We start from the raw sequence: 72,089 nt of genomic DNA, 5'->3' as shown, positions 1-72,089 counted from the left end.
ACGTTGCGCATGCTTAAAGGGTTAAATTCTCTTGCACAGATGGACAAACACGAAATATGCTTGATGCTAGCTCTGCGATGCGAAGTTCGCCAAACATCACCATGATTTTGAGGCGGAGGAGGACGAAAGAGCCATCATTGCAGCCTGTGCTCATGCTTCAGTTCTTGAGTGCGAGAGAGATCTCAGGACTCGTGGGAGCATATTGTGTTTAAAATATTGGCTTTAACGAGGAGCGGTCAGTCCGAAATTTTAGGATGAGCATGCCAACCTTTAATATGTTGTGTCAACATTTGTCCACATTCCTCTCCTACGACGACACAACGTTTCGACCCTTCGCAGATGCGAGTCGGGGTTGCTCTCATCATTAAACCGCGGAGATGTAGATAATGCCTTAGAAAATCCGATCTGCCTGTTTACATGACAGTCGCATTGGCACATATCTGATTAATATCTGATTTATTTCCACATATGAACGAGGCCTGATACCGATCTCAAAATATTTGAATGCATGCGTTTTTTTCCTGTTTACGCGGTCATAGAACACATCCGATCTGCGTCACAGATGAGCAAAAAATCGGAATTGGGTCACATTTCACTGACAGTGTAAACGAGGTCCTTGATAGATAAATAATGTAAGTAAAATAAGTGATACCTCAAGGCCATCTTTCAAGCGAATCCCCGCATAAACGCTTCCAAAGCCTCCTTCACCGAGCTTCCGGCCGATTTCATAGCTGCATGAACCGACGTCTGTTTAAAGAAAAATAGGAGTTGACATTAGTAAAGACAGATATAATATCAAAAGTTTGTCTGTATTGTGTTATGAGGGAGTCATGACAGTCAACTTACCAATAATCACATTAACCTTCAGTTGCTTCAACTGAGGTGATACAGTGTCCCCTGTCGGTCCGACATGGGGGACGTTGACTCTACAGTCTGATATTGCACAGACTGCAAATTGAGGGACATCAACACAACAGTCAGCCACATCCAAGCCTGGAGCTGATGTGATACTGACTGGGACTTGGGGGATGTCCACACTGCAGTCTGCCACTTCACAGACTGGAACTCGAGGGATATTTGCTCTATAGTAGGCCACATCTCGGACTGGAACTCTATAGTTGGATGTAGCACAGGCTTGGAGGACGTCAACACTCAAGTCAGTTGCAACAACAGACAGGTCTAATTCGTGCATTCCGCTTTCTCAGTTGTCGGTCAGTGAGCACATGCAGGAATGTTCTGTTCTCTGTTTAAGTGTCAAATTAAAAATAGTTCAACTTTTCAAAACATACCCCAAATAAGTTTCGTTAAGTTTACATTCATTAAGTTAGTTTTACATTAAGTTTCATTCATTTGTGTGTGTGAATATCAATGGGACAATCCAGATGTTGCTTGGTAACCCTTTAGTAACCATAACAGTTACATGCTCAAATGTAGAATTCATTAATTTGCCATCTGATTAGCACAACATTTTCATTTTCAGACTTGAAGGGCCCACTGGGCAAACGTCACGCAGCATTGAGCAATTTCACCTTGTTAGGACTAAAGGCCTATTTATACTTCTGCGTCGAACTGCCGCCGTAGCTACGTCGTAGGCTGTGTGTAGCGCGCGTACCCTGACGTGCACCTCTCCAAAAATGTAACAACGCCTCAATTCTACGCGAACACAAGCGCTGTAATTGGTCTGCCAGAACCCCTCCCTCGGGGTTTCACATGCTCCCTAGGTGCGCGTCAACGCGGACAACGACACAGAAGTATAAATTAAAACCAACACGTTGCCTACGGCGTATAGGCTCCGGCGTAGGTCCGACGCAGAAGTATAATGAGGCCTTTAAGTTGTAAAGACAGCATAAAAACGTCAATAAAAATCTGAGGTAATACATTTTAATGTCTGTTTAAAGTATATTATGTTACTGAATTCTCTTCAAGTAGTTTTTCAATTCATGGTTGAGCATTATTATTATTTATTAGACTTTAAAAACAAAACTTTACATATTCTACATACTCTACATACAGTGAGGAAAATAAGTATTTGAACACCCTGCTATTTTGCAAGTTCTCCCACTTGGAAATCATGGAGGGGTCTGAAATTGTCATCGTAGGTGCATGTCCACTGTGAGAGACATAATCTAAAAAAAAAAATCCAGAAATCACAATATATGATTTTTTAACTATTTATTTGTATGATACAGCTGCAAATAAGTATTTGAACACCTGTCTATCAGCTAGAATTCTGACCCTCAAAGACCTGTTAGTCTGCCTTTAAAATGTCCACCTCCACTCCATTTATTATCCTAAATTAGATGCACCTGTTTGAGGTCGTTAGCTGCATAAAGACACCTGTCCACCCCATACAATCAGTAAGAATCCAACTACTAACATGGCCAAGACCAAAGAGATGTCCAAAGACACTAGAGACAAAATTGTACACCTCCACAAGGCTGGAAAGGGCTACGGGGAAATTGCCAAGCAGCTTGGTGAAAAAAGGTCCACTGTTGGAGCAATCATTAGAAAATGGAAGAAGCTAAACATGACTGTCAATCTCCCTCGGACTGGGGCTCCATGCAAGATCTCACCTCGTGGGGTCTCAATGATCCTAAGAAAGGTGAGAAATCAGCCCAGAACTACACGGGAGGAGCTGGTCAATGAGCTGAAAAGAGCTGGGACCACCGTTTCCAAGGTTACTGTTGGTAATACACTAAGACGTCATGGTTTGAAATCATGCATGGCACGGAAGGTTCCCCTGCTTAAACCAGCACATGTCAAGGCCTGTCTTAAGTTTGCCAATGACCATTTGGATGATCCAGAGGAGTCATGGGAGAAAGTCATGTGGTCAGATGAGACCAAAATAGAACTTTTTGGTCATAATTCCACTAAACATGTTTGGAGGAAGAAGAATGATGAGTACCATCCCAAGAACACCATCCCTACTGTGAAGCATGGGGGTGGTAGCATCATGCTTTGGGGGTGTTTTTCTGCACATGGGACAGGGCGACTGCACTGTATTAAGGAGAGGATGACCGGGGCCATGTATTGCGAGATTTTGGGGAACAACCTCCTTCCCTCAGTTAGAGCATTGAAGATGGGTCGAGGCTGGGTCTTCCAACATGACAATGACCCGAAGCACACAGCCAGGATAACCAAGGAGTGGCTCTGTAAGAAGCATATCAAGGTTCTGGCGTGGCCTAGCCAGTCTCCAGACCTAAACCCAATAGAGAATCTTTGGAGGGAGCTCAAACTCCGTGTTTCTCAGCGACAGCCCAGAAACCTGACTGATCTACAGAAGATCTGTGTGGAGGAGTGGGCCAAAATCCCTCCTGCAGTGTGTGCAAACCTTGTGAAAAACTACAGGAAACGTTTGACCTCTGTAATTGCAAACAAAGGCTACTGTACCAAATATTAACATTGATTTTCTCAGGTGTTCAAATACTTATTTGCAGCTGTATCATACAAATAAATAGTTAAAAAATCATACATTGTGATTTCTGGATTTTTTTTTTTAGATTATGTCTCTCACAATGGACCTGCACCTACGATGACAATTTCAGACCCCTCCATGATTTCTAAGTGGGAGAACTTGCAAAATAGCAGGGTGTTCAAATACTTATTTTCCTCACTGTATACCAATAACATTGACATGTCTGGTCCTCTTTCTTACCTTGACTTGAGCTGGTCTTACTGGTTTTTGCCTTCCTCTTGACTTTCTCTTTTTTGTGTAAATTGACCACACAGTCAGAAACATCTACACATTTAACACTAGAAAATTTTGAACCCATTTTCAAATGCTAAATAACAACGCTGCAAGAAATGCCAGTAGAAAACTGTTAGCAAAGCAATGAATGGAATGTGCGAAAGTGTGCTTCTATTGACCTGTAAGTGATTGTGACATCACGTTCTATGACGCATTCCAATGCAGGCTCAGCGTCACTGGTCAGCGTCACTCTGTGGGCGGGGCTTCTGCGTAGGCGATAGTAGTGGGAGGTTCGATGTTCTGTCGTTCCCTTTCAAGGCGGTAACTCAACATTACGTCGTCTATGACGTATATGGGAACTCCTCCCCTCCTCCACTTCTGCTGAAATCTTATGGGCTAACGCCAGCTGAAACAGCTGGCCAATTGATGCAAATATGCAAATACTGACAAGCCCGCTGGCAGTATAAAATGCATGTGTGCGACAATTGCGTCAGAATCACTTTCTTCACGCTAGAAGTCTTATCTAAACCATTGTAGAAAGTTGCAATAGAGGACTACTCACCCCTGTTTTCCTCTCCGCATCCGATGGCTGCTACATGCCAGATATGTGCGGGTTGAACCGAGGTTACGATAGTAACCGGAGATGATTTGTCCTACCTTGTCAGATTTTCCTACCGTAGCGCAAAATTATAGCCTTATCTTATGGCGGGCCAGAAGGTCCAAAAATAAGACTAATGACTTGTCATGGGAACTCACTTTATTATAACCACTAGCTACTGAGATTCCCCACTGATAGGCCGGCGGTGGATCTATATACTCACTCTCCAGTCTCCTGACGCAGCGAGCGACTCACTTTCTTCACACAGCGAGCGACTCACTCATGTACATTGACTTAATATTATAATAAAATCTCTACCCTTTTTTAAATACTGTGATGGTGTAATTACTAGTCAGTAACCAGGGACGTGCAGAGAGTTCCTCAGGGGCAGGGACTCAAATGTAAAAATGGGGCGCATATTGTATTGCAGTGTTTCTCAACTCCAGTCCTCGTGACCCACTGCTCTGCACATTTTGTATGTCTCCCTTATTTAACACACCTGAACCAGATCATCAGCTCATTGGGAGAGACTCCATGAACTGAACTGAGTGTGTCAGATAAGAGAGACATACAAAATGTGCAGAGCAGTGGGTCACGAGGACTGGAGTTGAGAACCACTGTTGTATTGTGTATATATATATTAGGGCTGGGAGAAAAAATCGATTCACCTAACTATCGTGATTTTTTTTTAACGATTCTAAAATCTTTAAAAGGCTGTGATCTCGATTCAAACACCCACGCGATCTTTCCATTCGTCTGTCTATTCAACCTTGACAAAATCATAGCGCAACATTCAAAGCTGTGTTGGCGCTGCCGCTGACCCGGAGTGAGTTGTCATGAAACAGCTTCACAAACAGTCTTTTCAACCTCATAGAATCATTATTTCTGTGATGCAATAGTTAAAATTATCATAGAAGTACTACTGGGATAAAAGTTTAAAGTTCAAATATGAACACTGATGTCTACGATAGCGATCAAAATCAGCTTTGGATAGAAACTTGGCGAAATTGTTTCGCCCATAGGTGGCGACAAGTGACTGTTAAAAAATGTATTTGTTATTGAATCATTTATTCAAGAGAATTTCTGAAATAAAAGTCAGAAAGATGTGATGATTTGTTTTTGTAAATATGACTCATCTTATACATCATGTAGGCCTATAGTCTGTATAAGTGTATGATTTAACTTTTCCCGATGGTCTAGTGTTAAAAATTGCAATAGGCTATATTACAATATCGAATCGCAATACTTGTAGAATCGCAATTCATAAAAAAAAAAAAATCGCAATGCATATCGTATCGGCACCCAACTATCGTGATAGTATCGAATCGGGAGATAGTTGTATCATCCCAGCCCGTATATATACAGTGCAATGCATAAGTTAATACACCCATGCTAAAGTTGACTAAAAAGAGGAATAAAAAATCACATTTTGGAAATTGACCTTAATGCCTTAATTAAAAAAATTAGGAAAAATCCAACCTTTAAGGACACCAATTTTCTTTGTGAATGAATAATGTATCGTAAATAAATAAATGTTCTTCCTTAAAATACATGGTGCATAAGTTAGTACACCCCTATGTTAAATTCCCATAGAGGCAGGCAGATTTTTATTTTTAAAGGCCAGTTACTTCATGGATCCAGGATACTATGCATCCTGATAAAGTTCCCTTGGCCTTTGGAATTAAAATAGCCCCACATCATCACATAGCATTCACCATACCTAGAGATTGGCATGGTTTTATTTCAGTTAGCCTAAAAGCTAGTTTGATTTGCATAGCTTGTGCAAATTGTAGCCTCTTTTCCTATTTGTAGTGGAGATGAGTGGTACCCGGTGGGGTCTTCTGCTGTTGTAGCCCATCCGCCTCAAGGTTGTGCGTGTTGTGGCTTTACAAATGCTTTGCTGCATACCTCGGTTGTAACGAGTGGTTATTTCAGTCAAAGTTGCTCTTCTATCAGCTTGAATCAGTCGGCCCATTCTCCTCTGACCTCTAGCATCAACAAGGCATTTTCGCCCACAGGACTGCCGCATACTGGATGTTTTTCCCTTTTCACACCATTCTTTGTAAACCCTAGAAATGGTTGTGCGTGAAAATCCCAGTAACTGAGCAGATTGTGAAATACTCAGACTGGCCCGTCTGGCACCAACAACCATGCCACACTCAAAATTGCTTAAATCACCTTTCTTTCCCATTCTGACATTCAGTTTGGAGTTCAGGAGATTGTCTTGACCAGGACCACACCCCTAAATGCATTTAAGCAACTGCCATGTGATTGATTGGTTGATTAGATAATTGCATTAATGAGAAATTGAACAGGTGTTCCTAATAATCCTTTAGGTGAGTGTATATGTATATATATATATAGTATTATAAGTATATAAATATAATAGCCTACCGGCCAAAAGTTTGGACACTACTATTTTTAATGTTTTTGAAAGAAGCCTTTTATTATACTCATCAAGGCTGCATTTTGTACCAATATAGGCTACACTACCGTTCAAAAGATTGGGGTCAGTCATTTTCTTTCTTTCTTTCTTTTTATTGTTTTTTTTTTTAAAGAAATTAATACTTTTCATCAAGGATGTGCTGACAGTATGTGTGACGTGTGACAGTAAAGACTTATAAAATAATTTCTATTTTAATTTAATGTTGTTCAATTTAACTTTTTATTCATCAATGATTCCTGAAAAAAGTATCACAGGTTCAATAAAAAAAACTGTTTCCAACATTGATAATAAATCAGCAGAATGATTTCTGAAGAATCATGTGACACTAAAGACTGGAGTTGGAGTTATGGCTGTTGAAAATCCAGCTTTGCATCACAGAAATAATTTTTTTTTTTTTTAAGTATATTAAAATAGAAAACTATTATTTTAAATTGTAATATTTTTTTCTGTATTTTTTGATCAAATAAATGCAGGCTTGATGAGCATAAGAGACTTCTTTAAAAGAAAAGAAAAAAACATTAAAATAGTAATGTCCAAATTTTTGACCAGTAGTACTGTACTATTATACTATTGCTGCATAATTATCTGTGCTAGCATAATTATGTTTACTGCATAGTAAACGGTGTAACGTTATCAACATACATAGACAAAATACAAGTGACTTAAAACTACTTACCATTAATGCTACTTTTGGTGCTGGTTTTGTGCAGTGCTTTGTAGTCAATTAACATCCATTGTTTTAACAACGCAGATTCAGATCCTTCTTAAATGTAAATTCGTCTGTCCATGTAATTTTCAAACGATTTATAAATGACCTGGCTGAAAATTACCGCTCCACTCACATTGTCCAATGAAATTTGAACTTCTTGTGCCAGGTGATGATTGGTCGGTGTATTAAGACCGCACAAGCCGCAGCAACAACCAACGCCCTGCAGGGCATATTCACCTTATTCCGCCCCGCCCACTTTTACTTCTGTCCAGTACTTCCGTTGTAAACCAACTTCCGGTTTAGCGGACCCTCATTCAATTTCGAGGAGAACTGCAGAGAAGTCTCACTGATAAAATGTCACATAAGATAAGCTAATTTGTGCCAAATGTGCTATGTACGTGTGTACCAACAGCACAGCAATGCACTGTTTCTCGGGGTAATTTTTAAACGACTTTTAGGTGTTTATATGACCCGTCTGCCTGTCTGATCGCAGCCCGGCCGATGTGTAGTGTTTAGCCTACATTAGCCACAAACATCTAATGTTGTAATGGTCTCACTACAGGACACATACACATGCTATACCTTGTTTGAAAGCTATGGTCCTCTAGAATTCAGTCGCTGGATTTATTTTACAGCCATTACTTGTGTTAGAGATCAAACCATAAGAAATTGCAGCTAGCAGTTAGCTAAGCTAACGTTACCCTCTTGTTCATCTAGTTGAGGCTCTACTTTCTTTCTACACCAGTTCGTGGCTATTTTTTTCTCATCTGTTGGCTATACACTGCAAATGTATCTGGTGATTAAGCAAACAAACTGTGGTGTAATAATGTTTCAAACTTTACATGTAGTAGTGTTTGTGCACATCTTCATAACTAAGTAATAGCTATTAGAAAGACACAGCTATTAAATAATTTGATTGTGGCATTGTTTCAAAAGCTTCAAGTGAAATGTACTTTAGTACGTTGCAGCAGTTGTTAATAACCGTAGGCCAACGCATTTGGCTATAATATTATAGTCTATCTACTTATATCAAGACAGATAACAGATTGGACCAGGGCAAACAAAGCGCTAAGTAGCTAAACCAGGAAGTGAGATTACGCGGATGGCGCCACCCAGTGCTACTTCCGGAATAAGGTGAATATATCTCCCTGACTGACCTCCTGCCAGGTAACTATCGTGTTTGCCCTAAACTTCGCACTGTCACTGCTGTGAAATGAAACCAGCCTTAAGCAACACCCCTCCATTAAGCTAGTCTGGTGTGTTGGCCTAAAATAGCGTCGTGCACGGTTGGAAACGCCACCAAAAAAAATAAAAAAATTCCCTCAAAATTCAAGACCCGACTTTACAGTGTGAGTTGTTTTTGTGTGTGTTTATAACATGATATAAAGCGAAATCATGAGCAAGAATATTACCTTTTTTTTTTTTTTTAAGTATGACATTCATTTTATACAACAGTTCAATAAACAGCATTGTCAATTTCGCCAACTTAAGTTCCCAACAAAAAAAAACCCAGAAAAGTTCCGTCTTCAACACAGAGTGGTGTTTTGTTCTTGAACGATGCAGATTTTTTGCACGAATCGTCTGAGTCAATGATTCATTAATCTCATAACAGTATTACTGTTACAGTTGATACAAGTTCGTTTAAAAATTCACCTGGACAGCGAAATGATACACAAAAAAGAAAGGCCATCCAAACTGAACACTCATCAAAGGTGTTCTGTTGCACATTCCAGGGTGAATGTTTCAGTGTTCCAATTGTACTGCAATCTATATAGAAATGAAGGCTACTGTACCTGTGCTAAAATTATACTTTGATGGTAAGCAGGACCTGAAGGTGGACTTCAAAATGAGCCGGGTCTCTATGGGCGCCTTAAAGGGTTAGTTCACCCAAAAATGAAAATTCTGTCAGTAATTACTCACCCTCATGTTGTTCCAATCCCGTAAGACCTTCGTTCATCTTCGGAACACAAATTAAGATATTTTTGATGAAATCTGAGAGCTGGCTCACTCCTCCATAGACTTCTAGGTGACTGAAACTTGCTGGCCCAGAAAATGTATTAAAGAGATCGTTAATATAGTCCAAGGGATTACAGTGGCTCAATCTTAAGTATATCAAGCGACGAGAATACTTTTTGTGCGCAAAAACAACAAAAATAACGACTTTATTCCACTATTCATTTCCTTCTCTCTGGGCCTCGAGTGAGTTTACGTAGTGTTTAAGCGTAGCGCGTCTGTGTTACACGTCACCACGTAGGCTCACTATTGGCCGACGCTGGTCATGTGTGTGACGTGTAACACAGACGCGCTGCGCAAAAACACTACGTAAACTCACTCGAGGCCCAGAGAGAAGGAAATGAATAGTGGAATAAAGTCGTTATTTTTGTTGTTTTTGCACACAAAAAGTATTCTCGTCGCACTTTCTGTCCCGGGGCCTTTCAGGTTGCAGTACGCCTCTGTGCGCAGCTGGTTCACAAGAATCATAAAGATTCCAGCAAGTTGCCGACTGTCCAAGAGCTTAACAATGTTGTCCTTGGCCAGTGTGTGGGTGCCATAGATGGAAGTCATGTCCGTATCAAGACTAACACTTCGCCCACTGGCCAGGACTATATAAATGGGAAGCTCTGCCTTTCAGAAACAGGCAGTATGTGATGGGAAGGGCAGATTCCTTAACTTTTTTTGTGGGATATCCAGGTTCTCTCCATGATACAAAAGCCCTGAAGAACAGCAGGATATACAGAGAGGCTCTGTATCCTCCACAAGGATTCATCATTGTGGGGGATGGTGTTTACTCCTGCATCATCCATTATGTGGCCATCATTTTCATCCATACCAGGAGCCAGTCCAAGGGAAGGTGCTGGTCCACTTCAACCCCCACCATGCCAAGACACGCTGACTGACATGAAGCCACTGAAGTTGTTGATGACATTGGTTGTCTTCAACATCGGCTGTGGGATAGAATGAGTGCACTCTATAACGTCCACTATGGTTTCAAATACTGCCATATTTGAGGGTATTGGGGGGGGGTTTCAGATACATACACATGTTCTCATGCATATCCGCCATAGTTGTAGGTCTTTTTATTCACGTTTGTAGTTCTGAACTGATTCCTTCTCCAAAGGGCAATGGTTTGTTGTGGGCAATATCAGCTGTTAGAGTCTGCACAGATCCACATTTTTGACAACCTACCAGAAATAGTAGACCATCACGGGGCCTTTTGACATACTCTTTTTAACATACCATGATGCTCTTGTTCTAATCTCATGTAGCCTACTATTTAGGATGGACTGATGCACATTAGGATGCAGGGATAGATACGCTCCAGTTTTACATTACTTATGCAGAAACATATACACATAGACAAATATTGAAAATGGAAGATAGAAACAAAACTTAAAAGTAGATAGTAGAAACAGTTTATTAGAAAAGTGCCAAAAGTGAAATTCAATCATTTGAGCCTTAAGGAAAAATTATATAAGATACATGTAAAATTTTCCATTCAATTAAGTATCACTATTAGGCTGAAGTCTATCTGGACCTATTCTGAATGCAAAGAACATTTTGGTATAGGCCTACAAACTAATTTATTTTGTAGCATAGTATGTAGACAAGAAATACTAAAGAATCCTCATTTTTTAACAATGTAATGAGTGCTCAGAACTAACTTTGTAACACGCACAGACTTGGCATCAACCTACACATTCAGCGTTCTCTTACCCAACAACTAACCACAAACAAGAGTTCCATCTAGTGGCAAAATAATGTAAGGACATCACATATTCCCCTCTTAGTTAAATTCATTCTTTCTGTAGTCGATAATGTGCATGAAATAGAAATAAAGAGCATCACATTTGTTTTTGAATAAACAATTTCACATGTATGTAATAAATACACTAAACGGAATAGTAAATAAATGCGAGAAAACACTCAATGATAGACAATATAAACATTATAACAGTACTTTAATCTTTATGTGTGTGTGCTGTGAAACTCCACGTCAATTCCTGTGGCTAGTGCACATATTAGCCAGAACAGACTCACATCTCTAACTTTTGTCAAGCAGAGCAGAATCAGAAGCCTTTGAATTGTTAGGAAATTAAATGTGAGGATAGCCTATACATGCAGGTTTCCATTAGCGGTCAGTCCATTATCTGGAAATTAGCTGGTAGTGATGCATGCCATTTCTTTCCATTATACAAAAGGTAGCCTAGTTGTAAGGGTCAACTTTTTTCCCTAATAGACTATAGTCAGTGAGCGTGACAATCTCAAACAGCAGTCTCAAAAGGGCCCACAATGTCTGTTGCCAATTTTTAACAAGGTGCAGAGGGGAAATGGGGCTGGAGTGGCATGCCCAAAAAATGAAATTTTGCCTATTAAAATAAGCAAAAGTAACACAATTGTTTAATATTTTGTCACAACTTAATTTAATTGTGTTCGATCAACCTAATATATTTAAAACTGAAATTTACTTTAAACTACATTAATCATTTTTGTTGACAACTAACTGGGCAGTGGATCTGTAGTTCCCAGCATGCTTTGCAAGGGACTGCATTAGGGTAAATTTAGGGATTAAAGTGTTATTTTATGTGTTTTTCTGTAAATGGAAAGATGTTGTTAGTTAATGTGAGTGTTTAATATTCACTAATGTTAGAAACTTAGGACTTTCTGTAATGTTTTTGAATTTTGTGGTTACCATATGCAGAAGAGTGGCGACTGTGTTTAGTTTAGGGCTGTGGACCTCAGTACATGCATTACACCTCTTTCGCAGTCCTGCATAAGTAATATTCAATATTACCCTGTAAAAAGTGTTTTTTTATTAAACTGAACACTAGTAGTTCCTATCATTGGAAATAACTGTAGAGTCAAATTAACTAAAATTATAATGTTGGCGATTTTAGGGAAGGCAAAAATTAAATGTAGTCAACCTGACAAAACTTTATCTAGCAGGAATGACTAAATGAATTTAAGATCATACAACAAGATTACAACAAATCATTTTTGTTGTAAAAATGTAAATCATTTTCGTGGAAAAGTTTTCCTTAATTTAAGTTCGTTCAACAGCTTATTTTTTTGAGTGCACAGCAAACTGCTCTTATACAAAGAATGACATAGACAAAAGGTGATGATACACAGGGCAAATTTTTGAGCAAAGTTGCTGGGCAATCTTGCAGAGCGATTGTTGCTTGGGCACTTTCCCATTGAAAATGGGCAATATATTTCTATCTGGATAATTTAGATCGGTCGTGGGCCCTGTGTCTCATCTGGTTGCCCGTTGACAGCAACATTGCCCAGCAACATTGCTCAAAAAGTTGTCCTGTGTATCATCACCTTTACAGTAGAGAGCTCCCACTAGTGTGGAATATATGCAGGCATTCATTTGTTCTCACAACTGTGCAGTTATTTCGGGAGACATTTAACTCATGTTTTAGATTGCAGCAGGAGTGTAACACAGGGTCCAGCATGCACAATTTATATATGCAGTGCAGAGAGCATCAAGATCATGGCGATCAGAGCAGTGGACAGGGAACATTCTCAGAGCTTTGGTTAAGGTTCTGGGAAGGTTCTCTGAACAAACGATCTTTTTTAATATAAACGTTCTTTCTGATGGTTTACAGCTGGAGACACAACAACATATAGGCCTACACATTTTGGATGTCTCCTTTATCTGACTCATCTTGGGTTTCTACTAACGAGCTGGTGATTTGAATCAGGTGTGTCTGATTAGGAAGAGTTCGAAAATGTTTACTGTTGACATGGGTTGGAAAACACTGGTTTAGAGTTTGTTTTTTTAAATGCCCCTATATCGTTTCAGAAATAGCGGCAAACGTGGACGCGCAGTCAGCGAAAGCTTGCAAACAGCTTACTAGGCTACTTTATGCTGACTTTTAGCTTTCATATATTATTTTGTAGGCCTATATTATTTGTCTCCTATTGATGAATGTAATAAAAGGAGTTTGTTCGTTTAGGATGAAAGCGAAGTTAATTTTAGGCATTACCAGAAACAGTGGCCTATGTCTGTACATCCCTCTCTCCTTGCCTGAAATTTGGGACACGTTTATTTTCTTTGGACTGGCTTGACAACATTTGATATGAAAATAAATTAAATAAACCAAATGAAAACGAATAAATAAGTGAAAGCATAGCCTTTAAAGCATAGACTATTTATTTAAATAGTCATTTATTCAACATCGTTTTTATCCTAAGCTTACAAATGAGTATAGCGACAGCGATTCGTCTCAAGGAGGCACTAAGACTCGAGAGCAATACAAAGTAGCTAATTCCGATGTTTGAAACTTGGGGATAGGTTAGGCTATTATAGCCAAATTAAAGCATATAAGAATTTTTTTGGAGGAGGGTGGTGCACCGTGCAGTTCTCCAGCAAGGGCTCACGGATGAGATGAGTTTTTTGTTTCTTGAATAGGCTTCTTTACGTCAGATTCGGCTGTCCGGATAGGGTTGGGAAGATCATTCCATCACCAGAAAACAGTGAACGAAAACATTCTGGAAAGTGATTTTGTGCCTCTATGTGATTGTACCACGAGGCGCCGCTCACACACCGATCGCAGGCTTCTGGAGGAGATGTAGACTCGGAAAAGAGGAGGTGTAGGAAGGAGGGAGCGGAGCTTGTGGTTGTGGTCGTAATTTTATCACCATGTGACAGTTCTGACTGGCACTTTTTCCTTAGGCTACTGCGAGACAGTGACATAACTTATCTATTGTCTCATATGCCAAGGTCAAGGCTTCATAAAAAAGATTGGTGCAAAACAAATTGTTCAAAAATTGGATTTCGTTATAGGCCTCTATGCAGTCCTTCTGTTCACTTTAACGTACCCATAATGACTGGGCCGGTGCATGTCTCAATGGCGGCTCAGTGCATTATCCCATACAAGTCTAAAGGCCAATTAAAAACGGTACAGTAAAAACTACTCAAAATTTGGATTTCGTTAGAGCAGTTAGCTACCTATAGGCCCAGCCTGATTTGGCCATCTTCAGATCACGACCTGTGCCACTGTGGGCATTTCAAGGATGTGTCAGTGCTGTTTGTTTGACCTCACAGAGGCTGATCTGCAACTGCTTCCAGACACTTACTCTTAGTCTTAAAGTTCTAATGTACAAGTATGCGACTTTCAGTTGATCGGTTAAACATCACGGCCTATTTCGGAGAATCTCGGCCTTCTAAAAATCGGGAAAATGAACACGGAAAGTAGATTTTGTCTGAATATTTGAAAGTTCTTTAAAATCAGCTAATAAGTGATTGGGCTAAGTTAGTTCATTAAGAAAAAAAATAGGCAAATCCAAGCAAAAGAATCACTTGCATGCAGTAGTTATACATCGCCTTATTAATCAAGAAAAGCATTTCTGAATGGGTAAAATAACTGGATTTTACAGCTGCCTGTTTAAAATTTTGGTAGGCTATTAAATGACGCTTAGTCGGTCTATTTTTGTTCCTCTCAAGACATGACATTTGCTAACAAATTTTTACCACCTTATAGACTGGCTCAATTGCACAAAAATATCTTCAGTTTATTTCAGGGACATCTCGAGCATTTGACAGCCAACGATGGGACACACGTGTAACATAAACAAAACATGAATAGCCTACCAATATTATTGATACATAGCCTACATTTTCACAACACGTTGAAATGTTTTTTTAAATGAATCTAGTTGATTGGTTGCGCACCATTCTCCTCTTCAAAGGGGCGTGTTCTGTAGAAAATTACGCATTGATCACATTACGAAGACCTAAATATTTAATATTAAAAAAGTATTTTTAATACTTTTTGTATTTAATACAAAAGGTATTGATTGGTCTTAAACCAAGTTCCGTAAAATAATAGCCTAATTTAGACCGAACCAAGAGTTCTACAAATGTTGCTGTTCTTGCATAGCCTATATTATGCACAAAGTTAGGCTACTACTCAGCTGAACACCTGCTGGCAGAACATTAGGCTATTTGAATGTAATATAGGCTTTATAATAATAAAGTAATTAGTAGCCTATCTAATGATGAAATAACCAATGTGGAAATGAAGGACTGTTTTTGAAGGACTTGTCTTTTTTATTATCTTAGAATGAAATTCACCATAGGCCTTGCCCAAAAATGTTTTCTTGATATGATAATGTGTTTTAATGTAGGCCAAGTAAATGAACGGAGTTCGATAAGTAGGCCTTGCTACTGATTCGGTGGAATATAGATGCGCGTATAGTCACGCAAATTTTAATCTGTTTCAAATTAATTTAGTTTTTTTTCGTACGATCTGCTGAAGGGTAATCTTGGTGTAGATAGGGATGGATTTATACTTTTTACATACAAATCATACATTTTCATACTAATCACATTGTAAGTAGCCTAGCCTAGTCGTCCGAAATTGCGATTGGGGTTAATCACATTCACGCGTAAAACATCTGCTATCCAGTGAGGCGGTTTTTTTTTTTTTTTTTTTTTTTTTTTAAAGAAAAGAAATGAGTTACGAAATATTTATTATCGATTACAAAACAAACAACTATGAAATTTGATATATCATATGAAATACAAGTGGTGTGGATAGTGATTTAGGAAACGGTGAGTGGGCTATGTTGCAGAGAGCGCATGGATTCCGCAACAGGTCACATAATAGGCTGAACAGCTGACTCGAGGCGTGCTGGCAGATGGTTGGTATAAGCCGGGTGGTGGTGGTGTGTGTGTATGTGTGTTTGGTGGGGGGGCTCACATTCATTGTTTAGTTATTTGAGCCCCACGCACAGACAATAACCCTATCCAGTAGCAAGAAAAGATGGAAAAGCTTCTTCTTACAGAGAGGAAATGGTCTAAAAAAAAGTTTCGAAAAATCTCATTGTTTTGCCCGTCTGCTGCTTTCTACCCGCAGATGTCAGTCTTTCAAACTCATTTGCGATTCGTTTTTTCTTTGTAACAGATACATTTAGGCTACTTACATATTTTAAATGTATAATAGCCTAAATAAATAATTTTAAAAAGTCCTATATGCTTTAGGCTGTTTAATAGATTATAGACCTGTAATTCTTGAAATCCATGAAGAAAAAAAAGCACGGAAATTTCTTGATATTTAATTGTCCAAAGATGTGTCATGATTTTAGTCAATGGTAGGCTATGCGATGTCTTTTGAATATGCTATTCCAACAAACAGTCATTAACTGCAAGAAGTCTGAAATCAGACCCCTACGTCAAAAAAATGACTTTTTAATTTGGTAAGCGATGTTCTTTGAATATAGTCAGACTGCAAAAGCGCCACAAAAAGGGGGACCTTTCACTTCCCCAAATACGGATTTGCCCCTCCTCTTTTTCGAGCTCTGCAACCCATTCATACTATAGGTCCCAACAGACTCTCGCAGCATCATCACGGTCTTATGGTTTTAAACGGGCTCCATCCCCACCCTCACCAGTTACAGGGTAATCGGCAGAGCACGGCACCTCTTCAGAGCATCTCGTGGATGTTTTAACTCTTATCCTGAGTGGGTTTATTTGGGAAGTGTTTGGGAAGTGAATGTTCTCATAGAACAGGTGAGCGAGTGGACGTCTTTGAATGGGTCTCGAAAAAGGATAACCTACGCCAAGAAAGCAAGTTTCCCAAAAAAAAAATAACTTCCAAAAAAGAACCACGGAGGACATCACGGTCCTTTCGGAGAATCTCGGTGTTCCAAAATTCCGGGAAATCATTCAACTGAGTCATCAGGAGAATCTTCTGATTATTTTGACTGTTTGCTGTTTAAGTGCTTCTGCAGTTTTGCACAAGAGGTTACCTTGTCATTCCAATTTTGTGGTAACTTAAATGTTTGGGAGTCAAGATCACTCGACAAGAACCCTCACCGAATTGAAAGTGACAACTTTTGAAGAAGAAATGGATTCTGTTCGTTCTTGGGTGCGGAACGTCGGAGTTATTGATGCAAACATAGCGGCACAGAGGTAGGCTTATTCTGCATTGATGCGCACTAAAATCTTTTAATCAGTTTAAGTCTTTTACATACACAAACACCACCTAAAGAACATTTCTTTATTTACAGTTCTGTCATCTGAGTGAATTTAGCCCAAATAACACGCATAGGCTACACAAATGTTAAACTATTTCCAAAAGAACAGAGCATGTAGGATTAAAATGACTACTAGCCTAAACAATTGCGTGAGTTTGTCTAAATGTTTTTCCCCACGTGCGGTTGTTAGTGCAGCCTATTTCTATTAGTAGTAGGCTAGTATTAGAATGCTAGTAGTAGACGTCAACCACGAACTATCAGTTAACTTTTGTTTTCTATAACTGTAAAAATATCTACAGCAACAGGTTGGGCTGTTTTGTGGCTGTGGATGTAAAATGACACCGGAGATTAATAGCGCCAGAGCTCAGTCTTCAGTGCTGTTGTAGTTTGAGGTGACAGAGTCACGAGCCGAATGAAAGAGGCAAACAAGACAAAACAATGAAACCCTATTGTCTCATGGCTGTATACTTTAAGACGCTCGAGCACGTCACTTGAACGGCGATTGTTTGTGACGTTCATCTTATTTGCTTTTCATTTCTTGCTCATTTGAAGAGTAGCCGGTATAGCATAAGAATAGGCTATGTTTAATCCAGTATTATTGAACGATTTGTCGAACTTTGATATGCACAATTGAATAATTTTAGGAATTCAAAATCAAATCATTAAAAGTTGGATGCAGTGGTAACTCCATTTAGGCTAATAATCGTAATAGCCTATATTAACGAAAACACACAAATCTAGGCTACTGATCGCCTCTAAATGTGTATGTTTTGATAAGTCGAAATATGTATTTATATTTCTAACATCTATAGCTATGTATCGAAGTTAACAACTGCCCAGAGCTGCGTTTCCACCAAAACATCAAGTCTGCTTTTAAGAAATGCAGACAGCTGTTTGTTGTCAGGTGGGTCTATCTAAGGACTATAAATAATTTCGTAGTAAATTAGCTTTTTGCTTTCTGAACAGTGTAGGCCTATATTGCGCTAAAGACTGCAGCTTCTTTCCAGCTTTTTTTTATACCTAAATTAATTAGAGAAGTCCGTGTTATATCTTCAAATGATGCATTCTTAGAACAATCATAATGATTGTAGCTAATAATATTAATAAAAAAAATTGTTGGCTACATTTGGGTTGTTCACCAAGTGCACACTGTGCCTTTGAAATACTTTTGATATAGCCTATCTTATATTGCTGCAAACACAAACACACAAAGAAAAAAAGAAAAGAAAAAAGATTAAACATTTAAAAAAAGAAAAGAACTTGTAATCAAATTTGGTGAGAGCATTTAATAAAAATGAAACAAACATTTTCGAAATTAGGCTTTTATAACACTTTTTTTAATCGTGACAACAATGTGCTCAAACACACTTTCTAAGCCTAAAACTGTTGTCTTCAGACTATTTTATAAAGATTCCGACACAAGCAGACATTTTTAATAGGTGGAATCAGTGGCAATGTGCTCCAAATGTGAAAGTATTTTTCATTTTGATCTTGTCCGAGACATGCATTAAGAATTGTACTGAGCTTGTGTTGAATTTAGTTGATGGTATTATATCAGTAAATGGTCAGTTATATGAATTGTGAAAAAATTATGAAATAAACTGTCTGTTTTTTTATTACTCTCCGAAACAGTGGAGTGGCCTTATCCCGTGCTCACTTTGAAAAACAGCCTCCCTCCAATCTCAGAAAGTCCAACTTCTTCCATTTTGTTCTGGCACTCTATGATCGCAGTGGGCAGCCTGTGGAAGTGGAGAGGACAGCATTTGTGGACTTTGTGGAGCAGGACAAGGTATATTCTATATATAGCATGTTTCACATGATTGAACATTTATGGATTTTTGATGATGTTCCCTATAGAGTTCAAGCTTGAGCTTTAAGAGAAACCTTATAAAACACACAGGATCTATGGGATATTTAAAAATCCAGAAAAATTAGAGAAGCCATTCTTGGACACTGACACTTATTTTACAACATCAACTCCCTCCTCCCAAATCTTCCTTCTTGTTGGTCCATTTTTTCCTTACTTTTAATCCATCCTTGGTAGGCAAGACAGCCTAATAGGCTCTCAAACTCAAAAAATGCACTTTAGCACTATTTTCACAAGTGGAAATTTTTAAACTCAAACTGATCACACTTGCAAAACACAAGCCATCTCATGCTTTCATTACAGTTGTAGCCTACATATTTTCTTTCCAAGTAAACATTGTTTCACAATGCAATATTTTAACATAATGCGAGCACAATAGATCTTCTTTCAATTTAGTTTTAACAGTGTAAATGCAGTGCAACAATGCAAGATACGTGTTTCAAATCACTCTTGTTACTAAACATATTACAGTAATTGTATAGTTGTCACATTAGAAAATGCACTTACATTACCAAACTTTATATAAAAACTGTAATGTTTGTAATTGTATCTCTTCATCAAAAGTTGTAATACATATATGATGAAGAAGTTTGCTACCAGTAGTAAATGTTTTCACTGTACCCAAATGACTAAATGTATACAGTTAAGGGTGACTACAGTAATTTCGCAGTCATGGTAAAGCCATGAGATTTGAGTTTTGAAAATGTACCACTTGCTTGTGATAATTAAAAAATATATATTGTTGTGTAGACAATACTCAGTCATGAACTCCTGTGTCTAAATGTTAATTTTGTGTGGCTTAATCAAAATTCTTTGTCCTTCCCTTGCCTTTCCCTGCTGTTCTTCTAAGGAGCAGACGGGAGAAAAGACCAACAATGGAACTCACTACAAACTCCAGCTCCTCTATAGTAATGGTATGCTTATCATTTCTCTTCTCATATAGACCTTTATGTCCATGTAGATAGCATATAGCATTCCACATTTTTAGTTTTTGCTGCAAAAAAAAAAAGAAAAAAAGCCATATTGTGTGATTATATTATACATTAAATGAACATGTACATTATATATTTTAGTTTACCCAACAAAGAAACAACTGATGGTAGTAAAACTACCATTGCCCAACTCTCTCCTACTATTTGCTCCAGTGGCAATGTGGTTCCAAATTTGTACATTTATTTCAGAGTGTGTGACATCAACAGATTGGTTTGTTGTTTTTGTTCACAGGTGTTCGCACAGAACAAGACCTTTATGCACGTCTCATTGATTCCGTCACTAAACAGGTAAAGCACCACATTTTTTTTCTTCTAGCCACTAGAAACTTGCACTTAGTTTTGCTCTGTGTGTTGATGACCTTTTTTAAACTCTGTTTTACATGGTTCAGCCCATCTCATATGAAGGACAGAACAAGAATCCAGAAATGTGTCGTGTCTTGCTAACTCACGAGGTCATGTGCAGGTGAGTAAAAAACACAATCAAACCAATATAGCAGCAATGTGCTATTGGAAAAATGTCTGAAAGAGTGCATGCAGCAAATTTGCTCTACAATGATCCATACTCCAGCCACTTGGCATCAATGGTTTCATGAGGAACCTTTAACATCCATGTAACATTTCCACTGTGCAAAAGGTTCTTTATAGTGGAAAACGGTTCTTTAGATTATTAAAATGTTACAAAAATGTATCTTTTAAGAACCACCTTGTCTTTGGTAACATGTTAATGTCAGAAGTAGCTTCTGTGTTTGAATCCCTTGGTAGAAGTTTGCATAAAAGAAATACATCTTCAGGAAACATGCTGAATTTCCAGTCTTCTAACAACCAAAAACATTTCTCGAGTCAGTTTCACTCTAAGCCCACAGTGATGTTCGTTAAGAGTGTTCACAGAAGATACTAAGGCTATGACTTGGAAACATCTTTTTTTTTACATCTTGACCTTCCGTCCACTATGAGATGGCGTTTTTCTCCTGCGAAAACTGGGTTTTTGAAGATAAATTTGAAAGTGGTGGTTTATCATTTTAGTGTGGTCTGTGAAAACGGAGGTATTTGAAAACGATGTTTAGTCATGTGACGCATATTGTACCGATCTATGGTTAAATGGCATGTGCCTGCCATGTGCTATTCTCTTTCATAGTTTTGCTAAAGATAAATGTTACTTTGTACAGTCATTCCTGCAAAGATGACAGAACATTCACTCGCAACTACATTTTTGCAGAACTCAAAACACTTACCGATACATACAAATCACTGCAGGTTCCAGCCGAAACGAACACCAGAGGCAGTAACACAGCAACAACTTTTCTTTCTTTTCACCCACAAAAATAAATATGATTACAGGGGCAGATTGCGATTAATAAAAACTTATTTTCGCACAGTTCCTTGCACAATACTATGTTATGACCTCAAAACACTTTTACCATAGTGTATCAAATAAACAAATACATTTTGAGATTACCATCATCACCTGGTTCAGCATTGCACTTGCAAAGTACGAGTCCATTGAAACAAGAGTCACAATAAAAGAGCTCAAAGCACACTAAAAATTGCATGGTTGCTTTAGTGATTGTGATTTTATCTCACGTTTGATTTATAGTTAAAGAGTTCGCTCAAACATGTAAATTCTGTCATTAATAATCACCCTCATGTTGTTCCAAACCCGTAAGACTTCGGAACACAAATGAAGATCTTTCTGATGAAATCTGAGAGTTTTCTGTCCCTCCATTGACAGATACGCAACTACCACTTTGACACTTCAAAAAGTTCGTAAAGAGATGGTAAAACTAATCCATATGAGCGGTTTAGTCAAAATATTCTGAAGAGAAACGGTCGCTTTATATGATTAATTTTCATTTTTGGGTGAACTATCCCTTTAACACTAACAGGTGTGTTTAGGGTTTAGGTGGTACGTTATTTTCAAACGCAGTAGAGCATTAACCTTCACCCTCACCGCACATTTAATTTGCGAACTGCTGTGATACGTACAACAACCAACATATAATAAAACCATGCCAAATTCATCTGTTTCAGATAAAACCGAAAACTCGTTTAGCGTCACTCACTTGACATTTCACTCTAAAAAAGGGTTGTGAAACGTTCACGCAACGTAATGTCATTTTTTGCATATATGTCGCCACAGGCACGTTTTCTCAATGAGCCTGGGTTGGAACAAGCGCAAGCACAATGTCCGAGAGAGTATATGGTAGCTGGACGGAGAGAAAAGGGAACAGCAAGTGTCACAGGAGACAGAAGAGACAGGGGGTGTGCAGTGACCTCAGGCTTCAGGACAGCATTAGGGAGGGCAGAAGGGGACTCAGAATTGGCTCTGCCCCCATTGTGTAGCCAGCAGATGCCCGAGTGGGCGCTCACAGCTGGTTAATAACAGAGCTGATGGGGAAGGGGGTGCAGAGGGCAGGCCACACAGCTGGGGAGTGACTCTGTCTGACGGGGGGGACTGTGAGGAGAAAGCATATAGGCAGATGGCCAGGGGTGGGGGGCACTTTTGTTATGCTGGTGGCGTGGTGCATGAGGTGGGGGGATTGTGTGTGTGTGTGGGGGGGGGGACGTGCCGTGCCCTGCACAGACAGGAGGTCCACCGACGGTGTGTGTGTGTGTGTGTGTGTGTCTGATAGGGTCGGGTTTGTGTGTGTATGCTTTAGAAGCAGGGATTGAGCTTGATCATTCACAATCAATGTGACAGATTGCTGGCCTGCCTTTTTTTTTTCTTTAGTCTTAATTGTAGTGGTCTTATGGAGCAAGTTTTAATAATTCATGATGTTCTCTTTTTTCCATACAAAGTCGCTGCTGTGAGAAAAAAAGCTGCGGCAATCGCAACGAGACGCCATCCGATCCTGTCATCATTGACAGGTAAGTCCAGTTACAAAACTTTTCTAGTTCCCTACACACAAGTTTGAGTGATTTATATGTTCACACAATCCACAGTATGTTCTGCTTAGATTTTGTGCAAGGTGTGTTAAAGGGAAGGAAAACCTGAGAAATAATCATTTTGAGGAAACTCAACTCAAGGGTCTTATGAGTCCTAAGACTAGCATATTAAAACTAGGGCCTAACTGACCAAAAGTTTGGTTTATATGTAAAGAATATAAGTATTTTTTTTATTTTAGCTATACGCTCTAAAAAAAATGCTGGGTTGTTTCAACCCATGTTTAGGTCAAATATGGACAAACCCAACCGTTGGTTTACATTTTTAAATTAAATTTTGAAACCCAAGGGTTGGTTTGTACATATTTGACCCAAACATGGGTTGAAACAACCCAGCATTTATTATTTAGAGTATAATGATTTGGGGTTTAAGAATGAACACATCTGTCCTTCTTTATTCATTGCCTCATTGCGCAGAAAGGATCAGTATCTTACATATTTTCTCCTTTCTCTACTCACTACATAAATACAACACTTTAAATGCGAGTTGTTTTGCTCTCTTATGCATACTAAATCACTCTGTCCCACAACTTGATCACCCCAAGCTATCTTTCAAAGACATATGGATGATATAGTTTCCCTTATTTTCAGATATCCCTCTTTACCTCTCTCTCCCTTTTCAAGCTAACAGTGTTTATAAAGCGTCTCTGAGGATCTGCTCTGTCTTTCTCACGTCAGGAGTGGAAAGTTGTCTCATAGAGTTTCCCAGAATTCCTTAGTACCACAGCTGTTTTTATAGTTTTCTCTGTGATCCCCCCCCCCCCCCCTCTCTCTCTCTGTCATATCTGTTCCTTCTATCTCTTTAATTCTCCAAACAAGGTCAGACTTACCCAGAGTTTTAATAAAATGAAGGGATTAGACAGCCACGTTTGGTATTGACAGCTTTTTTTCTTTTTTTTTCAAAGCTATAGCTTATATATTGCCTCATTAGTGCATTATGATACTTCTCATATTTGGCAACAGCAAACAAACTGGTTGGCTTTTTTTTTTGTGCTTTTTTATGCCTGTTGTGGATACAAGAAGTGCTACATCATTGATAGATTCGTACTTTGAAAAACCAAGGGAAATTTGAAAGACCAAGGGACTTTTTAAAACTTACAAATGAGAGTTGACAGAGAAATTTAATATATTCATATTCAAGTATTTTTCGATAGCAGATTTTTCTAGTTTTAATACCCTTCACTCTCTGGTTTTCTATGCCACCCTCAACCTTTCCCCCTAATATTGATATAATTAGTCGGCTCATCAGGACACCTCCCCGATGCATGTGGGAATTGGGATCCCAAAGCACCTTCACCCCCCTCCTTTTTTAATCTGTGTCCGTTTTGTTTGGACCTGCTGCTCAGTCTGTCTCTCTCTCCACCCCCTTTCTGCCTCCACAACTAATCCAGTTATTAGCAGAAGGGGAGAGAATAGCTCTCAGCTGATGCTGAAGGAGGCTTTTGTCACATCATGATCCCCACATCTTCCCTTGGCTCTTCTTGCTGCCAGAGATTATGGCCTAGCTTTTAATCATTACCTGCCCTTATATTATTCTTATATTAAACATGAATTTTTGCACATTGAAACCTTCATTAGTTTGTTTGTATAATTGTAAATCTCATCATGTGCTTGTGCATATTGATTGAGAGACCAGTTTAGTCAATCCAACAGTCCATGACTGATCAATACACACATGTGCTTTGGCCACATACTTAAATCTTGTGGATGAAAGCTACTGTTTTAAAGATGTCTCATGCAAATTGGCAATAGTGATAATATGTTAATGAACATTTTGGTTTGGCATATGTTGACCACGAGGTGTGTGTGCGTGTGTGACACTGATCTATACTTGATTTACATATTCGTCCCTAGAAAGAGCTAATTCTGACTAAACCAATCAGGGACATCTGGTGCTATCATCATTTATAAAAAACAATATATAGATTAAGTAAAATTGTTTAATTGTAAAAAGGTATGGGTTTAAGTTAGAGTATTAATGATTAGCTGTATGGAAATGATGACTTTTTTTTTTATTTAAGTGTGTGTGTGTGTACCTACTTATCCATATTTAGGGGACAAATTTGTACCCAGAATTGAGCTAAACATGACAAAATCCCACAAAACCAGATGTTCTCATTTGTAAAAACAGTATAAAAGGAAATAATGTTTTTTTTTTTTTGTGGTAAAAATGCAGAAAGTTTTCAGTTAGGGTTAGGGTGTGTGTTAGGGTTAGGTTTTAAAACAAACTGTATATAAAAACAACAGAAGTCTATGCAATGTTCCCATTTAGATAGCGAAGTAAAGGTGTGTGTGTGTTTGTGTAAAAGTTTTTAGTGTTGCTCATAACATGCCTTAATTGGATTAGGAAAAGTTTGGCAAAGTGGAAGCACTAATTATGTTTGGCTTCATAAGAAAAGTAAGATTCCTGAAAGTCCTGGTATATATATCCTGCTATATCTTTTAAGCTTTGTAGTAAATGTACAGCTGGACTAACAGCTTGAGACTCAGCAAGTCACTACACACAGGTTCAATAAATGGATGCATACGATTAGTGAGGGATGAAAAGAACTGCTGAAAAGAAGGAGAGGGTTGAATAGGGATCAATCACATGGTGGGTTTTGTGGGTTTTCAATCTATATAGGTTAAAACAAACAAAATAATCAATATGGTATAATCTTATCAATAGAATAAGGCTACCGCAGGAACAAGGCTGATGGATTGGTATGCATGTTTATTTGTTTGTCAAATCTGTTTCCAAATGTTGTCTTGGTAATTGCTGAAAAAGTTAGTAGTTTGTAAAATCTCTATACACAGAATTTGGAAATGCAGGTCCTCTATTATCAGCTGCCTAATGTTACCTTAAAAAACATTAACATTTTTAATTTTTTACGTAAAAAAAATGGTTATTGTATTCTCAAATTTAAGAGCCATAGCAGCAATTCGAGGACGTGCACTTGAATACAAACTTGGGGCTGTTGTTTTAAAGACTGGTCTGACATAGCATTTCATTCGCTTCCTTAGGTCTAGCTACAATGAGTGCTCTGGGAAAAAAGAAAAAGAGAAAAAAATCACAGTAATAGGAATGGTACCATCTGTCCCCTTCTTACTTTGCTAATCAAACCCAGGGGAGTGCAAAACTATTGGATCAATATAGAAAGACAATTATCTGTTCCTGAAGGGAATATGTTCTGCAACGGCACCAACAAAGAGTGCGCACTATAAGACAAGTGAAGGGATGGCAGGACAAAACAAACAAAAAAGCATTTCTTTGAGCATAATACAAGTTATACTACTATTTGGAATCTGAGTGGTGAGATAAAATTAACAATCAAACGAGAATATTATAAAATACTTTTTATATCATTTTAATTTGAATAATTATAATTGTTTCTGCTTTGAAACATATACATTGCCTTGCAAAAGTATTCAAACCCCTTAATTTTTTCATATTTTGTTATGTTAAAATGCTCTCAATTATTTATTTTTGTGACTCCTTTTTTATTATATTTTAAAATTATAACTATATACAAAGGCCAAGATCTGCCCAGGATCATTACTATCAACAAAACAAGCAACAGACAAAATAATACCCATAATAACCAAAAATAAAAATACAGAGGTACAACTTATAATCTCAATGGATCGGATGAAGTGTCAGTGAGGTCTAACCAAAACACTTTAAATAATATTTAACGATTTTCAAAAGCCCTGGTTTCATCTCTGAATCATCTTTGAAATGTGAGGTTTCTAAGTCCATCTGCTTTCAATTCAATTGATCAGCCATGATTTGGAAAGGTGATTCCTGTCACCGCTGTGAGGAACAGTGCTGCCTATGGTGCTAAAATATCATGTCCATAACTAATCCATAGCAAATGTGTACACATGCAGACAGGAGTGAGAGCAGGGAGGAACTGTGGAGGAGGAGGAGAGACTGACAGGGCTCACAGCAGGCATGCTGGGAAGCTGTCAGTGGCCCTATCAACCCTGACCCGAGTCCTGACAGATTCATCACACACTACACGTCCACGTTGTCTGATCTCCCACAAATGCACGGCTATGAGATCAGTGCTGTAAACTAATTCGGGGGCATCTGTCCTGATGAATTTATCCTTAATCCTGCAGTATATACAAAAAGCAGGAATGCACTACTGTGTCTGTGGAGAAAGTGGGATTGTGTTGAGGCATATGGAATTTACCATGGAGGATGAGATCTTCTGGATCTCCTCCAGATTACACACACACACACACACACACACACACACACACACACACACACACACACACACACACACACACGCACAAACACAAACAAACAGAGGGGCCAGACTAGCACCAGGGGGCATCATTAACTCATTAGTGAAATTTAAGACAGTCAAGCACACACACACACACACACGTCTCAATATGACTTGGTGGCAAGGCAGTTGATTAAGCATTATCTCTAATATCTGTGGGGCAAAATCACAAAAGTATAATTTTTTCAAGCATTTATATTTCTGTCTGTTTTTGCTTCCTGCTTTCCTCCGAAAACTCACATCAAGCTGTTCTGTTTGAGACATTCGGTAAAGTGAGTGCTGGCATTCTCCATTCTACCCCCCTCCCAAACACACACACACACACACACACACACACACTCCCAATTTGGAAACAGATGTTGTTTGTCAGATCCCATCATTACTGGCTAATTAAGCAGACATCTTTCCCTTCTCTTCTCCTATCTGCCACTCTTTTATTCATGCAGATTTCCCTGCCTTTGTTTCCCCACAAAGATGAAGGCTTGTGCAGAAATTTTTTTTTTGTTTGTTTCTGCATTGGTTAAATAAATGTGTGCTTACATAGACATACTCATGGAAGCACTGAGCATTATAACGCACGCACACACACACACACAGACTTTCTTTGAGTATGTCTATGTAAGCGCAGACTTATTTATTTAACTAATGCAGAAACAAAAACATGCGAGTCAACTAATTAGGCGGTCAGTGAAAGAGTTACTAGAGCTTAGGACCATAATGACTAAAAAACAAACAGCTGTTATAATGTTATATGAAAAAAATATATTGTGCCGTTGAATTTGTGCCGTTAAGTCACACAGTTAACAACTACGCAAATTTGTGACATGACTACATACTCTGGTGTATGAAAAGTCAGATTTCCTTGCTGTAATTGAAGCACAAAACATGCTCTTTAGGAATATTCTCAGAATGTGCTGGAAACACATGAATCAACAGGATTTGAGCATCTTGCGTCCTTGCATCCGGCTGGAGTGCATGCTATCATAAAGCAGAAGAGATAGCAAATATGAAATTCATGTGAATTCTTTCAATTGTTATCACTTAAATTGTCATGCTTATAATATATTAAATATATAACTTTTTTTCTTTGACAAAAATACAAAATAAAGGCTCTGGTTACACTTTATTTCGATTGTCCACTTTAGTCATTCTGCTAACTATAAGTAACAGTCAACTAGCAGTCATTAGAGCAGGGTTTCTCAAACTCGGTCCTGGAGGGCCACTGTCCTGCACAGTTTAGCTCCAACCCTGATCAAACACACCTGAGCAAGCTAATCAATGTCTTCAGGATCACTAGAAACTCACAGCTAGGTGTGTTTGATCAGGGTTGGAGCTAAACTGTGCAGGACAGTGGCCCTCCAGGACCGAGTTTGAGAAACCCTGCATTAGAGTATTAGTAGACTGTCTGCTTAAAGGGATAGTTCACCTAAAAATGAAAATTCTGCCATCATTACTATGAAAAAAATACTATGGAAGTCAATGGCTACCATAAACTGTCTGGCTACCAACATTCTTTAAAACATCTTCTAAATGATACATTTTGATTGATTGATTGATAGTCAGACATTTTACTGACCATAAGCAGTGCTTAATTTGAGCCGTATCCTGTTCTTGAAAATGTCAGATTTTTGCATTCAGCCATTTGTTTTTAAAGTGTATAACATGGTGACAGTGCATGCGTGTGAGAATGGTTTATACAGATGTATTTTGGAGGTTATGTTTTGCTATTAGTCCTCAACATATTTTTGACCAATCAGCTTCAAAATCCGTCTTATTGGTTGGTGTTTCTTACTGCTTATTGTTTTGCAGAAAGTTTGGAGAGAGTGCATAGGCCCAGATAATTAAGAGAGTTAATATCACCAAAATGTCAATAAGACATATAGAGAAGATGGAGCTAGTCTGCACCCCTGGACAATTCTGCTGATAGTCATCAGGATAGTGAAAGAAACTTGTGAATGATACTTTATAGTTATACTTTTACGTCATTGAATGTCACAGGAAAACTGAAGTTGTATGATCAGTGTCGTTAAGCACTGACTATATGTAACTTTACAAGTACATGTCAACTAACTCTTCTAACCCTAACCTACCAGTCTACTAATAATCGAATGAAAGTTAGTTGTTGACATGTAGTTGCAGAGTTAATCAGTCACTTTATTTGGTAACACTTTATTTTACAGTGTCCTTGTTACATATGTTACATTTACTTACCATAGTAATAACAGTAAATTATGCATAATTACATGCAAATAACCCTCAACCAAATCCTAATCCTACCCTAACCCTATAGTAAGTACATGTAGTTAATTAATTATTCCAATAAAAATGAGTTAAAATCACCAAAATGTCAATAAGACAGTCAAGCATATTTAAATTGTTCATATCCATGAGTAAAGCTGAGGGTGTTTCTCATCAAAAGTGATCTTGAGAAGAAGGAACTAGTCTGCACCCCTGGTTATTTCTGGATAGTGAAAGAAACTTATAAATTATACTTTATAGTTATACTTTTACGTCACTGAATGTCACGGGAAAACTGAAGTTGTATGATCAGTGTCGGTCACAACGCAATTATTAATTTACAAATTAAGCACTGACTATTTGTTACTTTCCATACATGTCAACTAACCCTTCTAACCCTAAAAGGTCTACTAATAATCGAATGAAAGTTAGTTGTTGACATGTAGTTGCAGAGTTACTCAGTCACTTTATTTTACAGTGTCCTCGTTACATATGTTACATTTACTTACCATAGTGATAACAGTAAATTATGCACAATTACATGCAACTAACCCTCAACCAAATCCTAATCCTACCCTAACCCTATAGTAAGTACATGTAGTTAATTATTATTACTCAGTACTTAAATATATAATTGCACTGTAACAACGACACCTTAAAATAAAGTGTAACCCTTTATTTTAAGGTGACGTTGTTACATTGTACATAAGTACTGAGTAATACTAATTAACTACATGTACTTACTATAGAGTTACTGTTAGGGTTTGGTTTAGGGTTACTTACTTGTAATTATGCATAATTGACTGTTTAGTAAGTACATACACGCCACCTTCAAATAAAGTGTTACCGAAAGTGAACCATCGAAATAAAGTGTTATTGAAGCTCTCACAAGCGTTCTCAAGAATCTGATGACTGGATGTTTCGAGCAGTTAACTGGCTGAAAGAAAAAATCTTTGTAAAGGCAAGAGTCCTGAAACAAGATGTTGGCTGGTTGCTTTTATTTTCCTTAGTTGTGGGAGCAAGTGTGAAAGGTCCCGGTGTGGTATGTGGTGATGGAGGTATTGATTTTTAGAGCCTCTATGTGTGCCCTGTTAGTGGGGTCAGAGGTTGGGAACGTGCCCTGTTAACCCCACGACCAGTCTGGCCCCAAAGTCTGCCAAGGGATTCTGGGAGCCCAGAGTATTTATGACCAGCCCTAGCTAACCTCTGCTACCCAAAACCCCTCAGAGGCTTCCCCCACAACCCTCACCTATCCAACACTACACTTTACGGGGATTTGTGTTGTTGTTTTGTTTGCTGATGATGAATATAATACGTAGAATAATACCAGTACGTCAGTGTCTGATACTTCATTGGTTCAAATCTTCATGGTTGCATTTTAAATAATTCGGGTTTGATATAATGTTGTTGTGATATAAAACTCGGTGTCGACTCGACACGTACTCACACAAACACACATGTGGCATACAGTCGTTGATGAATTGATGCCGAAACTTTTCAGCATGTCAGTGTTTCGATGCTGCACATCTGGTTTCCTACTTTTCCTTCCCCCACTCCCTCGATGTCATGACACTGTTTTGTTTTTCTAAGACGGAACGGGAGGGAGGAGAGATGGACAAGAGGAAAGACTGATGAGTGATGGTTCTGCATCTAACATATCAACTGTCTCTTTCTCATCCTTTGTTTTTTGTCTGTGGTAATGGGTGCTATTCAAATGATAAATATATAACTTATATTCAGTTCATTCTGAAGTGTAAAAACACCAACTTACAACCATCAAGAAAACAGTTATTGTTTGAGTTAATACACATCTTATAAAGAAATTGCAGGTTTAGTTTCAAAATGGTGGAATTGTAACATTTGTAAATACCTACTTATGTTTAATATTAGCCTACTTTTTTCTACATTTTAGTATTATAGTGGTAGTAAAATAATAATAACTTCCACCAATTAAGTGTGAAATTACTGAACGCACAGGTGACCAAAATGTTAAATAAATCAAAACTATCCAATATTTTAGCTTCTTCAGGACATTAATTCAACTCACCTCATGAGACGCATATGGGATGCTTTTTAAACTGTATTATGTTGCTTTTCTTTATTCTCTGATCTTACATAATCATTTAAAACCTTAAAAATCCTTCTGATTAATAATAACAATTATTAGGTTTGGTTTTGTAAAAGAATTCATACACATTTGGAATCATTAAGATTATTTAACGTTTTTGAAATAAGTCTCTTATGCTCACCAAGGCTGCATTTATTTAATCCAGTATAAACGGTAATATTGCAAAAATATTATTAACATTTAAAAATAATTGTTTTCTGTTTGAATATATTGTAAAATGTGATTTATTCCTGTGATCAAAGCTGAATTTTCAGCATCATTACTCTAGTCTTCAGCGTCACATGATCCTTCAGAAATCAGTCTAATATGATGATTTGCTGCTCGAGAAACATTTCGGATTTTTATCAATGTTGAAAACAGTTTTTGCTGCTTAATATATTTTTGCGGAAACTACTAAAAAGTTTGGTATACGAAATTATTTTAATGTTCGCTACATAGACATAGCCAAATCGCTTTAGGAATGAGATCGTGTGGATGCTTGAATCGAGACTAACTAACCCTAACCCTAACCCTAACTTTTAACCATTAAGTCCCCAGAAAGGACCACCCCTAAACTCACCCATCACTGGGGTCTAAACAAATCTTACGAAAATATACAAGTGAGGTAGGCCTAGTACAAATTTGAACGAATTAGTCACTATATATGAGAATTATAAACAACAACAAATATGAGATTGCGTTGGTGAAGACCTTACTCCAGTGAATCTAAATATCACAGCTGTGCAAAACGTGATTATTAAACTTTTCCTTATGTCACAACAGAGATGGAGGGATGTTGTGCTGAAGTTGCAAGGTTTTCCAGGAGTCCTAATTAATTATGCAAGATGGGTCTAATTATGATGCAGTGAATGGATACATGGCAGAAGGTGCAAGGCAGCGAGGCTTAGAGATTTGCATGCTAAGTGGGTGGGGGAGTGACTAATGCATGTTAATGTGTGCCTGGCCGATGTGCTTTCATTTCCCTGCTTGCAGCTGTGCTCTATGATTTCATCAAGGACTAAAAAGTTTATCATAGTTAAAGTGAGAAGAACGGTACGCGAGGCACGAAACAGCACGCAAGACCTTGACGAGTGTGTTGTAAGATACTGTAAGAAAGAGGGAGAGGGTTGGAGGACAGTGGTTCAGTCATTTGTTTAAAGTCTAGATCAAATGGTAAAACTTCAGGCAACTATTGGTCAGTCTTAGTTCAACTGTATCCACATGTTTTTGGGGGTTCATGCAACAAAAAATGATTTTTTTATTTATTCATTGCTTAGCCTTGCCAAATTGTTATGGAATGGAAATTTTACATACAGGGGCATAAAAGTACTTAAGGGAAATTATACTTAAGGGAAAAGATGGATTCTGTGTCAAAAGATAGAAGTTAGATCTGCTTCATGATGACCTGTGAAATATGTACTTTGTACTTTGAAGGTCTTGATAAGTTTAAATGTAGTAATGAAGTGCAATTAGTAATTTACACCTCTGGACACATGTTCATCATCTCACAAATAACAAATTTGATTCACATTTAGGATTTTTTTGGGGGATTTAATTCTCATGTTCCGGTCATTTTTACACAGAGAGAATTTTCTTTTTCCCGAAAATGCTAGTTAATGTTATCGCATTGAACTAAAACGTACTGATTTTGCTCACACAGTGTATAACAACTTCCCAAATATAATTAAACAATTTTTTTTTATACTTGTGGTGTTCCAGGTCAAAAATGACCACCCTACAAAAATAATTGCTGATGCATGTTATTCCCAAATATTAGACTCAATCTTTTTATCAACTTGTTTTCTTTCAATGAGCACAGGTTTTGTATTTCTTTTGGGAACTGATTGATCGTAGGCATCGCTGATCTGAGCTTATACAAAAAAATTCACCTCAAAAAGACTGAGATGCATCAATGAGGCCTACGATCAATCAATGTATTTCAAACCCTAAAATATGAACCCTAACCCTAACTATTCTTCTTCTGTCAATTCTACAAAATGGTCGAGTGAGAGACAGAGAATTACTTTTGCTTGTGGACTTTACGTTGACTTTGCATCGGAGTACAACATATGCATCATAGATAAGTAAACAAAAAATGTCTTACCAAAAACAGGACCATGTCTTACAGGACCAACATAAAATACTCCCTTTTAAAAGCGGATATACCTATTTTTACTTATTTATTTATAAGAAAGCTACTAATAGAAGCAGGCCATACAATTCACTTCCCTCTCCATCTACAGTAATCCTCTTCTTGCTTGGTTTACTGGTTTACAGCTTGGTTTTTGTTTGTTTCCCACAGATTTTTCTTGAAGTTTTTCCTGAAGTGCAATCAAAATTGTCTGAAAACCGCAGGGAACCCCCGAGACATGAGGAGATTCCAGGTATGGATCATTTATATGTATTTGCAAAATGCTGAAATGTTCTGTTGTCTCTAAGGCAGAACCCAGTCACAGTGAATTTATTCCTTTTCGCCGAGTTTATTCTTTTCTCTACAGTACTAAAAATCATTTCTTAATCAGCATCTTTCTTTTATATCCAGTAAAAATATCCAAACATGCTTAGAGCAACAATATATACATTACAAGGAAATTTGCACAAGAAAAAGTATAAGGATTTGACAGAGAATGTATGTTGAATGTAAGATTGTAAGACAACGCAGGCAAAAAAAGAGAGAGAAGCAATTGACAAAAGTCTGCAACTCGAAGAACGCATTATGTATGCCATATGTCTCTCAGGTACATTTATCTTGTTTTAAAGATATATATACTGGAAAATAAGACAAATATACCGATGTAAGGTTTTGTTTGCAGTCTAGTGGTGGATAAGCTGAGATTGTGAGTTTAATATCTCATGAGAAAAATCCGGAAAGTAGTAGAAGCAGGGATCATCAGGAAGGTGCTTCAGGAAGTTGTCAGGATTTGAGTGATGGGCTCCAGATGGAGGAGGTCAGCTTATGTGACCCAGGAAGTGTTCACTGGGGACCTCGTGCTTTACTTCCTCACACTTGTCTTTCACTACTGGAGCTGCTATCTGACATTTCATCCCTCACTCTTCATTTCCCTGCTGTCCTTCCTCATTATTTTCTTTTTTCTTTGCAGCAGCATTTGCAGAATCCCTCTTATCTATTCCTCTTATGTGTTGTCACGTTGTTTTATCGTCTTCAACTCTACAATCTTTTGTACATGTGTGAGCACTAGGGCTGCACGATAAATATCGAAATTAAATCAACATGGCTTTGTATGGCTTAGTGCAATTGTCAAGTTGCACAGGGTGCTAATTCATTAAAAATATATAAGGGCTTCCGTTAATAAAGAGCGAAGCGATGCATTTATACACCTGATATCATGAGATGCATGCGTGGAAATGAACAACACTTCAATCTGAAACCAGCAGCACATGTTTTTATTTGCCAGCAACTCGTCTAAATAAAAGCACGATGGGTTACTGTGTGGAAATGAAGAAATTAAGATGTAAATATAAGTATTGTCATTTTACATGAAAATAAATTATAGTACAATAGTGTTATTACAACATATTTATTTGTATTTTTTTTTTATAAAAATCACAATAAAATCAAATTATCATTTTATATTGAATTTGACAAAAACAGTGGGGATGCTTACATTTCACTAATAATTACAAAGAAATTGCAAGTAACACATTGAATTAAACATGAAATTTTAAAGTAGGAATACGGAAATGTATATATATATTTTTTTTTTTACTCTAGCTTTTTTTATTATTATTGTTTAGCTCTAAAAGGATTTTTACATTAAAAAGTCTTTAGAGTAAAATTTGTTTTTTTTTTCTATACAGATGCAAATTCTCACTCACAGAATGATTCATTCTTTCCAAATATAGCTATTCAAGTCATCTGGTGAATATTCCTGTATCTTTTTGAAACTGCATTAGTTAGTATGTGGTTTGAAATATTCTGTAATTATCACAATTTGTTCTTACACTCTTTGGCTGTTATTTGTGTAGGGCTCTTTATTACAAATGATTCGACAAGTGCTAAAACTACAGATTTTAAATCAACAGTATTAGCCCTTTCTAAAGATAACATTGCGAGGATATCACTGATCGTATTTTGAGATGAATCAAAAGAAATTGACTGGAAGGTTTTTATGAACTACATAAATCTCCTCCTTCGAACTGTTTTTGTCATCAATATGTCTTTTTTTTTTTTTTCAAACAGGTGGTTCTGTCCACGACGGTCAACGTGGATGGTCCTGTACTAGCCATTTCTGATAATATGTTTGTGCACAACAACTCCAAACACGGACGTCGCGCTCGCAGAATGGATTCAAATGAGACGATGGAGACTAGCATGGAATACGGTGAGATTTAGAAGAAATGCCATTGAGAAAAAGCAAAGGGAGTCAGAAGGGGAGGGCTCTAAATTTGCTTATTCTGTTGCAAGACAGTGTCTATATGGTCACTTAGGACTTACTGGGGGGCGTTCATCAGTCCTCGCGTGATCATTTCTTGCATTTTTAATCACCTTTTCATTCTCTCTCCACTTCAGCTACTCCCTGTATCAAAGCCATCAGTCCCAGTGAAGGTTGGACGACAGGCGGGGCTATGGTAATTGTGATTGGGGAAAACTTCTTTGACGGTCTGCAAGTGGTGTTCGGGAGCATGTTAGTGTGGAGCGAGGTATGTGTGTCCAAGCCAGCTTTGACTTCTGATGTAATATTTGAATAATTGGCTCAATGATTGAGTACCAAGAATCTGTAACCAAACTTTCCTGTCATTTTTCATGCAGCTAATCACTCCTCATGCAATCCGAGTTCAAACTCCTCCTCGACACATTCCAGGGGTTGTGGAAGTGACGCTGTCCTACAAATCCAAGCAGTTCTGTAAAGGAGCTCCAGGGCGCTTCATTTATACAGGTAAATTGTTTAATTTGTAAAATGTATACATTAAATATACATTTATACTGGTTATAAAACATACACATAGACATCCACACTCATGCAGAGTTGCATATTTAAAGACAAGTATATTATGTTAAACCAGTGGTTCCCAACCCTGTTCCTGGAGCCGTCACAACACTGCACTTTTTTAATGTTACCACCCATTTCAGGTCTTGGAGTCTCTACTAATGAGCTGATGACCTGACCTGGTTAGGGAGACATACAAGTGCTGCGTCCCAGTTCGCCTACTTATACAATGCCTAAAAAAAGTATGTTTTTTGTGAAGAAAAAGTACATACTTTTGAGTGTGTAGCAGAAGAGTACGCAAGATTTTGGACAGATTGCGTCTATAACGGGCATCTCTGTCGCTTAGTTACGCGCATCTGTCACCGTTTAAACTGCCCTGTCAATCATCTTGTCACAGTTAAAATCTGCCCAAATTTGATTTAATTTAATTTCCTACCGAATCTGAGAGAAATGTAGAAGCACGTTGATCTGCCAGTCGTGGGTCTTTTTTATGTGGAGACTCTCCTCATGTGTTTGCATAATGATGCATTTCAAAGTTAATGTATCATTATAAAAGTTAAAATATATAATGTGGATAACATTGAACAAATATATTTTCATCAGGTTAGATACTGATAATTAATCACTCAAACCTTTATCTAAACCTCTCTACTTAACCATCTCTCTGGTAAATATCTGCCATGTTTGTAGTTTTTTTAACACTTTTTATTTGTGTTTGTCGTTCTAATCGAATCCTTATCCAACACGCATTGTGTTGTGGGAAATATTATCCGTTAGCGTGTGCACGGATCTGCACTTTGGATTCTAACCGGAAAAAGACCATCCGGGTATCTTTTGAATACTAATTTCAGCAGACTACTATTTGGGATGCACTAAATCTAATTTCATGATGGCTAGTATGCTAATTGGGACGCAGCAAAAATGAAGAAGAGGGTTAGGAGCCACTGTGTTCAACTACTTTCTTTCTATGTTTGAAGTGCAGAGATAACTAGAAGTCATTTGTAAGTTGACTTCCCCAAGCACTGTAAACCAATACATTGCCAGGTTTATTTGAGTGACCCAACATGTCATCTTCTGGCTTATCTAATCAAAGTTTTGTGTGAAACTCCCTGTTTGGCTGGACAATGGAATATGGTATAATGGGAGTTGGAGTGTTTGGGAAACCTGTTTGGAAACAATCATGGTAATACTAATTCGAAAGTTCACTTTAGACATTCTACTAACTATAAGTAACTTTGCAACTACATGTCAACTAGCAGTCATTAGAGTATTAGTAGCCTGTCTAATTTCTGCTAACACTTTATTTTGATGGTCCCCCAACAGACATTATACTGACTTTGCAAGTACATGTCAACTTATACTAACATGAACCCTAACCTAAAAGTCTACTAATACTCTAATGAGAGTTAGCTGACATGTAGCTGCAAAGTTTCATATAGTTAATTGAATGTCTAAAGTGAACTATCAAAATAAAGTGTAACCACAGTCATTTGCAACTCTGATTGGTGCCACTTATGAGGAAGAAATTACGTACTTCACCTTTAACAACCGATAAAAGACTGATAATATCAATCAGGACGAGAGTGGCTATGGATTCATACATAAATCCCTTGCCTGATTCCTTTTCATTAACTACACACAATGGGATTAGTTCAGGTATTTTAAAGTAAATAATGGATTCTCACTAAGTATTGTTATCTCTAGCACTGAATGAGCCAACTATTGACTACGGCTTCCAGAGACTTCAAAAGCTGATCCCTCGCCATCCTGGTGACCCCGACAGATTGGCAAAGGTTAGTAAATACTGACGTACACATATAACCGTTAACTCAAACACAGAAGTACACACCAACAGACCCACAGATATGTCATATTTATCTACTCTCTCTGGAACTGATTTTCTATATTTTAGGAAATGTTACTTAAAAGAGCAGCAGACGTTGTTGAGTCTCTCTATGGAAATTCCACCAGCAATCAGGTAACCACTGAATTGCAGTAAATATATGCAGTAGATATAAGAATACTGTCTGTGGCATGGAGTGTGTTGAACACATACATTGGGGTCCAAATGCCTGAGATCACTAGTGAACATGCTTCTATTTTGTTTCAGATGACATTATCAGCATAACAATTTGGGTAAAAATGGAACGGAAATTTCAGGAATCCATCAATATTATGTCAAGATCCATATTATCTAGCTAGCATGATTCGAAAATGTTCCATAGCACAACATGTGCACTTCAATGGAAGTAAGGAAATCTGGTTAATGTACCAAATCAGCTTATTTGATTTGCGAAGTTTTGAATCCAATGTGGTCTCTGGCTTTTAGAACATTCAAAATAATATACGCACATCTAAGAAATGCATCTTCATAGCAACAAATGAATGTTTTTACAAAATGCCTTCTCAATTTACTGACTCAACTCGTACCGGCAGGCCAAACAAACATAATTTTGTCCTCTTTTCTTCAGTATTACAAGTGGGTGAAGTTTACTATCACGGTATAAAATGCAAAGGAACATACAAAAATAAAAAATAAAAATAAATGCTGCTTTCAATCTATAGAATCCAACAACATTTCCACTCCATTTGTCTTTAGTGGATCAACATAAAATCACAAAAATGGTTTATACAAAAGAAATTGTATAAAGTTGTATATAGTAACAGAATTAATGATGCAAACTTCATCAAATGTGATGTAGCAAGCTGTAGCAAAATCAGAGTGTCATTATTCAAGTCAATTCAGTAACTGTGTACAGTTCATTCATTATGAAACACGTTCAATTCAGCTTTATATACAATTCTACTGAAGACAAGTAAGAGATGTTTCTGTTCCCTCCTCAAACTTGATCAATTACGATATACCTTAGTGAAGACACAGAATCATTTACTTCCTTAAAATGTGCAGTTACAAGGCTGTGTTGGTCCAGATTTGTAATGCAGCTTCTGAGCTGAGCAAGCTTTGTTTTAAAGATCTTTGGGCCAGGTTTTTATCAAATAAATAAAAAAAATTGTGTTTGTTTGACCTGATGAAGACCCTTTTTAGGTCGGTAAACTGGAACTGTTGGCAGTCTTAGACCTTAGTCTCGAGAGAAATGAAGTGATGTCACCCAATAGGTTTTCCTGTCGTGTAAAACTTGTCTTTGATGTTGTGCCGTTGCAGGACATGTTGCTGAAACGGGCTGCAGATATAGCCGAGGCTCTTTACAGCGTGCCGCGACCTCACAGTCAGCTGCAGGCCATGCCGAGTTCCCCTGTCCATGGCAGTGTCATGGGGCTCAACTCCTATCCCACACAGCTGGGTGTAAGCATTGGGGAACACGGTCAAACCAGTAGCCAAGGTGAGGATCTGAAGACATTTACCCTAAGATTCAGTCTTACTCAGTGCTATAGATGACCTAGATGTCAATAACACTCATTTATAGAGCGCTGACATATATAGGCCAACCCAGAAGTTAGGATCACTCTGGTTACCTCAACAAAAACCCAATAGGATTTTTAATTATCGCAATTATTAAGCTCTGTGATCAACAACAGTTTATGATACTTACACGTTTTGTCCATTAAGATAATTTCAACAAATGAACACAACTTTTATGAATTTTGAAGTCACTTTCAGCCTTTATTTAACCTTCTAGTGCTGCTCGTGTGGCTGTCATAAATGCCTCTTTTTTTTTTTTTTAATAAAGTGAATGTACTATATTTCAGTTTGATAAAGTTTTTTATCGAATGTTTTGTATTTTAGGGGATTTTATGGTACTAAATGATATTTATGAAGTAATTATATAATCCATTTCACTTTATGAGCATAGACCTGAAAATGTAAATAATGTAAATAAATCTTGAATGTTTTTGAGCACAGAATTGTTAGGTCTCTTTTTAAAGAACACAGAAGTTTTAAAGACGTGTTGTTGTTTTTTTTAAGTGAATTTTAAAAAGTTATCAAAGTTAAAGTTTATTGTTATGAAAAATGCACAAAAATACTATTTAAAATTGTACATGAAGTATATATTTTCCAAATCATGTTTTACTTTTAAACACACCGAGAAAATGAAAGCCATAAATCTAAACAAGTTGTGTTCCAAATCTGACATTGATATCTCAAGAAATGAAATTTCAGTAAGAATTTGTTGTGTGCAGTACCAAACACTTCCACTAGATGAAATTAGTTTCCCATTCATTCATGACCACAAACAATACAAGTGTGACTTTTTTTTTTCAAGACCATTTAAAAATTTTGAGTGATGTCCGTTTTTGTGTGTGTGTGTGTGTTCACATAGAATCTTTACCAAGTTTCGTACCATTCCGATAGCATAAAATATATATATATATAAAAAAAAAGATGTAAAACCGCACCAGAGGTTTAAAAGCATGTTTTAAGAGCTTGATTTTTGTTTTGTTGATTGAGTAAAGTATTATGATTTCTCTCACTTTTATTCAAGGTTACAGTCGCAGTTTGTCTCCACGTGGCTACCCATCAGCATCGACCCCTCAGCAGTCGGGTTATGGGTCCAACGGGGGCATGAGTTACGGGGCAGTGCCCATGAGCAGTCTGGGTGTTTCAGGGTCACCTGGCTTTAACAGTGCCTCCCCAAACAGCTCTCCTTATGCTAGTGAGTTTCAGATTTCCCTTTTCACCTTCTTTTTCTTGCTGGAAATACAGTGATTTTAGACAGTCAGATAAAATGTTGGTATAATCGAAGCAACTTTTTTTTCTTTTCAGTAATGCCATCTAGCCCCACTGTACCAGGCTCCAGCTCCTCATCCTCCCTCTTGCCCTTCTCATCTTTCCCATCCTCTACCAAACAAAAAAGTGCCTTTGCTCCAGTCCTGAGACCACAGGGTTCACCGTCACCCGTTTGCCAAACTTCAGGAGGCACCAGCTTTAGAGGTATACTGTAACTACAGTTATGAAACCAAATCAACAGATCTGCTTTTTAAGTTTTACAAACATGTTTTTTTCTCCAAGGTACACTCTTAAAAATAAAGGTCCTGCTCTGTACTCTACTCTGAAGTAGAGTTAATTTAGTCCAAAAGGAGTAAAATTGTTCCCAGTTCCTGCGGTGTTAACACGCCAAAAAGATTTATACTTCCACTAACAGTTACAGACCCTATACCGGTGCGAAAGACCCTATTGGCATCAATGGTTCCATGAAGAGCCTTTAACATTCGTTGAACCTTTTCATTGCACAAAATATTATTTATAGTGGAAAAAGGTTATTAAAATGTTCTTCACTCTTAGCAAAAAAATGGCTCTATTAAGAATTGATCACGGAAAAGTTCTTACTGAAACCAGGGTCAGAGTTTCTTCATATTGTGACATAAGCAAAATAAAAATTTTGGCACCCCCAAACCTCGCCCCGCTGTCGGCTGGAAACCTTGTATGACCAACACTGCTACTTTTCAGGAAATGGATGATTTTTTTAAAATAAACACTGTTTTATCAAAGTTGATATTGTGGCTTTATATATGATCATATACTTGCATGTGTCATTATATTATTAACACTACCAAAATCAAGCTCAAATGAAGTTACAAAGGTTTTGACCTGCTAATGTTGTGTATTTTTAAGGTTATGAAGTTTATTGTAGCTATGTGGATGGCCAGTTTTTTCTGTCATTTGGCCAAAATCTCATGTTATAAAAGATGAAGCTGCTACGCACAGGCTATTTAAGACAGTATTGGCTATGACTCAACGACAAATTCTAGTTTTAGACACTCTTCTCCGCGCCTCAAATACATAGAACATTAGTCTTTATATGTATATACACTCACCTAAAGGATTATTAGGAACACCATACTAATACTGTGTTTGACCCCCTTTCGCCTTCAGAACTGCCTTAATTCTACGTGGCATTGATTCAACAAGGTGCTGAAAGCATTCTTTAGAAATGTTGGCCCATATTGATAGGATTGCATCTTGCAGTTGATGGAGATTTGTGGGATGCACATCCAGGGCACGAAGCTCCCGTTCTACCACATCCCAAAGATGCTCTATTGGGTTGAGATCTGGTGACTGTGGGGGCCATTTTAGTACAGTGAACTCATTGTCATGTTCAAGAAACCAATTTGAAATGATTCGAGCTTTGTGACATGGTGCATTATCCTGCTGGAAGTAGCCATCAGAGGATGGGTACATGGTGGTCATAAAGGGATGGACATGGTCAGAAACAATGCTCAGGTAGGCCGTGGCATTTAAACGATGCCCAATTGGCACTAAGGGGCCTAAAGTGTGCCAAGAAAACATCCCCCACACCATTACACCACCACCACCAGCCTGCACAGTGGTAACAAGGCATGATGGATCCATGTTCTCATTCTGTTTACGCCAAATTCTGACTCTACCATCTGAATGTCTCAACAGAAATCGAGACTCATCAGACCAGGCAACATTTTTCCAGTCTTCAACTGTCCAATTTTGGTGAGCTCGTGCAAATTGTAGCCTCTTTTTCCTATTTGTAGTGGAGATGAGTGGTACCCGGTGGGGTCTTCTGCTGTTGTAGCCCATCCGCCTCAAGGTTGTGCGTGTTGTGGCTTCACAAATGCTTTGCTGCATACCTCGGTTGTAACGAGTGGTTATTTCAGTCAAAGTTGCTCTTCTATCAGCTTGAATCAGTCGGCCCATTCTCCTCTGACCTCTAGCATCAACAAGGCATTTTCGCCCACAGGACTGCCGCATACTGGATGTTTTTCCCTTTTCACACCATTCTTTGTAAACCCTAGAAATGGTTGTGCGTGAAAATCCCAGTAACTGAGCAGATTGTGAAATACTCAGACCGGCCCGTCTGGCACCAACAACCATGCCACGCTCAAAATTGCTTAAATCACCTTTCTTTCCCATTCTGACATTCAGTTTGGAGTTCAGGAGATTGTCTTGACCAGGACCACACCCCTAAATGCATTGAAGCAACTGCCATGTGATTGGTTGATTAGATAATTGTATTAATGAGAAATTGAACAGGTGTTCCTAATAATCCTTTAGGTGAGTGTATATAGGCTATATATGTGTACTGTTTCTTGAGTAAAGAAAATGCTGTACATATTCAAACAACCAGTTCTTTGTTTTCTTTTGCATTGCAAACAAGCAGAGATGCTCCGCCAAAATGTGTGCATCTCTTCATTCACTATAGAGGCTGGTGGAGTTATGAGGTTTAGGAGCCAGATTTACTAAACAGGGCAAATGAGCGTGAGAGCGCAATTCCAAAGTAGCGCCAATGGGAGTGGAAAGTCCTGCGCGTGATCTACTAATGACGCAAATTAAAGAACCCAGACGCAGCCGGATCATTTCTATAATGACCAACACAATGTACCGAGACCAGTGCGAATTAGCGTCTGGTTTAAGACATGCTTTTCTGGGGTAAATAATGGTACGAATACCAGTAAATTGACTTGCGCAAACATTAGTAAATCACCTTGCGTGACTCATTTTAATACTCATTTAAATACTCTCCTCCCATACATTTTACATCTGAAAGGGAAACTCCTACAAATGCATAAGCAATAAGTCCAGCCACAAAATTAACCCTGTCCACGCCTTTTCAGCGCTAATTTTTCACTGCGTGTCTTTAGTAAATCCTGACCGTAGTTTTAAATGTCGAAATTGCGCTGGAGCGAGCTTTTAGTAAATCTGGCCCTAAATGTCATATATAAGTTTAAAATGCTATCTGTCAAAAGTAACTTATTTCTTGCTACCAGTATACAGGAACTGTGCAGGCATAGCGTATGAATTGTTTATTTAATCATATATTTGATATAGCTGCATGTTACTGCAATAATGGAATAAATGATTTATGTTTTATTTTCATTTCCAGCAATGACAGGTCTCGTGGTTCCTCCGATGTAGAGGACGAGTCTCTTCCAGTCCTCAGCTTTACAGCCCGTGGCCAGACCTGGACTGACACCAGTGTTGTCTCTTTCAAGCCACACTGAACAACAGCTGTCATGAAGAATGAAAGACAACAAGGACATATTTAAAACACTTTTGGGAACCTTCTTGAGAGATATCCACTCTATGCACACGGTTTGCCTCTTGATTGTGAAGGGATGGTGTTACTTAAAGGTTCTTCCACCCACAAAATGCCAAAAGAGCTCTAATTTGGGAACGTGAGACTTGAGAGACTGTTACACATTTTTAGCCGTGTGCTCTCAACAGACACACTGGTCAATAGACTTCCACCGCAGTAGATGCCAGTATGGGATGTCAACTGTGTCAAAACTCAGTCTTTTTTTAATATACTGATAGATACACATCCCTAAACTGAAATTGTGTTTTTAAAAGTATATATATTTATCAGGATTTTCATTTAGAGAAACAGAAAGTGTTTATTTAGGTTTAGGTTTATGAACTGATTACCTCATATATTGACTTATTTAATGACAAAAACTATATAAGTTATATTTTTTAGGTTAAGTACTAATATAAGGAACCATGATTGTATTTGCTATTATTTGGTATTGCTATGTATTTGTTTTTCTGTAAACATTTTTATAGGTTGTCATATTGCTATTGATATTAAAATAGTGACTGTAGATTTTTACATGTAAAAGTTTTGTTGTTAAATATATAGATGATATTTTAATTTTTTTCCAACTTATTTATAAACATGTTTTCACATTTGTATCCCTTTCAAAATATTTCTGACATGCACTAAAATAACATATTTACTCATGGCGTTATTTCTCTTCCACATGACCAGTCATTCCTTTCTATTTATTCCTTTTAGTAATCATTAAAGAGTTTATTTTGTAAATTTTTATGTTATTCCAAACCAAACAAAGGCAGGGTGTTAATTATGGATTTATTTCTTTTAAATAGACAAATTAATCTGTGTTATCAGGTGAAGGTCACAGAAAAATATTGTTTTAGTTTTTTTTTATCATTTGATGTTGCTGCCTATAGAACTGATACAGTATTGCTCTTCTCTTTCCCCCATTCTTCCTCAGTGAGTTTTGTCATTAGCACTGGTAAACAGGATCATTTTGACCACCAAATTAATGCTATGCATGAAAAGAACATCTGTTTAATTAGTGCAATGAACAAATTGATATGTGCGCTTAACATATTCTACCCGAATGTATTCACAGCACACAGACATCTGTTTTGATAAAAAAAATACTCACCAAACAGTGAATATGATCAAATTATTTGAGATGCAGAAAGTACATTTGTAATGCTTTTTTTTCCCATTCTCATCAACAGTGAGTAAAAATGGCGATTTGAATAAATACAGCCATTCTTGAGTTAATCTCACTAATTCATGGCCAACAACTTGCATAAATACATAATATGTAAAATGCATGTATGCATTCGTTAAGTTCTGCTGTGATGCATACTGAGCTGCAGATTTTTTGGGACAAAGAGGGTTAAATGGGGGTAAAGATAAAGCTTTTTTTCTTTTTTTTTAGCTCAAGGCCGTTTGCTACATTTTGACAAATCCTTTTTGAGGTACATTATAACTCTTCCAGATTCACGCCTCCTCTCTGAGTCCCCTGGGTGTCAATGGCAGATGGAACACACAGAAAGAGTCCCTTGTGTGTTTCTCCAAACATAACAGAACGTCTCTCTCACGCACACATGCATTCAGTAGATTTTAGCCACATGTCCACTTTCACATAGATTTGTAGTGCATGCACTTCGCTTAAGATATTTCATATACTCACATGCTTCCGAAGACTGTCTGAACTTGTGGCATCAAGAAACCAATCATTTATAATATGATAAAACGTTTTTTTTATATATTTTTTTTACTTGCTATATATGTATTACTGAAAAAACTGGTCACCATCATGATGAAATATCAAGAGAATAGTCTGAATTCTAAAAGTATGATATAGGATTTAAAGACTAATAATCATTTTCTTAAGAGAGTTTCTCAGTTTTCTCATTTTGCCTTTTATACTATCCGCCTTATTTTTCACAGCTGTTTGTAAATTGATCTGCTTCCAGGTAGCCTTTTTTTAACTTCAAAACAGCGTGTAATACTGCTTGATATTGCAAACTAGTATTTCAAGTATAACCCATAACTAGCATCCATATTATTTGAATGTATTGTTTTAATTATAACACACTGGTTTGTGGCACAAAAAGTTTAGCTTCCAAATTAAAAAAATAAGGTGGGACAGTACACAATGAAATAAATAATTACCATATAGCAGTTAATGTGTAAGAACTGTCAAAATCCAAAACATAACACAACCATAACCTACAACATGCAGTATAGCCTAATTGCTGTCAACAAAATGTAAACTCTAAAGAAGATGGAGACAGAAACACACACACGCACACACACACACACACACACACACACACACAAAGCTAGGAATTAAGATGTCTGAATGCAATATATCTAACTACAGGATTCAAAAAATAAAATAACTAGGGAAAAAATAAATAGTGCACAATGCCAGATATCTGAAATATGAGACGATTTAAAGAGTTCAATTTAGGTGAATGTCTTAATTATGCTGAGACGGTTGCTGGTTGAATGACAAATGAAACAAATCTGACAGATGGACAGCACACAATACCCAGCAATGGGGGGGGGAGTCCTCTAGATAATTGTGTTGGAGTCAGTTGGGTCATCAATCACCCTGAGCTGTAAAGCAGCGTTCAGTCCATGGCACTGATGTAAAAGCATGCTTGATGTCATGTAATATATATGTTTAATTCACCATTCACAGATGAGCACTACAGCCTATGCGTGACAGAAGAGGAAGATGGCAGTTTGGAAGTGATTGTTGGTCTCGTTTGGGTGTTTATAGGCTCAATAGCCAGATTTGAAATGATAAGAAGTCTAAAAATAGCTGCCTAAAAGGACTAGCAAAAAAAAAAACTCATGCTCATGCTTATATATCTGTCATTCATGTTTTCCATATATAAATTACTGAAAATATTGTAGAGGATTCCATCAATAAAAACAAAACCTGCTATAGTTTAAATGTATGTGTGATTAAATATGCAAAGCCATATATGATGATTATTCATTAATTAATTGGGGTTGCGGATGTTCTCTCTCATGCATTAATTACATCCGCATTAGCATATCAATTAGATGAATCAGAGATCATGTAATTAAAGCCCGAGTAGGAGCACCTGCTGCCTCTGTTTATGTTTGTGTATGTGATATCATGCCTTTGGCTGAGCTACACTTGTCAATCAATTGCCTCTTTATTCTGTTTGCCTCTGATGGAATGTTTCACATTTAGATATTTTACGAACATTTCTTTTTTATATATTTTAAGTCGAAAAATCTATTAAATTAAATCAAAATAACTAGTAGCCTAAATATTTTGTCATTTACACGGTATGCAACATTGTTTCACAAAAGAACACATCTTAATTAGAGGAAGGGTTTTCCACACAAATATCTAATAACATCTAGAATCCATTAGCTGTTGATCAGCAGTCCTCTTGAATCGGTCCGCTTGCTCAAACTACTCATGGCTTTTGAGATGGGTCCATCTGCTGGCCACATGATGTCCCAACAACTCTGATTGGCTCCTTGCTTGCAGTTTCTGCTACATAACATATAAGTGTATTTTCTAATGTAACAACTTCAAAAACTACATTTTATAGTCATTAATGTGTTCAGGAATCCCTCATTAACAGACACAAAACCCTTTGATGCTCAACATGTGTCATGGATACACTTGATTGTAAAATTGACAACTGGATTAGTTTTACACACACTAAATATATGATCATTTATCCTTTAGTTTTCCTATGCATGCGTCCACCGTATGCTCCATTTACTTCCATATTCACTTGTCTCTTTTCGTCACTTTCATCGTTTTCTTTTTCGTCTCTCTTTCTGCATCAAACTGATTCAATGCTCATAATTCATTTTTCTTCCAGTTAAACTCGTCAGGTGTAATTAACTTTACAGTGGACATAGGTAATCTCTTCCTGGCATCCCAGCAGCGCAGGGTCAGTGGTGGTGGCTTCTGCGATTTGAGTGGCCAAGGTCCACTGGATAGGATTCACAATCACCGGAAGAAGGATGGTCTCAGGCTCAGAGCAAGGAGACTTGAGTTGAGACGAGACTGGGAATCTGCCTTGATGTTCTTGGACCCTGGACAATAGGAGACCATGAAGTCAAACCAGCTGAAGAACAGGGCCCACCATGCCTGGCAGAGGTCAGCCGGTGACAGATATACCAGGTGGTCAGTAATGATGAGGAAAGGATGACAGGGACCCTCCTTGAGTGCCAGCTTGATTGCAAGGAGTTCCCGGTTGCCAATATCATAGTTTCCAGGGAAACTTCCCATGGAGAAGGCGTCACAGGTGTCCAGACGTCCTGTTTTTCCCAGGACAGTCCCGTCTTTCAGCTCTATTTTAGTCTCCTGACCTATCATGAAAAAAAATATGTTTTTACCCCTATGAATTAGCATGTTGCTAGCATGTTTTATCACATTGCTAGCATAAACTAGCATGTTTTAACACATTGCTAACATGAATTAACCTGTTACTAGCATGTTTTAACACATTGCTAACATGAATTAACCTGTTACTAGCATGTTTTACCACATTGCTAACATGATTTAGCACGTTGCTAGCATGAATTAACAGGTTTTAACCATAGACTGTAAAAAAATATGAACGTAGTGTCCGTGAAGTCACCCGTAGGTTTCTGAAGAACCTTTTTGAAGCCCAAAGTGTGCGAATCCGGCTGTCGCCATCTTGGCAGCATGTTACCGCGCGTCACTCCCGGATAACCGAAAATGGGCAAAGAGGCGGGATTAGCTGAGGTGACGTGATGCTAACAGACTGCAGACAAATGGCTAGTAGTGACAGCAGAGACAATCCACCTGTCACTCAAGTGGCCACGCCCTTAATTATGCAAAACTTTAAGGCTTAATATAATTTAAATGGATGAGTTATAAAAAAAAATCCCTCACCCTCACCCCCCTCACAGTTGTCATGAAGGGCAAAATTAGCTATATAGCCTCCTAGACCAAAACTACTTTTTGTACCAGGCTGTTTTCTGCTGTAAATTTGGGCATTTTATCATGGGAGGTCAATGGGATTTACTCTCTTTTAGAGCCTGTCTCTAGCGGCCAGTTGATGAATTGCAGTTTAAGTCACTTTCATGTTGGATTCAAGAGAGAGACCGGAAGATTGGTTTAACACGTTGCTGACATTAATTATCATATTGCTAGCATGATTTAACATGGTTCTAGAATGATTTAGCATGTTGCTAACATGTCCTAAGCTAGTTGCTAGGCTTTGCCAGTTACAAATAGTGGATGAAGCTTATAGCCTACTTTATTACAGTTATTGTAGGCTATTAAAGTTTTGACCTCCTCAATGAAAGCGTATGGGACTTTTATGATTTTAACATTTTAATTTGTAAATTAACATTTGTGGAGCTCGCTTTACCATTGCTCACAGAGTCAGCAATTTTTTTCTGAGACGCAAAGTTGTACGGAGCCCCCCTAGTCCCACTTTGGCAAAAAAAAATTATTATAACTATCTTGTGGCCTCAAGATAGTAACTCGTGGCCTCAAGATAGTAACTCGTGGCCTCAAGATAGTAACTCGTGGCCTCAAGATAGTAACTCGTGGCCTCAAGATAGTAACTCGTGGCCTCAAGATAGTAACTCGTGGCCTCAAGATAGTATATCTCGTGGCCTCAAGATAGTAACTCGTGGCCTCAAGATACTAACTCGTGGCCTCAAGATAGTAACTCGTGGCCTCAAGATACTAACTCGTGGCCACGAGAAAGTGAGTTTTTTCAAGGCGAACGTTTCCATGTTAATGTTTCCATGGCGACGCGTCACGCGATTGACCGCAGCCACAATAATACTGTATGACAGATGTGTCGCTTTTATTTCGCTTTTCCTTTTTTATTCAAAATATTCACAAACTTGCTTACCATGTCATCAACTAGCCTATCTGATATTCCGATTCTCACATACGTGTAAGTGAGTGTGTTGTTTAAAAACCTTTATAAATAATCTTGATCTATAATAACGTTATGGGCGCTGCAATGTTGTCCGTCGGATTTACAGCACGTGAATTCATCAGTTTCTCCCGAAATAAATGCAAGAAAGTGGCCGGTGAACTGAGAAGAATAGAGTAAACTTTATAGTTCCTTGTCTTGACTCTTGCACTATGTTTGTCTAATATGAATAACACATGTCGGGAAATTATATTTGAATAGATTGTTATTGCTGCTTCCACAGACATCAGTGTGTTTTACAAACTCCAAATGTATTGTTTTACTCGTGCTTATGTATTTAAATATCTGAAACCAAAAATAAACATTATGAAGTTGAAAAACTGCTTAGTTGTGATGACAGCGCTGAACGCGTCCGACTCTGGGCTCGTTTAAAACCCTTTATAAATAATCTTGATCTATAATAACATGAGATGGGCGCTGCAATGTTGTCCTGTCAGTCGGATTTACAGCACGTAAATTCATCAGTTTCTCCCGAAATAAATGCAAGAAAGTGGCCGGTGAACTGAGAAGAATAGAATAAACTTTATAGTTCCTTGTCTTGCACTATGTTTGTCTAATATGAATAACACATGTCGGCAAATTATATTTGAATAGATTGTTATTGCTGCTTCACAGACATCAGTGTGTTTTACAAACTCCAAATGTATTGTTTTACTCGTGCTTATGTGTATTTAAATATCTGAAACCAAAAATAAACATTATGAAGTTGAAAAAACTGCTTAGTTGTGATGACAGCGCTGAACGCGTCCGACTCTGGCTCAGCGCCAGCCAATGCGCGAAAGCACAGTTTGAATCTGGCAGTGCTGAACATTCTAAATGTGGCGCCGTACTCTCAGATAGGCTAGTTGATGACATGGTAAGCAAGTTTGTGAATATTTTGAATAAAAAAGGAAAAGCGAAATAAAAGCGACACATCTAATACAGTATTATTGTGGCTGCAGTGTATCGCGTGACGCGTCGCCATGGAAACATTAAAGGGAACGTTCGCCTTGAAAAAACTTACTTTCTCGTGGCCACGAGTTAGTATCTTGAGGCCACGAGTTACTATCTTGAGGCCACGAGTTACTATCTTGAGGCCACGAGATATACTATCTTGAGGCCACGAGTTAGTATCTTGAGGCCACGAGTTACTATCTTGAGGCCACGAGTTAGTATCTTGAGGCCACGAGTTACTATCTTGAGGCCACGAGTTACTATCTTGAGGCCACAAGATAGTTATAATAATTTTTTTTTGCCAAAGTGGGACTAGGGGGGCTCCGTAAAGTTGTGAATCTGATAAAGTGCATGAATTTGAAGACCTTTTTGTATACAATTCTGTTGTTTATGGCCATAGTTTTTGGTCAGCTGACTGCACTGCAAAATTGATCAAGAAGACTGTGATCCAAAATTTTCTTCTGCTCGCACCAAATCTGAGGCTATAGATAGATAGATAGATAGATAGATAGATAGATAGATAGATAGATAGATAGATAGATAGATAGATAGATAGATAGATAGATAGATAGATAGATAGATAGATAGTAGGGAAGGAGGAGTGGCCAGTAAAAGCTCTGTTTATTGAACACAAAAATAAAACACGGACACAATGGCTTGCATCATCAACAAACGCAGAGTCACTCTCAGGTCTCTCTTCTCGCTGGCAGACAGCAGGTTTTTTGATAACACCTGTTAGTCTCAGTTACACACAGGTGTTCCCTTACCTCACACATCTCCCGATCTCTCTCTCTCTCTCTCCATCCTCAGACCGCGCCCTCTAAAATGCTCAATGTGGACTATGATTTACTATAAACGTATCTAGAAATGAGTGCTTATGAAAAAATATGGCAGCAAGCAGGAGGTATAATTTCCAGGAGGTCACGTGCCAGCTGAGCAATTATTAAAGATAATTATGATAACTCTAACGGATACCAACCTCCTTTATGGGAAAGAGTAAAATGAAAGCTCTCACCCGAGAAGAGAATTGACATCTGACAGAAAAATCTATGCTTTTAAACTACATATCTCCAATTTTGCATTTCAAACAAAATGTTTCAAAATAATGGAAAATCCCAGCTGTTATTATTACTTCCAGTTCATATGTCAAACTGAAACCCTCTATATTCCATAGTTTTGTTTATATATATATATAAAAGATTAAAGTATGCAAGATCTGTCTACGTACAAAGAAAAAAGAAAAAGAAAAAACAGCCAATGGCGTTAGGAGGTGTGGCATTTATTGTCAGATGTAAGGAGAGATGTTGTGTTAGAGGTGTAAAATATCGGAGATATTTGGTTGCAATGTGTGGAGCAAACATGAATATTCATGAGTTTCCTGTTTCATGCAGTTACCATGAAATCAAAATTTACACTTCTAATTTTTATGGAATAATGCAGTTATTATTATAAATGAATTATCAGTGCACATTATATTTTTTTATTCACAAGCCCTCATCATTTTTAATCAAAATAACTTCCCCCTTCCTCTAGCAACAACATCTCTTCTCTGATGATGTCTGCACCATAACAATTAGAGACAAAAAAAACACCTGATGCAATGTGAATCAGATCAGTTTGACACAAAGTCATGGAACTATTATTGTGTTGGTCAATTTGTGAAATAAGCAACCATGCAGTAGCCTACTTTTCACTTTTAGTTCTATTCTATAATAATAATTAAACAATTAAATAATAATAATAGGTCATATAGTAATTATGCAAAGATAAAAGTTACTCAATAGAGTCAATAGCAATTTGTTTGTGCTAAATAAAGAGAACAACTGATAAACAACTGATAAAGCTGTTGTTAATGTTAAAATGTTAATGTTGTTGAATGTTAAAGATTCATTCTCAAATGAGAAAACATGAGACATTAATTTGGAACAAATAATTTGGAATTTACATACATATTTACAAACAAATATCTTATCATACTGTACAAATGAAAATTGCTCCAAAACTTGTTATATTGATTATATTGTTGGTATTGGTCATTACTACATATAACTCATCACCTCCCATTAAGATCTTAAAAAAAAGGTTGCAAAGAAAATGTTGAGGTGAGGATCTATTCACAATGGTAATTATTATTTTTTTAAACAAAAGACTAAGGCACTCAGGAGAACCAGGAAACAACAAACGGGAATAAAACACCATACACGATGAGAACAGACCAAGAACCAAACAGGTTCACCTATGTACAGTATGTATATATATATATATATATATATATATATATATATATATATATATATATATATATATATATATGGGAGAAAACAATGTGGGAGAAAACAAGAAACAAGTGGGACTAACCAATTAACAAACCAGTAACCATGAAACAGATGAAATTGGGACTAAATATGGGATGAAACTGGACTCAAAGTAGAAAAACAGAAACAAGATGAGACATAACCCCCCTTTATTGGAACGCAGTCAACGTCATTCCAAGCTACGACATCCCTCCGTCCTCCGAGGTAACCAGCATTAAATCCAGTACAGACAGGCCAATAAGCTCTGGCTCCAGGACGGACTGGGCCTCTGTCAGACAAGCGCACATACACTGGTTCAGGGTCTATGATGAGCATGACAAGGGCCGGGGACTCGGGGAGGTCTCTGGAAGGACATCCAGGACAGATTGGGGAGGCTGAAATTCTTCTTCACCTCATCCACTGTGAAGGTGCTGAAGTGCCCACTCCATGTCCTCACAGAAGGTCCCTGGAGGACCAGCCCCAAGCAAAAGAGATTTTGTATCTGCATTTAATCCAGCATGGAAAAATACTCAGAGGTAGTCGTCTGGGTGATGCACACGCGATCAGGTCTAAAAACTCACGTGTTCCTCAAGGGGACGAATCCCCTGAGTGAGGAGGATCTGCACTCCTGCTAGATCCATATACATCTCTTCTTCTGTCACAAGGTGGTTGCAAAGACAGAATTAAGGCCAGGATCTATTAACTAAACACAGGAGATGAAACTGAACTCAAAGTAGTAAAAAAACAAAAACAAGATGTGACGCATTCAGAGGATGTATCCCATGTTTACACATGAGTGCAAAGCTGGACTCATATTTATATAAGACATGAGAAATTCAGGTCTCGCCCTATTATTTTGGGAATAAACAAATAAAATGCAAGTATAGATTAAACATTTGTATTAATGCCCCGCATAAACTGCCTGATTGAAAGCAGAGAGGTACTGTGTCATACACTTGTCATTGTGAGGTATAAATTTGCAGATGCTTCTTGCCTGAAGGAACTGCAATATTTATAAAATGTATAAAATAAATTATGTTTAGTGCAGTATATTTCCCTTAAAATAAGTTAAACTTCTATAACTTTTAAAGGGGCTATATGCAAGAATTTTCATGTATTCATCGCTTTTTTGTTTTGTTTTGTTTTGTTTTTTGAAAAGCCTAAATTTAATCTGTTCATCATATAAAGCGATCGTGTCTCTTTAGAAAATTTGGACTAAACCGCTCAATATGGATTAGTTTTACGATCTCTTCATGAACTTTTTGAAGAGTCAAAGTGGTAGTTGCGTAGCTGTCAATGGAGGGACAGAAACTCAGATATCCTGAGAAAAGATCTTCATTTGTGTTCTGATGATGAATAAAAGTCTTACAGGTTTGGAACGAAATGAGGGTGATTATTAATGACAGAATTTTCATTTTTGGGTGAACTATCACACCAGTGTGGCTAATAAAACTATAGGGTTTCTGAATTCTACATAGCCTCTTTAACAGTAAATAAGCTATTAAATAACATATAAGTTGTAGGGCTATACTATGATTTATTAGTGCTGCCAGTTATCAGAAATGATTCAAATTAAGCCTATCTCCTACTGACCATTTGTAGAAGCCAGCTTCAAATTAAGCTGGTTTGGTGTGGTCTTCCCATCTACCACCTGCATGTTCCAAAACGCAGATCGAGCTGGTCATGCTGGTTGACAAGCTGGTCTAACTGGTTTTTCCAAGTGCACTCGAATACCACAGAACAGTTCGTGTTTCCTCCTCCCTACAGTACAGAAGGACCAATAACAAAACACACCTGACATCCCGCTGGATCTCGTGATCGAGGCTTTAGAAAAGCCATTGAGCGCGTCTATAAATTAAGTCATTTCGATGGGTTTGGCGAACAGCCTTCCTGACAGCCCGCAGCATCACGCAGCATCACGCAACAATGAGTGACACAGTCATTTCTTTCGCCAAGGACTTTTTAGCAGGTGGAATCGCCGCCGCGATCTCCGAGACTGCTGTTGCGCCCATAGAAAGAGTCAAGCTGCTCCTTCAGGTACGCTTTATAACGAAGTAGCCTATATATTACCGAAAATATGTAGGCTATTACATTCTAAATGAGGAAAAATGATCTTTTTCACACATTTGTCCATCTTGGAGATAAGATCATGTTCTTAATGATACTACATAACCTTATCTTTATAATAGGCCGATAATAAAAATATATTGGACCAATGATGATTCTGAAATATGATTCGCCTGGACTGGAGCCAGAACTGTTGCTATGCACGCGCATCTGACACAAACTGCGCACTATATTTCAGTGTTGTTCATGTTTGGATATTTCAGCAAGCAGTTCGCGTTGTGTATAATCAGTTTAACAGCATTAAGTTAAAGTGAACTTTATCATTCAACATGCATTGTGCTTGTGCATTGTAGACGTTTTCTTGAATTCTTGAATTCAATTAAACTACATTTGTGAAATATTATATCTCTAAATATTTTTTCCATAAAGTAACGATTAAAATGTTTTATTTTAGAAAGTAGCCTAGATACATAATCTGTCAATCAGGTGACTATTCACATTCTAGGTATTTATCCAAGCTATGAACAAATTATTTTGTCAGTAACATAAAAAAAAAAAAAAAATCCAAACCCATGTAATGCTGAGTTTGGCTAATAGAATATGTAGGCTACTTGATTAAGGGTTTTATGTAAGGTTCTTTTTGTGTTTTGGGAATTGACAATTTCTTCACATTGTCAAATTCCAAATATACCTCTCATTATAGAATACCCATATGCCTCAATTCAGAGCAAAATTGCAATAATAAATAAATCAGAAGCTCAGAGCTATAGAAATGCATCTTTATATTTACAAATAGGCTAAAACTTAATATTGCGAGTCTATATAGGCTACGAGTACATTATTACATGATTCCCACTCTGCTACAATGTCAGCGAGCAGCAGCATCACACAACAAAACAGATTATAATCAACACAATCTACAACACGACTTGCTCAGTTTCCACTGGTGTAAGGTCTTTCAAGCGCACAACCTGTATGTAATTCAACTCTCGGCTTGACCTGCATTGGGGCGTGGCTCCCATGCGAATAAAAACGATCTAAAAATCATCATTTTGGAGTTGAAAAGTTACAATCTGGTATTGAAATATTTTGTTGACTGACTGACAACTTCGTCAACAAGATCGTGCAGACAATCAGAATTCTTTAAATGATGTGCTGATATTTAATCGTTTGAAAAACTGTGCCATTTTCTTACAGATCCAGCATGCCAGCAAGCAAATCGCAGTAGACAAACAATACAAAGGTATTGTAGACTGTTTAGTACGTATTCCCAAGGAGCAGGGCTTCCTGTCCTTCTGGAGAGGCAACTCGGCCAATGTCATTAGGTACTTCCTAACACAGGCTCTCAACTTTGCTTTCAAGGATAAGTATAAGAAGATTTTCCTGGATGGCGTTGACAGCCGCACTCAGTTTTGGAGGTACTTCGCTGGTAACCTGGCGTCTGGTGGAGCTGCTGGAGCCACGTCTCTGTGCCTCGTCTACCCGCTCGACTTTGCCAGAACCCGCTTGGCTGCTGATGTCGGGAAGACTTGTGCGGAGAGAGAATTCACAGGCCTTTCAAACTGTTTAGGAAAGATCTTCAAGTCTGACGGTGTGAAGGGCTTGTATCACGGCTTCAACGTGTCTGTGCAAGGCATCATCATCTATAGGGCGGCGTACTTCGGCATCTATGACACTGCAAAAGGTAGCTTTTCAAGACTAGAATCTTGACGATAATCAGGATTATTTTACTCGAATTATAATTGTGATTGTTAATACTTTTTCATTTGAGAAATGTCTTTACATTTTTTTTTTATTATTGCTCTTTCATGCACAGATATGCAAAGATAGGTGCATTTATTCAGCAACCACAATTGCAAATAATGTAGGCGAGACACATGTTTGGAGGCTTGTTACCAATTTAAAATAACAGAAATGTGTAAAAAACCAATGGGCCAATGGTAACACTTTATTTTACAGTGTCATTGTTACATTTAGTTACGATAGTAGTAACTATAAATTAAGCATAATTACATGCAACTAACCCTAAACCAAACCCTATAGTAAGTACATGTAGTTAATTATTATTACGCAGTACTTAAATGTATAATTAGAGTGTAACAAATACACCTTAAAATAAAGTGTAACCGTTTATTTTAAAGTGTCCTTGTTACAGTGTAGTTATACATTTAAGTACTGAGTAATAATAATTAACTACATGTACTTAGGGTTAGGAATAGGGTTTGGTTTAGGATTGGTTGAATGTAATTATACATAATTTATATTAGTATATTAGTTATTACATAAGTAATTACATGTAACGTGTAACAAGGACATTGTAAAATAAAGCGTTACCTTGCAGTATTTATTATAAAGGATTTATCCATGCACATCATTATTTTTTTCAAACAATTCATGTGACCTCATAATCTTTACTCAAATTTTACTCTGAGTACCTTTTCTTCTATGATATTTACTGTCTCGAGGGCGGGGCAACCTGTCACTCACATGAGATCTACCAAATCAAAATCAAAAATTTGTTTATTATGTCCTCAAACCAGGAGCCTCCAACATTTGCCAAACAAAGCGTAAAGAGGGCGGCACACTGAACGACAGGCACCACGTCTTTAAAATATGAGTAGATTGTAGATGTGTGTGCACTACTGGTGGCTGTTTAAAGTCCCCCACCACACCCATGTACTGGCCGATGAGGGCCCCAAGAGCCCCCATATCCTAGGACAAAAAACAAACAAACAAATAAAATAAATACATAAATAATTACTTTGGGCCCTAATAAAAAATAATCTTTTGGAAAACAATAGGGCCCTTCACACTTTCAGTTCTTGGGCCCTACAGCTCTACACTCAGGGCCGTACCCACCATAGAGGTCCCTGAGGTCCAGACCTCGGTATATAATAAAGATTGTGAAATAATTGCCTAAATTAACTCTACTTTAGGGTTGTAAGGAACACCAAGATAACCAACCTTCTCATCTGAGCTGTCAGCAGTCTGTCACCACTCGTCAATGTCAAAATGTTTGAGATGACCAATCAAATTAAAGCACGAATTCCAGCGCTATGAAACATTTCATATTTGACCACTGTTTTACGATATAAATGTAATCAGTGATGCAAACTAATACAATTTTGTTTAATTTAGCCATTTTGAGTTAAGGATATATAATTTATGTGATTCATGTAATTTAATTTCTAACGGTCAATGCCATGAGACAATAAATAAAATAGTAATATTGTACCACTTAAGAATGAAAGCTATAACATGCAACATGTAAAATGATGTTGTTCTTTTTGTGCTTTAGCCAAAAATATAATACTTTAATGAATGTTTTCAAACTAAAACACTCCATGTGAAGTGAGATCCTTCACACCGGGTCCAAACCGAGCATGATGCATCAAATATTCGTAATAATCCGCCTTTCCACACTGAATCAGAGCAGTTATTGTTCACTTCTGCATTGGGTTGGGACAGTTTTGTTGGGACAACCTTTTTTTATTATAGACTGAGATGTTGTATAAGATGTTGGTCTTATATTGTTAACCCTTATTGGGCAACGGCATCCATTTTGGTATGTTTGAAGCATGTGTGTTTTACAGGCATGCTGCCCGACCCTCAGAACACTCATTTCGTGGTCAGCTGGATGATCGCTCACACAGTCACTATTGTCGCCGGGTTCATCTCGTATCCCTTCGACACGGTGCGCCGTTGCATGATGATGCAGTCTGGACTTAAAGGAGGTAATATCCAAACACTGTTTTCCTCACGTTCCATCCAAAATCTGTGTTTGTTTGGTTATGTCTTTAATGTCATGAGTGTTTAATTCTTTTATTTTAGCTGATATAATGTACAGCGGCTCGCTGGACTGCTGGAGGAAGACTGCGCGTGATGAAGGCTTCAAGGCCTTCTTCAAGGGGGCCTGGTCTAATGTTCTCAGAAGCATGGGTGGATCCATCGTCCTGGTGCTGTACGACGAGCTCAAGAAGAATATGTAACACTTCACAGAGTTGCACTGTTTGAAGAAAAAACGTTCAAACCTGTGTATTATGTGAACTGCATGCGAATGCTTTACTCGTGAGGCTGGATACATTCTTAAAAATAAAAGTTCTTTATTGGCATCTATGGTTCCATGAAGAACCTTAAACATCCATGGAACCTTTTTGTTGCACAAACGTGTTCTTTTCAGAACTGTTCACTGAAAGGTTCTTTAGGGAAACAACGGTGGTTCTTCTATGGCATCACTGCAAAAAAACCTTGGAACCTTTCATTTTAAGGGTGTTGTACTATAGTTATATGATACATGTGCAGTTTTTCTTTTCTTAAATGCTTTAAATTATTTCCCTGACTTATCACTGGTCAATGTTGTCATTCAGATATCATATACACTCAAAAAATAAATAAAACATTTTAAAGCCTTTTTTCAAGATTTACACATTTCAATTAACTGTAAAATTCCATCAAATTGAATTGAATAATCTTTACATATTATTAATATTTTAAATTAAGTTAAAAAACAAAACAAAACTTTTGTATAAATCTTAAATTTAGACATATATATATATATATTTTTTTTTTTATGAATATGAATCATATAAACTAAAGGGTCCATTCCCTTGTTCCATTAAGATTTCTAAAACATGTTCTGGGCCCATAAGGATCTCAGGGGACTCCACTACACCGTCCCGTTTCCCCCTCAGTGACGTCCTGCTCCCTTTGGTCTGTTTTTAATCGTGACTTGAATAAAGTCAACATACTGAAGTCTACTGTTGTATAAGGTTGTTCATATGATCTGCCATAAAAATGACATGTTTGGATCACTGTTATTTTAGTTTTTATTTTAGTTCTGAATTAACTATTTTTATTAGTTATAATTTTAGTTTTCATGTTAATTTGAGTAATATTTTTTTTAGTAATTCAGTTATGTGCTTTTTGTTGGCCACAGTTATTGACCCAATAACGGCCCTAGAATTTTGTAAATATCTGAGTAAATATCTCTGAAGTATATTCCCAATAATATTTACCTTTATTTAGCACACCAGGGTGACTAGGAAAATGAAATTGTCCAGCTATGACTTCTTGTTTCACAGGAGTATAAATATGAGGAAACACAAAGACCAAATTCCTTGAATCATCCATCACAATGAGTAAAACCAAAGAATATATTTCTGATGTGCAGCAAAAGATTGAGCTTCACAAAATAGAAAGTGGCTGTAAGAAAATATCTAAAGCATTGAAAAGTGAAAGGTCCAATCAACTAAATATGCTATGAATCTGCCAGGAAGAGGATGTGTGTGTATTGTCTTAAAGCACGGCGAGGAGAGAGTTTGAGTGTTTGAGATGAGACTAAAAAAAGAGCTTTTTGGAAGCAAACACACCAGATGGGTTTAGTGCAAACAGGGATAAATGTACCCCGTGCTCACGGTTAAATTGTCGAGTTCACGCGCGTGATCATAGGTACTAAACCTATGCGCGTGAACTCGACAATCGACTACTGTGGACTTCGACCGAAAACAGGATGTAAATACAGGTATGTGCGCTGGCTGAATAAACATCATTTTTTATATATTTCTTTCACATCTACTGCAGTCAGATTCACCCGCGTTCACTCAGAAGGAATCACTCACATGACCTGTGCACTTGTAATGACACATCAAGGATGTTAAGAGGCTAAAAGCAGGTTTAAAACTTGCCCCATTGAAGTCAACAGGGTGCAAATTTTAAAACGAGGATAACACGGTGTAGGCAACACCGATTTTTGTCGTTGTTCTCTGTACTGACAGCACTCCAAATGTACAAAAAAATGAGCTCAATGTTAAAATTGACCGGAGTTCTCCTTTAATGTTATGGGCCTATTTTTTTTTGCTGGAGGTCCTGGACATCTTCTTCAGAAACATGTAATCATGGATTCTAGCAAATACCAAGAGATAAAAAATCTAACCCTGATGGCATCTGCTAGAAATCTTATAATGGGCTGTGGTTGGATCTTCATCAGAACAACGATCTTAAACAAATATCAAAATCAACACAAAAATGTGTCACTGAGCACAAAATGAAGCTTCTGTCATGAGCCGTCCCTGACCTGAACCCTATAGAAAATGAGTGGCTGAACTGAAGAGAAGAAGCGCCAACATGGATCTGGGAATCTGAAGGATCTGGAGAGATGTTGGTCATAATTATTGGCACCCTTTTATTAAAAACTTTTTGGCAACCTCCTTTTGCCAAGATAACAGCTCTGAGTCTTCTCCTATAATGCCTGATGAGTTTGGAGAACATCTGACAAGAGATCACAGATCACATCATGTTTTTTTATTGATGAAATTTTTTACAATTTGCACCCTACACAAAGCGGGCCTCGTGCTGAAAAGTTTGAGAATCACTGGCATAAGCAAAATCTGTTTAGAATTCGTTAATTCATTTATAAAGCCTTTAACCCCGGTTTAAGTTTAGCAAAATAGTGATGTTGTGCCTGCAATGTAGCATATTACTCTTTGAAAAGTTTGACATGCTGTAAAAACATAGTAGGCAGTATATGCTGTATTTCAATGTGATTTCAATGTGTTAGGCTCTATCGCTTTTTACAACATACTTTTTTTTTTTTTTTTTACAGAGGAATAAAAACAGTCTGGGATAAAATTCAAAATCTTCTCCATTGAAGACAGCACAGCCTCCAGTTGACACATATTTAATGCAAATATAGGTACAGACATACAAATGTTAATTTGAGCAGATATAATCCAGACACATGGGTGACCAGTGTAGATATGATGATATTGGACTAATGCGACCACATCTTCTGGACCTGCTCAGAGCTCCTGAGGTTCCTGGGTTTTAAAAGAGCTGTGCTTTATTAACGGAGATAATGGGTCATCCATCTAAAAGTTGTTTACGGTAGTCCACCATTGAAGTTATGATAGATACATAAATGTCTTCAAAATGACAATTACTGTCAAATATGACACTGAATCATCAATGTGTCATAAAACCAAAGAGTTGATGACTTCCGTATGGAAAAAAAATGACTATGGAAGTCAATGAGGCTGTTTGGTTACCAACATTCTTCAAAATATCTTCTTTTAAATTCAACAGAAGTAAGAAGCTCGTACAGGTTTTGGAACAACTTGAGGGTGAGTAAATGATAACAGCATTTTCATTTTTTGGATGAACTGTCCCTTTAATTCTTTGGTAATTTTGTGTGCAATCAGCGATGATGTTTCTGATTTTTCACCCGAGTAGCAAAATCTGAGTTTATGCACAAGGCATAATGTATATTATTGCATTACATTAAATACAACCCAAAATAAACCAAAAATAAGCTCAAAAGAACATTATAGTGCATTTTATTAAAATATTTTTTAACTATCTGCTAAATATAAGTCAGACAAATGAAATTGTGCATCTAAATATTCAATGCTGATTAAATATTTTACACTGAGTAACTGGGCTAGTATAATTTACTCTGTCCGGATCATTCTTAAGCAACTAGACATTGAACATTTGCCATCAGAACAACGAGAAGTATCAGGACAGGTGTGGCAGTTCTTCCAGCACTATTGTTCACATCAAGCGATGTTCCTCCACCTGATGATAGGAGAGAAAGATTATTACAGTGTTATTAAATTAATATGCTGTTTTACATGTTCAACTTTCTTTAGTGTGTAATGTTGCGGTTTGAGGATGACGATCTGCAAAGTTACAAAATCAATAATTCCCACCCAAGGCATACGCAAAATATGTGAAAACATTCAAGCATGAAAACCTATTCTAGTAGAGCCCAAACATCTAAATCAAGACTTTGTACAAGGGTATTGTGACAGCGTTTTAAAATGTACAAAACTATAGGGAATTATCCAATTGTTTCCATTGTTACTCACTTTGGGTCAGAGTCGGCGACTTCACATTTACCCAGAACACACTGCGCTGCTGAGCTACGGTGGCCCTGAGGAAGTAGTGGACAAATAAAATAAAGTGTTTTAAACATTTCTATGGGAGGAAAAAAAGCATTCAAATATCACATTCTTCATTTTTCACAATTTGAACCAAATACAACTTCCATCATTAGTAGGCCTACAGTCTTGCAGTATCAGTTTGAGATTGTAACTGTTCACTCTTACATGAAGAAGATGCTCTTTGCTGTAGCCGGTGGAGTCCAGGTATAGACGGTGGAGCTGTTTTTGATTACGGTGTTGGCATGTGTGATGGCTCCTTGCTGGTTTCCTGAACACTAGGAAACACAAGTGACATTCAGAAACTACAATTACTAAATCTATCAACCTTATTTTCAACACAAGAGTGGGAGCGGCCATTTGCAAATCGAATGTGTCTGGCTTCCACTGTCGTTCGCTTCCAGTTATTCATTTCCAGTTATGCTGCTTGATATTGCAAACTGGTATTTCCTACCATTTTATTTGAATGTATTGTCGTAACACACTGGTTTGTAGTGCAGATAGTTTTACCTTTACTGCACTTTGTTATTCTTCTACTTATTTACATATAGGCTTAGTCCCCAATGAATTGAAAGTCTCGCACATTCACAGAAAATTGTTTACTTCCGCGTTACAAAATACGGAGGATAACGGCTGTGATTTACTAATAGGTATACTATACCATACATTGGTTATACCACCTTTTGGTTATACCACCAAAGACAAGGAAGCCAGTTTAAATCTTACAAAATGGCTAGATATGTGAAATCCCTCAGAAGAATCTTCCATGAATCGCAGTTTGGAAACTTTGATCATCATGGTCATTTTTTGGGGTGCAGTGCAGTCTAATATTTCGAAATGAAGTGGTTCTGTCTTATTTAAATCATATCTAATCATATTACGCTTCTATTGTACCACAATTTTTAAACCCCAGATCGCACAGGTACGATGTCTGCTAAAGGGCGTTTCATCTGGAAAACATCTGTTGTGTACAAACATCTGATAAGCGTCTTGGAAAAAGAAATCTAAGAATAAACGAATAAATCATAAATATCTTAAAGACATTTTCTAAATGTCTAATTTAACATCTGACAGGAAACAGAGACATATTGCAGGTGAGCAAAATACATTTTGCAGATGTAAATGCAGACATCAAATAGATGTCTCCATGATGTGTGTGTGTGTGTGTGTGTCAGATATAGCCCACAGAAAGCCTCACCTCTAAGAACTTTGTGTTACTTGGAGGAGTCTGCCAGGTTCCTAATGCTTTAGTGTCGGATCCAGAGCGAGCCTCAAGGAGAACGCCACTATAGTCTGGACCTTTGATTACAACTGAATAACAACAAATTAATAAACATTTTCAATTGGAGATGTTATCACCACTTTAACCCCATTTTAGGTATTGATATGATATATCCCCTCCAGACATCACTTTTGGCCACTATTGTATTTGTTTTCAATGCCCTACAAGTTTGATTAAACCAAAATATGAGGAAACAATTATATATATATATATATTTAAACAAATATTTATAAATTATTTATTTTATAAAAAGGAATTGCAAAAAAAAAAAAAAAAAAAAAAGCTTAGAAAAACAAAAAGCTCACAGGAAAAAGCATACACTGACTACAACATAATCATTTATTAATATTTTGTTGGTTCTCTCTTGTTTCTGGATGTGTTACTAGTTTCTTTGCATGTCAGCCTGGCCAAAATGATTATTTGGCATGTTTCATTGCATTATCAATAAAAACAATAAAATAAAACAACTGACTCCAAGCACATCTACGCAATGTGCTTAAAATAAAAAAGAATAGCATTTGACAATATGGTGAAGGCCACTACTGGACATGCCTAAGAAATTAAATAGCAAAATGCAGTTAATATATTAACAGAAACTGGCCTAAGTGTTAAAAACTTCATGGTGACAAAGATGCAATTAAAAAAAACAAGGTAAAACAGAACCAAACCAAAGTCATTTCTGTTCATTGTTTTCCCCTGATACATTTATGGACAATACACTTTTATTTCTTGATTGAGAGTTTTCCATGACATAAAACTTCTTGGTATTCCAAATATGATTGATTTACATGACAGTTTAGTGAGAACTTTGAATTCAGTCGCGCAGATCTTGGAAGAAATCATGCATGTGTAGAATGTCAAGAATTCATTAATAAAATATTTCTTCTAAAGACAGCATTGAGCCGTCGTATTTTCTCCGAATGCTCCTCACCTGTGATGGGTTGTCCAGGCTGTAAAGTGGCGCTGCTCGTCTGGATGGTGTATGGAGCAGGGTTCGGCTGGGGCTGTATTGCTCCATGCCTCGGCATCATATCCACACATGTTGAAGCTGGAGCCCCGGATGGAAAGGACAGAGCAGACGTCAAAACTTGAAGTATGACCACCCCGAAAAACACAGCGTCCATCGTTCCTGAAACAGCTTTTTTAACAGCTCATTTGAAATAATAACCGCCAACACAAACAAATTTATACACAGAGATACTTGCAGTGGACATTCGACTTTTGAAAGGCACTTTTGCTGAGTCACAATTGCATAAAAAATGGATCCTTCACGGCAACACGCCATGCTGCCCCTCCCGTGCATAAAGTATTCACATGGGGTCAGGTGAGACGGATTCTCCTCGGTTTCGGGAATCTGTCATTGATCTGGACAAAGAAACAAAGACAGCCTCTGTTGGGAAGGAAATAAGCACGGAAATGTGTAATTCGACTTGCCAGACTCATGCTCTGTCCCACTGATATGAGGGTGGGTTGGTCATGGGGGATCTAAGAATTGGGTGTTTGGTAAACAGCCTTTTTTCTTAGTGATGTCATTCACTATTTAAATTGTTAAAAACTTACGTTAAAGGCTTTATTATTCAGAAAATGTACAAAGACCTACAGCAGCCTTAAAGTGTTTATAGTCTTAAGCCTTATGATCACAAAAAATAAAGAAATGATCAAATGTCAAACACGTTTCTCGTCTTTGCAATGACTCCACCAGTTGGAGTGAAGGTGATTTTCTGAAGGCATGTTCACACAGGTGGTTTATCACAATACATATGAAATGTTACCAATTAAATACCTTTTTTCATCACGCTATTATATTATCTTTTGAATCCGAACAAACATTAATGTGGCATGTTTTGCTTAAACAGTGAGCTTATGCTGTCTTTGTTTGACTTCCTTTGTATGGACAAAAAAAAGAAAACCATACAACATTGAGACATTTCTCAAAATATCTTCTTTTATCTTCCACAGAAGAAACAATATCATAATATCATGAGTAAGTAAACGGCACAATTTTAGTTTTAACTAAAAATATATAACTAAGTTAGTCTTCAAATTTTTTTCTTCCATACTGGTCATAATTTTCTTTAAGGCAGTTACACAAAAAGGTAGATTGGTCCAAGACTGATTAGCCTTAACTAATTGGACAGACTAGTTCTTAAGACAGCGTAAGGCCAGCCCAATCGGTCCGACGACTGTCTTGTCAGCTTGGCAAAGTAATTTAGTTCCAATTAAACTTTTATCTGACTCAATTTTATCACAACCTCGAATTTAGGTTGGAATGCCAATTGGTTATTGGTCATTTATATAATAGTTTGGCTACACATTTGATTATTCTATTCAACTCTGTACTTTATATTTTACCCATTCATTAGGAATCTATGTCGCTTTGAGGTCCTCTTGACGGCCGTTTAACGCGGGTCTCACGATAACAAACTCATCAGTTTTTGGTCACCAAGCAGAGGTAATTGGCTAATATCCTAGATGGTCGCATTCACGCTTAGTCTATGATATTTTGTATAGCCCCCATGGATCTGGATACACTTGAATTCAAATAACACTATCTGTAGTCAGAGGTCATGGCCACTACAGATATAAGCCGACCAATATTACTTCTCTGGTAGTAGCTTTGGGTTTGTCCACTCAAAACTGGACCTTGGTAAGTTACTAATCTGATGCAGCTTTGCGGTAACATACGCATTCGCTTAATCTACTTGGGAAAATAATTTCAGAGTAAGTCAGAATAAAATCAAATGTAACAATTTATTATGTCAGCTAAATGTATTAAACCAATTACATAATCAATTCAAAGATAATCAATACAAAACATGAAATGCTCAGAGATAAAGAGTAAAAGATGTACCTGACTCAGAAAAATATTATACATAAGGCTGAGTGTGTGAAAGACATTTCTTTATAAACACAGCCCACGACAGAAACCTAAACCGGTGCTAAATATGAGAATTTGCATTCATCATGGTCTCCAGAGTTTACACCTTTTGAGGACAGGATGCCATTTGCATGGAAGACAATTTTTGTAAGCAAGATATCTCTAAATTCTTAAAAACGTATAACCTTTTGTTTTACTTCTTTGGGTATGAGACCTTTGTACCGGTCACACTGAGACATTTCAAATAGTGTTGTATGCTAATTGTTCACATTAAACCATATAGATTTTGGGGTGAATTTCAGGTGATCTCAGCATGAGAGAGAGAAAGAATGGGGGAAAAGTGAAGAGTTCAAATGATAATTTCCTTTGTTTTCTCAGAGAGTTGCCCTCTCTTCCAGTCTCACAACAGTCTGAATTTAGAGGCCGTTCACACAACTGGCCCCTGTAGTGGGTGTACACTCATCTATCATCCATCAGTTACATACAAATCAATATATGTGTGAAATGAAAAGAAATACAAAAAGTTTGTTTGGTGATTTATTAGAGATGTCTTCTTGAAACATTTTCCTCACAACAAATAAAATCTATATATCCGTTGACGGAAGTCACAAATTTCCAAGTCTGTTACTTTTTCCTCTTCTGTGATCTTCGACTTCTTTCTGATGGCCGTTTTGCGCCCCTTCTCGCCCCTTTGTCCTCTCTAAACATGATTGCTGGTCCTTTAGCCGCTGGCGTTGTGGTCCTATTCTTTATGAAGTCCTCTTTGACCATAGGCTCGATGATCGCACCCATTGTAGTGACAACTTTAGGCTTCGTCATCTTCTTCACAACGCTCTGTGTGTTCCACGTCGGCCCAATAGGAGTACGGATGCAAGATTCAAACTGCGCCGTGTTTTCAAAGGGAAACGGTAGATGACTAACCTAAAAAAACAAAACAATAATAATTAGAGAAATGCAGGATTGGGCTTCCTTTCAAATCATCAGATAGCATTTGAATTGGCCGCACTCAAGCTCCTGTCACTTGTTACAGTCAATGCAAAAAAAATTAATTCAACAAAATCACATATTTTGTTTAGCATCTCAAATTCAGAAATTTAATGCACTCTCACAAGAATGAGATTGTAATACTCAATATATCATACTATCAATTTCATATTTTTGAGTGTTGCATGCAATTGCCAGGCGATTGTTTACCTGATGGGGAGCGAGTGATGCATTTCTCTTCTCTGATATGATGACATCAGGCAGTTTCTGGTCTTGCCTTGGAGGCGGTGGGGCCATTTTCACCCTAAACCTACAGAGACAAATGAACCGTTAAGACCATTTCGCAAAGCGCTTGACCAGTCACGAAACACTGGTCCAGTCGACCAATCAGAGCACTTTGCACTTTTCAGAAGGAGGGGCTTCATAGAGACAGAAACTAAACCAAGCGATACTGGCAGACTGACAAGAGAGAGGCTGCAACAATCTCAAATATATGAGAAAGAAGGTTTTTTTTTTTACATTCAAACATAAAAACCCATTCTAGTAGAGCCCAAACACTAAACCAAGACTTTATAAAAGGGCATTATGGGTCATCTTTAATGGTAGCAAGACTTTATAAAAGGGCATTATGGGTCATCTTTAATGGTAGCACTTGTTTCAAACCTTTCATTATGGTTTTTATTGTTGTAACCCTTTTTACATGAACAGTATTAAATTACTGTGTTGTTAACTATTGGTAACATTTGAGAAAAGCTGCATTACCTAAAACAGCAGCCCAAAACAATACATTCAATATAAAGTCAATTGGTTACATTCAACTCAATGTTACATCACATTAGTTCGCATTATTTTCTCTGTCGGTGTGGCCAAGGTGATGTCAGTCAAAAAGAGGAAAGTTATTACATTTTGATCATAGATTACAAAAAAAAAAAAAAAAAATTCCTCAGGAATAATGTGCACTGATGTTTGGAAAAAGGGGAAATTTGGATTGCATGTTGACTATATACATGTTTAAAGGTTAAGTGTGTAATTTCTGGTCAACTTGCATCACCAGACAGAACTGCTAAAACACTGACTGGTTTCAAACACTCCCCTTGTCTCAACCAATAGCTCGAGTTTGAAATGAAGCGGTTTGTGAGTCAGTGTCTCCATTTAGGGTCATTAAATGCTCAGACAAATAGAGCATTTAGAGAGTCACAGTGTTTTAGATGGTAATCAACAAATGGCTTATGGTTGTCTCTGCATATTAAAGTCCATGTGAATCGGCTTGATGATAGTGGTTTTCCCTCGAAGTGTTGACATTTCCAATTTAAACAAGAAGAGCACATGCCTTTTTAAAACAAGAAACAAACCAGTAGCATTTAGCATACATTTAAGATTAAAATGTTTTACATTGTTCATAGAATATTGTGCGTACATTTAAAACCTAGTCCACTTCAATACTGTGCATTGTGGGTACAGCAATAATATGCAAGAAGGCTGACTTAACTTGTACTTTTATGTAAGTAATCAGTAGTGGTCTCAGTAATATTGATGATATCATGTGATGATATTAATGCATCAACAGTTTAAAAAAAAGATTGTTCCAAATAAATTAGTAAATTTTGTGCATTGCCATTTGAGTTGTGTGAGCTGAAGAGTAAATGAACAAAAAAACTGTTTTGATGGAGGGTTATTAAATGCTTTCTATGAGATTCATCAGACATATACACTGTAAATGTACAATTATAAATTAAATTGAATTGTCTCTATGCAAAATGACGCAAATAATATTGAATTTACACAGTGAATTTAAGGGCGTGTTTACACCTGGTCACTTCATGTGTGTTTACTGATCAGATAGCTATCTGATTTATCAAAACAATTCCATTTACACAGTCACATAAATGTGTTTGTACAAAACCAGGGTTGCTGCACATTTTTTAAAGTCAAAATTAAAGCTTTTTAAGACCTGAAGAAATCAAAATGAATACTGTACATTAGGGGTGAGCAATACTGACAAAAATATATCGCGATATTTTAAAAGTTTTGTTGATAATAATAATTAGATGATATTTTACTGATTGTGTTTTTGTGCTGGTGCCATGGCCGGTTTAGGCCTGTTGTTGACAGCTGAATCACGAAGATATTCATATTTTTCATATTCGATGCAGTTCACAGAATTGACAGAAATTAAAAAAACATTTAATTAATGGGCAATATCTGCCATCTTAAATAGATTTCCAGGCGCATTTTCACCTATATATGGACATTTTTAGATGTGTGCAACACCTTTTATGTCAAATTCTAACATTAAAACTAAATTCTATTAGAATTATAACACAATACCACTCTTACCAGTCAAATTAAATCATTAAATCAAAATCCATCTTTGCAGTGCAGAGGTGACACAGAAGCGGCATCAGAACTGGCATTAATATATTTACACTGCATTTACAATTGCATAAATAAAGCTATGAGATGTTTTATTTATTTATTTATTCAATATTTAAATATGAAATGATTTCTAATTTTAACGTTTTAATTAAAGGGATACTCCACTTTTTTTGGAAATCTCCACATTTTACAACCCCCCCAGAGTTAAACAGTTGAGTTTTACCGTTTTTGAATCCATTCGACCGGGTCTGGCGGTACCACTTTTAGCATAGCTTAGCATAGATCATTGAATCGGACAGGACCATTAGCATCTCTCTCAAAAAAATGACCAAAGAGTTTCGATATTTTTCCTATTTAAAACATGACTCTTCTGTAGTTACATCGTGTACTAAGACCGACGGAAAATGTAAAGTTGCGATTTTCTAGGCTGATATGGCTAGGAACTATACTCTCATTCTTGCGTAATAATCAAGAAACTTTGCTGCCGTACCATGAGTGCAGCAGGCGTAATGATATGACGCAGCGCCTGAAAATAGGTCTAATAGGTTAGACAAACTTAGTCCCGGTCACGTTGGAAGTT

General features: G+C 37.4%; 4 protein-coding genes across 6 annotated transcripts in view; 2 read left to right on the top strand and 2 right to left on the bottom strand.

Annotated features, from left to right (window-relative positions):
* The first annotated feature begins 15,537 nt into the window (after positions 1-15,537).
* ebf2 (EBF transcription factor 2) lies at positions 15,538-45,221 on the top strand. 2 transcript variants are annotated; one of them, XM_084413486.1, is made up of 16 exons: positions 15,538-17,363; positions 19,061-19,217; positions 20,152-20,209; positions 20,520-20,575; positions 20,677-20,750; positions 23,084-23,152; positions 34,152-34,233; positions 36,051-36,192; positions 36,381-36,511; positions 36,621-36,747; positions 38,503-38,591; positions 38,711-38,776; positions 39,962-40,139; positions 41,241-41,411; positions 41,522-41,689; positions 44,610-45,221. In XM_084413486.1, exons 1-16 carry the CDS (start codon positions 17,230-17,232, stop codon positions 44,639-44,641), a joined length of 1,734 nt encoding a protein of 577 aa, XP_084269612.1. In that variant the 5' UTR covers positions 15,538-17,229; the 3' UTR covers positions 44,642-45,221. The 2 variants fall into 2 exon arrangements, with proteins under 2 accessions (XP_084269612.1, XP_084269611.1); XM_084413485.1 differs by having other exon boundaries at positions 20,146-20,209.
* A 10,527-nt stretch (positions 45,222-55,748) lies between these two features.
* LOC311294161 (ADP/ATP translocase 3) lies at positions 55,749-60,468 on the top strand. The gene is made up of 4 exons (XM_084414878.1): positions 55,749-56,022; positions 57,250-57,736; positions 59,646-59,786; positions 59,884-60,468. Exons 1-4 carry the CDS (start codon positions 55,912-55,914, stop codon positions 60,039-60,041), a joined length of 897 nt encoding a protein of 298 aa, XP_084271004.1. The 5' UTR covers positions 55,749-55,911; the 3' UTR covers positions 60,042-60,468.
* Positions 60,469-62,338: 1,870 nt separating this feature from the next.
* Positions 62,339-66,732, bottom strand: LOC311293971 (putative defense protein 3). Its single transcript, XM_084414581.1, has 5 exons — positions 66,203-66,732; positions 65,188-65,300; positions 64,158-64,267; positions 63,918-63,982; positions 62,339-63,624 (listed from the first exon to the last, which is right to left on the bottom strand). Exons 1-5 carry the CDS (start codon positions 66,393-66,395, stop codon positions 63,518-63,520), a joined length of 588 nt encoding a protein of 195 aa, XP_084270707.1. The 5' UTR covers positions 66,396-66,732; the 3' UTR covers positions 62,339-63,517.
* Positions 66,733-68,003: 1,271 nt separating this feature from the next.
* The window catches only part of LOC311294197 (U3 small nucleolar RNA-associated protein 14 homolog A), a 17,377-nt gene continuing 13,291 nt past the window's right edge, over positions 68,004-72,089 (bottom strand). For both annotated transcript variants that reach the window (XM_084414917.1, XM_084414918.1), the window contains exons 14-15: positions 69,344-69,443; positions 68,004-69,070 (exon numbers count right to left, since the gene is read on the bottom strand). In XM_084414917.1, the coding sequence (XP_084271043.1) occupies positions 68,774-69,070; positions 69,344-69,443 (397 nt within the window). In that variant the 3' untranslated portion in view covers positions 68,004-68,773. The remainder of the gene's footprint in view (positions 69,071-69,343; positions 69,444-72,089) is intronic.

This window comes from Rutilus rutilus (assembly GCF_951802725.1).
Source record: "Rutilus rutilus genome assembly, chromosome: 7".
Taxonomy (NCBI): domain Eukaryota; kingdom Metazoa; phylum Chordata; class Actinopteri; order Cypriniformes; family Leuciscidae; genus Rutilus; species Rutilus rutilus.
The sequence above is the reverse complement of the archived record's forward strand: the minus strand, read 5'-3'. Positions and strand labels throughout refer to the sequence as shown.

Coding starts and splice junctions, on each gene's coding strand:
- ebf2 (XM_084413485.1), top strand. CDS start 17,230: ATGTTTGGGAGTCAAGATCACTCGACAAGAACCCTCACCGAATTGAAA. Junction 23,153..34,151: donor GATCCTGTCATCATTGACAG/GTAAGTCCAGTT, acceptor TGTTTCCCACAG/ATTTTTCTTGAAGTTTTTCC. Junction 38,777..39,961: donor GAAATTCCACCAGCAATCAG/GTAACCACTGAA, acceptor GTGCCGTTGCAG/GACATGTTGCTGAAACGGGC.
- LOC311294161 (XM_084414878.1), top strand. CDS start 55,912: ATGAGTGACACAGTCATTTCTTTCGCCAAGGACTTTTTAGCAGGTGGA. Junction 56,023..57,249: donor GAGTCAAGCTGCTCCTTCAG/GTACGCTTTATA, acceptor ATTTTCTTACAG/ATCCAGCATGCCAGCAAGCA. Junction 57,737..59,645: donor CATCTATGACACTGCAAAAG/GTAGCTTTTCAA, acceptor TGTGTTTTACAG/GCATGCTGCCCGACCCTCAG.
- LOC311293971 (XM_084414581.1), bottom strand. CDS start 66,395: ATGGACGCTGTGTTTTTCGGGGTGGTCATACTTCAAGTTTTGACGTCT. Junction 63,983..64,157: donor GCAAAGAGCATCTTCTTCAT/GTAAGAGTGAAC, acceptor CTACTTCCTCAG/GGCCACCGTAGCTCAGCAGC. Junction 63,625..63,917: donor GTCGCCGACTCTGACCCAAA/GTGAGTAACAAT, acceptor TCCTATCATCAG/GTGGAGGAACATCGCTTGAT.